Raw genomic sequence first — 72089 nt, forward strand, 5'->3', positions numbered from 1 at the left:
TAAACGAAGACGTTCATGGATCTATTGGTCCACAAGTGGATCTGAAAGGAGCTTGTGGTTGTTGCAGATTGTAGTTTGTACGTAATAACTACGAGATTTTTAACAGTAATTTTTAATCTGCTTCTGATTCACAACAATTTGAATAAAGAAAGACTCAGAAATCTTACATTTTTTTATATACAGTGAGGGAAAAAACTATTTGAACCCCAGCTGATTTTGTAAGTTTGCCCACTAACAAAGAAATGATCAGTCTATAACTTCAATGGTAGGTTCTTCTGAACAGTGAGAGACAACAATGACAAAAAAAAAATCCAGAAAAATACGATTCAAAAAAAGTTATGAATTAATTTGCATTTCCATGAAGGAAATAAGTATTTGATCCCCTATCCGTCAGCAAGATCTCTAGCTCACAGGTGGGTCTTATACAGGTAACAAGCTGACATTGACCTCTCACCTCGTTACCTGTATAAAAGAGACCTGTCCACAGAAGCAATCAATCAATCAATCCAGATGCCAAACTCTGCACCATGGCCAAGACCAAAGAGCTTTCCAAGATGTCAGGGACAAGATTGTGGACCTACACAAGGCTGGAATGGGCTACAAGACCATCGCCAAGCAGCTGGGTGAGAAGGTGACAACAGTTGGTGCAATTATTTGCAAATGGAAGAAACACAAATTAACTGCCAATCTCCCTCGGTCTGGAGCTCCATGCAAGATCTCACCCCGTGGAGTTTCAATGATAATGAGAACGGTGAGGAATCAGCCCAGAACCACTCGGGAGGAACTTGTCAATGATCTCAAGGCAGCTGGGACCATAGTCACTACAAAAATGGTTGGTAACACACTACGCCGTGAAGGACTGAAATCCTGCTGTGCCTGCAAGGTCCCCCTGCTCAAGAAAGTCCATCTACAAGCCCGTTTGAAGTTTGCCACTGAACACCTGGCTGATGCAGAGGAAGATTGGATGAAAGTGTTGTGGTCAGATGAGACCAAAATTGAGCTCTTTAGCATCAACTCAACTCGCCGTGTTTGGAGGAGGAGGAATGCTGTCTATGGCTCCAAAAACACCGTCCTCACCGTCAAATATGGAGGTGGAAACATTATGCTTTGGGGGTGTTTTTCTGCCAAGGGGACAGGACAATTGCACCGCATCAAAGGGAGGATGCATGGGGCCATGTATCGTCAAGTGTTGGGTGAGAACCTCCTTCCCTCAGTCAGGGCATTGAAAATGGGTCGTGGTTGGGTATTCCAGCATGACAATGATCCAAAACTCACGGCCAAGGCAACCAAAGATTGGCTCAAGAAGAAGCACATTAAGGTCATGGAGTGGCCTAGTCAGTCTCCAGACCGTAATCCCATAGAAAATCTGTGGAGGGAGCTGAAGGTTCGAGTTGCCAAACATCAGCCACGAAACATTAATGACTTGGAGAGGATCTGCAAAGAGGAGTGGGCCAAAATCCCCCCTGAGGTGTGTGCAAACCTTGTGGCTAACTACAAGAAACGGCTGACCTCTGTAATTGCCAACAAAGGTTTTGCCACCAAGTACTGAAGCACGTTTTTCAAAGGGATCAAATACTTATTTCCTTCATGGAAATACAAATTAATTTATAACTTTTTTTGAAACGCATTTTTCTGGATTTTTTTGTCATTGTTGTCTCTCACTGTTCAGATGAACCTACCATTGAAGTTATAGACTGATCATTTCTTTGTTAGTGGGCAAACTTACAAAATCAGCTGGGGTTCAAATAGTTTTTTCCCTCACTGTAGGTCATCCATCATGAGAAAAATACTACAAGAATAAATGTGAATTTTTGCAATAGTTGAACTCATTCACCCTATCAAACCCCTTTAACCTAAAGAAGCTTGTTTGCGATGTTCTCTGAATGACAGTTGTGCAATCCTCTGCTGGATCCAGAACCAATCCTGATGTTCTGATTTTATTTATTTATTTTTTAGAAACTCCTCTGACTTTTAACAGAGTTCCTAAAAGAAGGCTGTTTTTGCAAGGTGTCAAAGTTTGTGTTCGTAAGCGAGTCTCCTCTCTGCCCTCTCCACCATTTGTGACTGATTAATCAAATTTCTAACAGATCTCATCAGATCATGTGAGGGCGGAAGACAAAGTCAGGGAGGTCTGTCACAAGACAACAATTCACCACGCAAACAAGGAGGGCCGAGCGAGCGGTAAACATTTCTCTCCCCGCTGCATACAGTACTTCCATCCGAAGGGATTACTGGTGGACGACCTAGATTGCAGTCCTTCTGTCCACTATGTCTCCCTCCCTCCCCGGACTGATCAACAGATTACAGTCAGTCAGAGAGTACTGAGCTTGGCACTCAGACAGAAACACCAGCATGTGACTGAGCAGCACAGAGGGATGACGGAAACAACAAAACTGCTTGTTTTTCCTCTTAATTATCAAAGCTATAATTAGATATCTATATTTAGATATAAAAATGCAAGAATATAGATAAAAAAAAAAAAACATCTGTGGATGCAGCTGAACTCTCCAATAGATTTTGGCTTTCAAATATAACTTTACAGTATATAAATACGAGCACAGGGAAAAAAAAAAAAAAAAAATCCTCTACGTTTATGTCAAAAATCTGCATCATTTGTGTGATTGGTTTTGGTAAATGTTCCTGGCTAATCTCCGGACAGATGTTCTGTCACTTGTTTACACAGAGGCTGATCTATGTACAGTTGAGCTAATATTAGCTCTTAAATGTCCATTTCCTCCCATCTGACCTCAGTCCCTCCTGAGTGTTGTACAGATATCTTGCTGTCATCTTTACTATGCGTGATATTTCATCATACTCAGGGTGATTAAACATGTCTCTGTTGGAGAGAAGCTGTGTGTTTGTTTGTTTGTTTGTTTGCCCCACAAGCTAAGCAGAACTTCACATGTTGTTCTAAAAGTCAGCGGATCAGCACTCAGAATCCTCTGTTCTCTCGCATGACTGTCCAAAGTAAAGTACTGGGTGTTTCTTGAAGGCGCGTTTTAGTGACGTAAGGAGATAAGAAGAGTGCTACAGACGGACCGTCACGTCCCACTCGTCTTCTTTGTCCTGGTTTCCGCCCAGCATGACCCCGCCCACCGACTCTGAACCACACGCTTTATGTGTTGTTTTTCTCTTTTAATCTTGCCAGAAAATCTCTGTTATGTCATTAATTTATGTATTTAATGAAATATGTAAAATAAAAAGCAATGAATAACAAAATAAAAAAAAGTTTCTGCAACATATTTAAGTATTTTAAGCTGTTTGTAATACCCATTATTATTATTAATATTATTAGTAGTAGTAGTAGTAATAGTAGTAGTAGTAGTAGACTGATATAGTAGAAGTAGTAGTAGTGTAAGTAGTAGTGGTAGTAGTAGTAGTTTAAGTAGTAGTAGTAGTATTAGTGGTAGTAGTGGAAGTAGTAGTGGTAGTTTTGGAAGTAGTAGTGGTGGTGTGGGTAGTATTAGTGGTAGTAGTGGAACTAGTAGTAGTAGTGCAGTGGTAGCTGTAGTGGTATTAGTAGTATCAGTGGTGGAAGTAGTAGTAGTAGTATAGTAGTTGTAGTAGAATTATCAGTAATGGTATTAGTAGTGGTAGTAGTGAAAGTAGTAGTGGAAATAGTTGTAGTAGTAGTGGTGGTGGTAGCACTATTAGTAATGGTAGTACTAGTATTAGTGGTTGTAGTAGTGAAAGTAGTAGTGGAAATAGTAGTAGTATTAGTAGTGGTGGTAGTAGCAGTAACCCTATTAGTTGTAGAAGTAGTAGTAGTAGTGGAAGTAGCAATAGTGTAGAGGTGGTAGTAGTAGAGGATATAGTAGTACTAGCTGTGGCAGTATTAGTAGTGGTGGTAGTAGTTGTGATAGGAACGGTAGTAATAGTGGTAGTGATAGCAGAAGTTCTTGTAATAGCGGTAGTAGTACTAATGGTAATAGTAGTGGTGGTGGTGGTAGTCATAGTAGTAGTTGTAGTAGAAGAGTGGTAGTAGTAGTAGTAGTAGTGGTAGCAGTAGTAGTTGTTGTCATAATTATAGTTGTAGTGATAGTATTGTTATTTTTTGCTGTTATTATACTGCAAAAAATCAACAAAAAGTTTCAGGTTTTGCAAAAAAAAAAAAAAAAATCTAGAACACTGCACCGAAACCAATTGGTAATAGATCACGAAAAGTTGTTACCTGAACCAGATAATCAGTCATGGGAATCATTACAATTACCTGGGTCAGGTGTGTCCAGCCAATAAGAACATGCCAGAACAGGGTATGTTGGAAAACATGCAGGAAGGGGGTCCTCGTGACCCGGGGTTCCCCTGGTCTACAGTATTGCTGTACTTATACCCACATATCCTTGATAAAATTAACTTTAAGTGTACTATGTTTTGCTAAGAAAACACATTTCCTTGGTGAAAACAGAAGGTCAAAGACAAGGTCATGTCACTAGAACCCAAAGCTTTCTCTTCAACATTGTTTATGATCTTTAAAGCCCTTTTAGTTTGGCATGACTTTAATAATGTCCTGTTTTTGCATGCAGAGGAGGGACCTTTGCTTTATCACAGTCACGTTATGGCTTTATTTGATATGCCTTTGAGGTGTGTTGTTTTCTTATCCTCACTACAAGGAAAGACGAGAATCATTAACTCCTGAGCCATTTGGGTCAGCAGCTCCTTCTTAATAACAGACAACAAATCAAGCTATAAAGCTGACCGCACAATAAGACTTTCCCACAACAAACCATTTAATCATTAATTAGGAAGCCATGGTTGAGCAGTGCAGATTGTTTTGGCTGAGGCAGAGAGTGTGAGGGAATTTGGAAAATGAGGTTAGTCCTTCCAAAACAACGTTTGTCCTCTGCTTTCACCTCCAAAATCACATTCAAGACACTGATTTGGAATATTTCTTGTCAATACAAAACAATAAAAATCATGCTTTTATTTTGAAGTCATGACATTTACAGCCTCTGCACTTATTTTCAAGCAATTGTTGCCCACTTCCTAGTTTTACCTCTTTCGTTTATTCTGTCAGATGTAGGTTACTCACTCATCCCACAGGTCACTAACCTGATCATTCAGACATCTACATACTTACATACTTTTGATTGGTGAAAGATAAGGAAAACACAATTCTTAGACAATAGAAGCTACAGTAAGAGGTGGATTAAATATGTGAGGATTGTGGACTATTACAGTTTAGTTTTTTTGTTTCTTTTCCTGTTTTTAACTTCTCCTCCTGTCAGTCCCTGTAAGTTTAGATTGTTGATTATTTCAGTTAATTCAGTTATTCAAGGGTGTATTCAAACTGGACACTTTTGATTTCCTTCCCGAGTTTGTTTCCCCCAATAATCCAGAACAAATTTTCAGTCTGAATACACCCAAGTGGACCCTCGTCTGGGACTAAGAACCGCTCCCAGATCCATCGTTCCCCGTGGTCTCGGTTTGTTTCCCTCTGAGTTTCCTCGGTCTGAATAGGCTCCATGCTCGGAGTGGAACTGCACCAAATGGCCACAGTAACCGGGTATTACAGGACGTTAACACAGTAGAAATGTGGTAACCATGACGATGAGACACAGCATCTCATTAAAATGTGGTCAGATGAATACAGGCTAATTAAACAACTTCTAACTTGGTACAAATTGATTCTCACACTGTTGTCCAGACAATCTACTGTATATGTTATAGATACTTATTAGTACACCGTATGTTCTCTGCAACCGCCTTGTAAAGTAGCCAGTACCAAAAGTTATACCTGACGTTGATACAGACTTTCAATTTTGGTATAAAGTTTGAATTCGTGAACTATCCCGACAAGGACTGCAAAGCGTAGAACTTCCATTACTCTTTCTGTCCATTATTCTTTCCTCGTAATTCCTGGCCAATGACTGAAGAGATCTCTAGTCATGTGGTTTCGTTTACAAGCTTTGGTTCAAAACAGAACTGCCCAATTGATGGTAGTCTGAATACAGACGAAGCTGAAGGTTCAGGACTCAATCTGGACCAAATTAAGCGGACTCAGTCTGGACCAACTAGTCACCCGAATGCCTTGTTTACACTGATTGGACCGGACTGGACCGGTCTGATCCTCAGGTGAGCATTTCCATTGAGTGTTGGACCATCAAGGCGCATGTGTTGTGTAGACAAATGACATAGTTGTGCGTCAAAACGGTGCGACTACAGCAGTTCTTCGTATTCGTGGATTTGGTCTCCAGTCCCTTACCCTTTCAATAAGGGAGAAATAATGAATGCAAAGAATTGAATATTCTTTCCTAGATTGCTGGATGTGAAGAAGAATACAGGCAAAAAGAGGAAAAAAGTTTCGGCTTTGATATTGAGTCAGAAAAAGTGCTGGTCGGACACTTGCTGTTGTCGTAGCACCTTTCTAACAATCAATAGATCTTATCATGTGACAGAAGCTCCGCCCTAACTGGTCCGTTCCATTTTTCTGTGGACCTATAGAAAAATGGTACGAATCAATCCGGCCTAATGGGTCAATTTCATAATGGAAACACTCAAAATACCGTACCGGTCCAATCTGGACCACTCAGTGGAAACGAGACATAAACATTTAATTCTTCTTTAGTCTGGTTGTATTTTTGTCACCTTTTGGTTGCCCTACATCAAAATAAAACTTGGTTTCTTCCACCACGCCTAGTCCTCCTGCATTTTGGGTCCAGTTCCAAATATCTGCTGACTGTTGGATGGATTTAAAGATCTGGTCAGCCTGACCTTACATACTTTCCTCCTTGAATGAAAACAAAGGCTGATTAATTGAGACTTCAAGAGGTCCAGCTCTATGGGCAGAGATGGATTCTTACTGCTTCTGGAATGCTGTCCTCACAGGCGTTAATCAGGAAAAAAAAAAGGTGTATAATAAGTCACTAAAGGAAGAACGATTCAGTTGGACTGAAACAAGCAGGAGAGGATTACCAGGATTCCTGGGTAGGATCCAGCCTGCACTTGCATGACACAGAGGAAAACAAACAGTGATTCAGTGTTATTCTAGCTGTCATCAGTACCTTGCCTTGGCATGTTCACCTTTTCTATAATGGGTGCTGAAGATTTTAGACCTTTGATTCAGAACTTGTTGAGAGGATTAGGTTTAGTTCAGTTTGTGTTTCCTTTGTTACTTGGTTTCTATATAAAATGACAATTCCCCATATCTACTTGTGTCCATAGTTGCTCTAATTATTCATAGATTTGTTTGAAGACATTGTGACTTTTATAGCAAATGTTGTGAGTCATTTTGTGGCATTTCTAAAGTTGTTATGGATTATTTTTATGCTCTTTACGGTCGAATCGGAATTCTTTCCCTACCCCTCCGGCTTCTCCCTACCCCTACATTTAGCCCTCCAAATGCAGAGTTATGGAAAAATACTGGCTAAGTTTGAATTCCTTCCCTACTCCCTATATAGTGCGTTCGCCATTTTCCAGTGCTGTCCGAGTCTACAATTCCAAAATTGACCGCACTAGAAATTTCCCAGAAAAACTAGCTTACATCAATGCTTACTACATTAGCGAATATAGACCACAATGCATTGCAGTCAAACCATTTTAACAATAAAACTTGTTTAAATGTATTTTTTTAACAAGTCATCCACATTTTCATCATCAGAACACAGTGGAGTCACAAATAGACATCGTGAAATGCTCGTATTGATTTTGTGAAATCAGTGATGTCATATCCGGCATTTACCAAAATAAAAGTAAAGTAGAGAGCATTGTGTTCAAATTGCTTTTAAAATCCAGGCACTACATAGTTTTTTAGTAGTTAGGGATTAGAGAGAGAATTTAGACGTGGCTAGTGTCTTCAAATTCAGACGTTACTAACCCTTGATGATGTCATCAAGAGTCGCCGGTCATCTATGTTAGCGCGTAGCTGTCAGTGCTTGGAAAATACGTAACAACGTCAATAATAAAACTTGTAATGGTAAAGCAAAACGTCATTACTTACATTTTAATGTGAACTTCTGTGCTTCAAAGCGCACCCTCAGGAACAAATGAGTTTTTCCCTATCAGTGGAGGACACACAACCTTAAGTTCCTACAGCTTCCCCTTAAAAAAAAACTATTTCAGACACCTCTACCCCTCCAAATGCCCTACAGATGGAGGGGTAAGAAGAAGCTGTAGGGGTATGAGAAGAACTCGGTTTCGGCCTACATGTGCTAGCTAAAATCTAAAGCTAACAGACTTCTTGATTTGTCAAACCAATATAATGAAACCCGATCTCCAAATCTAAATCCAGCTGTTTAAGATTTACATTTATGCTAGCTTGAGGGAAACGGAGTACATCTGGTGGTATTATGGGATACATCACTACTTTGAACCCTCTCTGGTCGTTTTTTTTTTTTTATCTTTTTAAGCATTCCCAGTGGTGTTTTTATCAAGGTTATGCCATTTTAAAACAAAATCAAACAACCTGTGTTGTTTTTTGGACACATTTTCTGCATAGTTGCAGGAGTTCATTAGAAATTCGTCTCTGAGTTATGGGCAGAACTGGTGGTGTGAGAACCCCACTTCCCATCATCCCTCTGTTTACACTCTATTGCTACCTCAATCCGGTGCAACAAAAATGGCGAGCAATATTGGAGCAATCCAGCTTCAACCCAGATGAGGAAAACAAAGACGTTCATCGGTGGATGCATCAGCATGAAGCTGAGCAGGGAGATTGTGGCCTGTTGTTGTAGCTTCTACGTCACACCTACATTACAAACTTTTTCAAACTGCATTTTCCCACCTGCTCCTGACACATTTTTTTTTTAAAACTAATAAATGCACCAATAGCCAGATTTTAGTTTCCTACATCATGAGAAAAATCCTACAAGAGCATGTTAGAAACACCAGAATCAATTAATGGGTCTTTAAATGTTGTTTTTATTTTTGTGTAGTTATTTTTTTTGGTTGACTTGTTGGTTGCTCTTTTTGGAAATTATTTTTTATCGTTTTCCAGGCTTGGACCATTTCCAGCAGCCTGTGCCCAATTGGGCCATTTTAGAACTAACTTTCTAACTAACTAAACTTTGTTGAAAGTGTGTTAGAAAATAAAACTTACCTTATTTTCAAACTGAATATTCACTTACTTTAATTTTAACAAAATGGATTCTATAAATTAAAGATTTTTGTCTGGTTTTATTGCCTCAATTTCTGGTTTATCACCTAAAATCAGTATTGGAGGAAAGAGAGTAGTAATCACTAAAGTTACTGTTTTTTATTAAGAAAATTCATAATTAATCACATTTTCAAAAAGGTGTTCCCTAATGCATAAACTCTAAAGCATATGCACAGAACAGAGGCAATAATCTGTCAAAGTGTAAGTTAAAAAACAAATCAGATGGATTTTTTTGGAGTGGATGGTTTGCAGCTGAGGAAACCCTTCCCCTGTGTTTCCTGATTCTGTGGAAACTTCACATTAGCCCCACAGATACCCGGATTCACTGAAACTCAGTAAAAGAGGGATTTTCTCCAATGTGCTAAAGTAGCTGGATTTGAATCGGTATGTAATAACTTATCAAGATAACGGTTGATTTGAAAAGTATCTTTGTTTTGTTTATAAAGAATGAACTTTACAGCAGCCGTCACAAATTTCCTGATGTAACGCAGATGTTTTCTCTTCAGGCCAAAAACAAAAGGGAATCTCTCATTAGTCACCTTTTACTACGTGACCTACAGACACACTTCAAGTCATGACTGTCTGAATCACAGCACTTGTGTGTTGCATCAGTTCCTTCATGACCAGTTGAAACAAGCTCTGAGGTACAATGAGGGTTGGGCAACGTGAGACCCATTCAGGCGTCTACTGTCAGCTTGATACTGTACTTTGCAGCAGCAGTGCCTTTTAGAGCCTCATATCCCGCCTTTTATTTTCCGCCTTGTTTGCATAGAACAGCCGAGCGCTGTGGCCATTAACTTTAAAGTCAAACACATAAACTTTTAGAAGGCAGAGCAAAGGTAGATGCATTTGTTTGTACAGTAAAGCGCTAAACCTTTGTTGCAACGGAAGGTCAAACAGACAAAAATCGACCCAAGTTAACTTGTGGCAAAATTATTAGTATTTGTTTGGTCAAATTGTTTTGGATTAGGAGCTCAAGTGATTATGTTCTTTGAATTTCTTTAACTTTTCAGCCGTTAACACGATAATTCCAGCAGATTAACGGCTGAAAAGTTTTACTTTGTCAAGGATTTTGTCTAGGGTTAACATCTTTGAAGCTAATAGCCCTAATATTGCTCAGCATATATATATATATATATTTTTTTTTTTTGCTATGCTAATGTTAGCTTTTTAAGCTAGCAAGAGAGGATATAAACAAAGGGATGATGGGAAATTAGCTAAGGCTTACTTTTGCTCCACGACTCAAAAGTGAATTTCTAAGGAATTCTTGCAGAAAATCTGCAAGATTTTTAAAAAAAAAAAAAAAAAAACGACGTAATCCTAATTAATGTGATTTTACAACAGAAAAAGAGTTGGAGTGGGACTTTAAAAAAGTGTCCAGCCTCTCCCACAAATACAGTAATCAGGAGGGTGAAAGTCCGCTGCCTTTATCAGCCCACAAATGCTGCAATCCCTTTTTTTGCAGCCTTCAAATGCATTGCTTCACACAGATAAAGCTGCAGGATCGGGCATGCAAACACCAAGGTGCTCCAGCAGGTTGGAAAAGTACCGTGGCTAAGGTCACGGAGCCGTTGCCCTTTAACCGGGGTCAGCCGTTTGCTCCTCAGCCCCCATATAAGTTGATGTTTTTATTTTTGGTCAAGCCAGCGACCTCCGCGTTGTCCCTCATCTGAATTTGATTGCAGAACTAGAGTTTATTATTTGACAGTTTTAGCGCAGGTCTATAACTCTTTGCAAAATCAAGATAAGCTAGAAGAGCCAATAAAATGTAGACACTTAGTTTCAAGGCTTATGGGTACTTTTTCCAACAAGATATGCGAGATATGAAAGTAGCCTGCTGGTTATACAGCCCCCCCTCCAATGTGCCTATTGTCCAACATGTTTCTATTGAAGGCTTCACATTACAAGTCCACAGTGCAGCTATTGTATCCCAACAAGGAGCTTTCACACACTCATAGCCAATACTCACACGTATTGGCAGATTCACAGTCTTAGCAGTCAGACCCTTGCAGGTGTGGAATTTTCCATGAAAAGAGTCCGTGGTGTCACTAAGTCAACGAGATGACAGCATTTGGGATGTAAACACTACTTTTTGGAAGATGCTGATGCATGGAAAACACTTTTCTGGTTCACTGTCTACACAACCAAATAGGCTAATGGGGTCAAGAGAGGTAGTAGTAGAAAGTATGAAAAACTCTAAAATAAAGTGACTTTACTTTAATATTTACTACAGACCTCCATTGGGAAAATTAAGCCAATCAAAGACTAAAGTAGCCTTTATTTGCATCGTTTTTTGGTTAAGGACTCCTTAGGTCACTTTTTTTGGTCATTTTTCGGGTATTCAATCACAGATCCCTAACTTCCAAGCCAAGAACCAGAACCAATCCAGTACCCTAACCCAACACCAGACCAGATCTAAACCGGCACCAAATGCAGTACTGGGCGGGAACCAGTACCGGGTTAAGGTTTGAGTTCTGGTACTGTGTTGGGGTACTGGACGTGTCCCGAGGACCAGTGCACATTCGGTACCGCTTCCCAAGGGTTGCGGACCCTCGATTTTACGAACAGCCAGCATGTCAAAAAACGAGTTGGGGACACCCAAAACGTCAGAAAGTGACGCGGAAGGGTCACTAACCAAACAACATGTGACGACTTGGAGATGAGAACGTGTCGTTTTTTAATTTAAAGAGTTAAATCACACTTTGACTCAAACAGGTGAGCTTCCGTCCATCCACACAAAATATACGGAATGAGCTGTTTTTTAAATTAAAAAAGTGTCATCATTAATTGATTAATTGGTGATCGTTTATTAGAATTGGTTTATTTAAAGAAATCAAAACAAAAATACTAAAGTAGACAAAACACATCTTAATACGTAAAAATATCTTTGCAAAAAAATAGTCTATTTTAGTGTACTGCAAGTTATTAAAAGTGAAGTTTACTTTTTATGTACTATATGTATACTGTAAACTAAAATGTGCCAGTGTATCAGTTAACTAAGTTTGGTCATTTCTGTTTAGATTTTTAAACTATTTTATGAGTAAAATAACAGAAAAATGTTGAAAGATTTAATACTGTCACAGCGGTTTATTAATAAAATAAGTTTAAAGTAAATGTTCATGTTTTTTCTTTAAAGCATTTACATGTATAAATATTTATTTTTTACATTTTTTATGTTGTTATGTTTATATTTGATATAAAAAACGGAGAAAAAGAATTAAAAAGTCACAATGATAGAAAAATGTTTGACCTTCCTGCATGTTAATGTCAGATAATCTGCTGCTGCAGCAGGACGGTCTCATTTAACACGTTTTATTTTGAAAGAAACTTGTAGTTTTCAAATTCAAATTAATTAATGTGTTTTAAACAGAAAACAACACTGGAGTCCAGTTATGGTGAAACTTTAAAAGCTACATTCTTGTAAATGAATATCTTAGTAATCACAAAAACATCAATAAAGTGTATTTTTCTAAACAGTGAAGTGGGACTAACAGAGTTTTGGTCAGTAAGAAACTGGACTAAATTGTTATTTTTAGCGTTGAAGGTTGCAGACCCCTGATCTGAACTAAAAGTGATTCAGTAAACTTGAAGTTTGCTTTTTATATTCCATCTATATTCCAATTTAGCCTGAAGAAATGTTTTGTTAGCATGCATCCTGCACTACATATATATGGTTTCTGAGGCTCCAGAACCACATGTGGCTCTTTTATTGCTCCAATCCAGCTCTTTAGTAAAAAATAAAATGCACATGATTTGAACAAATAATAAGTTTGAAGTTTTGGGTAATTTCTTTTAGTTATTTTTAAAATTTTAACATGACAAATAACTGACCAAAATCATTGTAAAATGTTTTATCTATTGTTCATCCATGTATAGTGATAGAAAAACAGCAATACAGTATTTGACCTTTCTTTTTTTCTTTTTTTTTTTGCATTTTGAATTAATTCAAGTCAATCTGCAACATCCAGAGGACACATAGGGTTTTTATTTTGAAAGGAACTTCTGGCAAATGTTAAAGTAATAAGTTAAAACTGTTATATTTGTTTATTTAAAATATTTAAAAGCTACAAAAACACAAACAAACTATATTTTTCTAAACATGAAGTGAATCTTTGCAGCTCTCTTGTTGTTTTTTTTTTTTAAATAAATATTCATTGTGTGTGGGATCATGGGTTGTATGTGTTAATGGGGGGAGGGGGTGAAGGGGGGGTTTGGTTTCAACTATATATGTTTTTGATTTTAAATGTTAAATGCACAAAGTATGAGAAGCTCTTTTTATGAATAAAGTTTGATTGATTGATTTGTAAGAAATTGCTCAATATGACTCTTATTTTGAAAGGTTGCAGACCACTGGTATTTAGCAAACTTGAGAAACTTATACTCGAGTATACTTAATAAAATAAACGTCCTTAATGAATGATTTACTTGGAAAATAACAAAATATATGACATTTTATTAAATATTATTACTTTTAAATAGAGTTATAACGAATAGAACAGCTGAAATAGGTACTAGGGAAAGTTTTTGAAGAGAAAAACTTATAAGTGTATACGTGCAGTTTTCCTTCCTTCCCTTCATGAAACCTCTGGAAAGCTCAGTGATGCGCAGCTGCACTCGTCCAATGGTGAGTGCAGAGGCGCACGGTGGGCCGGGCCGCCCCCTCCCAGCCTTCATAAAGTCTCCTCACATCCGCCTGGCGCAACACATGATAAACAAAGAGATCTGTGTCTGCAGACTTTCCACACAACAGTTCAGACTCGATCCGTAGAGTTTTGGAGTTTTTAAAGCGCATACAACTCAAGACAATCTGCAGTCGAACCCCAAAAGGTGAGAAATTACCCTTAAAAAAAAAAAAGCAACTTTTTATTTGTTTTTCTCTCCTTGTTCCTCACAGGCGCGCGCATGTTCCAGCACGTTGTTGTTTTAGGGGGAATATTTTAAATGCCAAAAAAAGTACAAATTATAGGGTAAAAAAAAAACTCTTCTACTCATCAGTTTTTTTTAAGAGTTATGGGTTTGTTTTTCATATGCATGCATGCTTTTGCAGAGGATTTAGGAAATGCATGTCTTAAATGGAAATGCGCACCCTTTCCGGATTGGGGAGGGGGATTTGTGCGCAACAATGAGCTGCAGGTACGCTGCACGTGCTGCAAAAAAAAGACACTTTTGATTAGGTCTAAAAATGTTAAAAAAATATTTTTCCTCAACATTTCATGTTTTGACTTGTATGTTATTTTATCAGCTGATCACAGTGTGTTGTAGTGACTCAGGAAGATGCATTCACAATAAACAACAGCTGCTGCTTGAGTAAGCATGCATGATCCCCCACACATTTATTTTGTTTTTGCAGCCCCTTGTGGCCTCTTTAACCCCTTCCATACTCATGCAACAAATATATATATATTACTGCATGAAAATGTAGGTCTTTGGCGGCTTAATCCAGCGGGCTACCGTGCTGTTATTTCAGAACCAGGGATTTGACAGATTAAACGAGTTTCTAAAGATTAAGGGAAGCAATCATTGTTTCTGCAGATGGATGCAGCAAGGCTGTGGGGTTTAAAACTCCAGAGAAACAGGGATGGAATTCGTGTGATTGTGTCTCAAACTGAATCTGCATATGCTCATGTTCCAGCTAACAAACAGTTTGGTAACACTGAGGATTTTGCATCGTCACCATGACATCTATCTGGATTAGTGCTGGAAAACTAGCTCTAATGTGGTATGTAGCCTCAAGACGACGACGCTTCCCCCTCCATCATCCTGTTTCTAGGGAGTCGTATTTCCCAAAAAGATTCCGAACTTGCACGAGACAAGTAACTTTTTCTGATTTCACGCCCTCATCCTTTTATTGGTAATGCATTTGGCATGGAAGCAGATCGTCTCAAACAAGCTTTCTCATTCTTTCCTGTTTATGATTGCACAACATGGTATCACTTCTGCTGGAACAAAGCTGTTTCAGTAACTTTTTTTTTCTCTCTCTCTGAAAAGAATCTCCACCCCCAAGTTCCAATAAGAGATCGGCATGAAAGAAGTCCTTTGACTTGCTTATGAACAATATCCGCCTGTTGTCAGTGACTCCGGCGATCACTGAAGAGAGTTAAAAGAAAATTCCTTGCTGCTGCAGAGACACACGATACCCCCACACACTTTTACCATATCGGTGTTTTTTGGATTTCTCTGCTGCATCAGCTTAGCAGTCTTAACATCCTGTTTTTATTTACCTCACAGCCAGGTGAAAGACACGCTGAGCCCAGTGAGCAGTTGGGTGTAAACAGCAGGTGACCTACATCTGAGTCATTGGCCAATATGCTTACAGGTGGCAACGGCGGTGCAGAGCGAGGCCGCTGACTCACCAAACTTTGGAAGGTCTTAGTGGGCCGTAAATGTGGTCGAGCGTGGAGGCTTTTAATACAGCCCCTGCAGTGTCCCGCTAGATTCACACCCCCCTTAGTGACACACGTTCAAGTGAGAAACTTCAGACAAGACGGCGCCTGACATTAGAAGTGATACAACTTAGAGAATTGTAGAAAAAGTTTTTTTTTTAATGCAACTATTAAAGGGTAACCAAACAGGGAAGATGGAGGCTGACTCCACCCACAGCTGAAATTTGAAAATCCAGTCAGAGGGGCGGGGCTGAGGGGTTGGACTGTTATCATTACTGGAGCTGCACATCTGAAACTTACATGGTTTGAACAATCACAAAATTCAGCTGTAATACCACGATTCAACCTTTAGGGGGCAGCACAATTAAAACATTTTGTTTTAATATTCTAATTTTATTTTAATTTGATCTTCGTGATTCAAGTGACAAATTCCTATAAAAAAAAGTCTATATAAATTCAAATCTTAGGCTTCCACTTTCAAAACTCTTACGTTCCCTCATAGCTACGCACATTTTTAAGATCGTTTTTGAAATTCACATGTCATTCAAGTTGGCGTCGAAGGTAAACTAGTATAACTTTGACCAATCTAGGACTTTTTTGGATGGCATCCCTTTTATTTAACGGACGTACCAACCATTTGAAGGAGGTGAAATTCGAAGGGGCCTCTGGTCACATGCAAGATGGCGACAGAAAGGATCTCTAGCGGAAATTTCGCAATTTTAGCCGGTTGTGCAGGAAGAAACTTCCTAAACTCTAGGAAACTCTTTCAAAATTGATATTTTAAAAACTTTTCAGAACCATCAGCTTTTATGCTTTTAAATGCGAATAAACTGTAACCGTCTAGCAATTTTCAAATAGGACAGAGAACGTTAATCATTTCATGTCTTTCAAGTCAATATTAACAAGTGTTCAAATTTGTATAATTACATGAGAATCAGCTGATCATGTAAGCAGTTACGGTATGTCAAAGGGAAAAAAGGTCGAAAGCTTTAAAATGGGGGTTCCGGTTAAGGACTAATTATGTTTTTTGCAACCGGACCCGGCAGGGGGAGGGACTTCCAGCTATTCGTTTTTGAGTGCCATATTTTTTCTCTGTGGCCATATTCTCTTGGAAATTCGTATGGAATGGAGCTGTGACAGAAAAGACCTGGAGCAAGATTTGTATTTCAGCATTTCATGCCAAGCGTCTTCCAACTGTAGGTGGCGGATAGGGCTGCCACGATTAGTCGACTAATCGACCGCCTAAAATAGTCAACGACAAATTTAATAGTCAAATAGTCGTTAGTTTCTATTATATGGAGTAAGAGTGTAGTAAAGTTAAACAAAGTTGGGAATGTTCAGCACCAAGAAATGCACTTTTTAAAAAATTATTTGAGTCAGTGAGAACAAAACTTTATCTTTTGTGAAAAATGGTTCCTTGTTTCAGATGCCGACCTCATTAGATTTGATCTTGTTTTAATGCCAGAAAATAATGAAAAACAGAGGCTGCATGACTCGTTTTAAATTTAATAAACTTTAATCTTAATTGTCTTTATTTTTAGCTAGTTTCAAGCTAATGATAGTTAAGATGTGTGTCTTACATTGAGTTTACGCATGACCAGATTAGTCGACTAATTGGTAAAAATAATTGGTGATTAAAATAATCATTTGTGCTAGCCCTAGTACCAGTCATGCACTAGTAAACGGTAGAAGAAGAAAAAAGAAGAAGCCCCTTCCTGCTTGTGCAGTGTGAACACCGTGGGCTAAATTCGCTGACCTTGCCTTTGTGTGGACAAATGCAGTTGTTGTACTCCTCTTCCTCTGCCTCCACTGTCAGATCTGGCTGGTGCTGGACTCCATCAGGGAGGTGTTTGTGTGCGTTGATGGCATATTCTAACTGCATTTGGCCTTTTATGAATGACTTCCTCTAAATCCTGCTCTGGTAACCTCTCAGCCATTTTCAAGGCCGACAGAGACGGATGAGGGATTCCAACGATGGCGCCGAAGACATAGGGTTACCTTGGGAAAATACAAACACGGCGATGGCACCCAGGCAGAAATCAAGACATGGGAAAAGTGGAGGGAAGCAGCGGCTGAAAAAGAAGCTGGGATGTTTCACTGGGAGCCATGGCGTCGGCTGCTCCCTGTGTATACTGATGCGTGTTTGGTCGCTCTCCTCTTCAGCTGCAGGGAGACGAGGTCAAAGCTTCTGGCTTAGGAGCCACGATGGCACAAAGAGCTCTCTTAACTGGCTAATTTGATTAGCATTCCCCATCACAATCTTCAAGTTCTTCTTCAGTTTGGTGATGTTCAGAGCTGGACATTTGTTTTTGGTTCTTCAATTCCGTTACCCTCCATATTCTTTTCTAGTCTGATTAGATTCCGTTACATTGTCTGACGTGGGTCCTAAAGGCAGTAAAAGATTAACGTTTTTTTTTTTTCCCAGAGGAGTCCAGGAGACTTGGATTAGGTTTCCAATTTTCCTAACTGCTTCCCTTTGTGTGTCTGAATCCTGTCTGGCAGGTTTTGTATCTTCACTCCTGGTGGGGGCAATTCTGGGATGTAGCAATGAGTCGGCGTGTTGTCGCAGATCACAACAAGTCTTTGCATGTTTGTGGAAAGCTCACATGGGAGCCAAAGTTTTTGGCTGGCTTTGTTTTTGCTGTTAAGTTTGAATATTTGAGATGTATTTGAGCTGAACGCAAAAAGGTTAAAGGTCACTTTAATACTTTTCTTTAAAGCTCAATATTTAATTAATTTACGTGACTAATTTTGGTTTTGAATTTCAGCTTCATCTCTTGAATTTTAATCTGACTAACTCTTCTCTCTTTGACCGCCAGGACCTGAAGCTCACTGAAAATGGACGATATCCAGGTTGTTGAGTCCAAACCCCTGCTGGTCGACAGGGAGCTCCCAGTAAGTTTGAGTGTTCTTTGTAGAGAAATCTTGATTATTCATCAGAAAAAATGTAACCATAATAATACTTTTTGCCTTTAAAGCATAAATACTCACCATGTGCGCTTCTGGTCCTGCAGTGGGCGTGGTCATAGTGCTTCACGCACATTTGTTGAGTTGTTTGGAGCCATCAAAGAATTACTTTCTGTGAAAATACTTTCTATTACTGTAAAGTCTGATTATTTCGCGCCATTTCTAAAGTGTTCCGTTACAATTTTTTGTGTTTAACTCTATTCAATGACAAAATTTGGTCTCACTTCAATTATCTTTTAACCCATTTTAAAATCGTTCCCATTGGTCTTTTAGTTATAATTATGCAGATTTTACCCAAAATAATAATAAAAAAAACCCTAAGAAGTTTTCTAGGACATTGTTTCTGCAGAATAGTTCATTAAAAATTCACCTCCTAGTTGTGGGCGGGACTGTTGGCGCAGAGCAACCCCATCCCCCATTCCCCTCCCCCGTCAAAAATATGCTCCTTTCCTAACAGCCTTTTTTTTAGGTCTGCTCTTGATTTAAGTTTCACTTTCTTCAAATATTTGTCCTCCATAGTCAGAAAAAATGCAACAAGGATATGTTAAAAACGCCAATTTCATCAGAATGGCTCTTTAAGATATTAAAGTGTATTATTTCTTTGTGTTTTGTTTCTGTTTTCATCCCTTTTCTCTGCTTTTCTCCCTTTAGGGTCTGAGAGAAGCTGTCCAGCAGCTTGTTGTCAAGGTATGCTTTCAAAACCATTGCATCAGTCCAATAATGTACTCACGGTCCGCTTTTGTCATTTTTTTAAATTATTATTATCTTGACAGTAGTTTGGCAAACAGAATTTTCTCACACTTTCAGATTCTCAAAAGTATGTTTTGTCTTTAGAACAGCAGGAACTCATTGGAAATACGATTCTGTTTTATTAACCGCACTAATTTCCCAGCATTCCTTTGTTCACACTCTCTCCTGCTAGCATATAGCACCTCACAAGCCCAAGCTAACACTAGCGTAGCAAAAAAACCTGGAGAAATATCAGAGCTGTCCAGATGCACAGATTTGGTCCAGATGGAAACGCAGATAAAGAAAATAAAAACATACATGGATCTATTTGTCTACAAGTGGAGGATTTGGAATTGGAGCAGAGAAGCGAGACTTTAGCCCGCCCATGGCAGTTGCTTAGACACAAACAGTTTTCTGCTATTTCCAAAACAATTTGAATAAAGAAATGCCAAGAATTGCTGTTTTAATTTTCAATTATTTTATACATTCCTTCCATAATAAGAAAATTGCTCATGTTTAAAACACCATTTTCATTGGAGTGGGTCTTCAAAGTTAGTATGGAGACGAAGTCTTTATCGGAAAAGTCTTTGGTAAAAGAGAATCATCTTAGTTGTTGTTGTTTTCTGTTGCTTCAGGCTATAAGTCAGAGAGGTCAGAGGTCATCTGCTCTTGCTGGTGGGGGTGTTAGCTGTTCCAACTACAGTTTTTACTTTTACTCCAGTGATGATGTTTGGAAAAATGCTTTGGAGAAATCTATTAAAGTTCATTTGCATTGGTATGATTATAGAGGTCTTTTCTCTGGAATTAGAAGGGACCTTTTCTCTCACCAGCTGAATGCGCAGTCATCGCATTCTTGGCGACTTCAGCTTTGACCCCTGAGACCTGACCAAAATAGGCCGACCTTCCCAGGGAGGCCCTGAATCGGGGAAGCTCCTGCATAAAATCCTCTTACTGACCTGCATTGATACTGTTTAGTTGGCCGCAAAAATCAATGTTAGGCCTCTCCAGAACAAAATGGGGTTATTTGGTACATTTCTGAAGTGTTTTGCTGCTCTGAGCGTCATTAATTAGTATGAAATCATAGACGCGTTGTGAGATTATCTGCCCTGTGTGGTGTACGTGCCTAAGTGTGCCCTGCAAAAGGCTGAGTATGAATAGAAGAATTTTCTTCCACAACTAATTGTTTTAAAGATTTTAATTTAATTGTGGTGAAAAAAAGCTAGTTTGTGCCACGTTTGATTGTTCAGTCGGGTCTTTCCTCCATAAGACCTTCCTGTTGCTGAACGGCGGCTCCAGTGTTGCTCCTCTGTGAGCATGCGCTTGTGCTCATCACGTCAATCCAGTAGCTGATGCCTCCCTGCTTGACACCGGCTGATCCAATTTAAGGATGTATTCATCTAGAATTAGCTTGTTTTGAACGGCCTGCAAGGCACCATGGGAGTCTGGAGAGCTTATGTCGTCCAGTAAGCATGGGGGGTATAAAATGCAGCTCTGGTCACAGAGCCGCATCATTTCAAAGCCTTACAGAGACAACTCAGACAGTTTTCAGTAGTGAGCGGTGCTTAGCTCCTCTGCTGCAAACATGGTTCTGGAGGATTCTGACGTGGAAATGATTGTAGCTGAGATTGAAGTCAGCGTGAGTACATTTATTTAGATTTGATATTTTTAACTGTTGCTTCTGTAGAGAGAAAGTTGGTTAGGTTTCTTGGAAACTAATAGGTTTTACTCTGAAAACGTTTTAATGCAATATGCAGGTTAAACTCCTAATTCATCATTTTTTTAATCTGCAGGAGCATGATGTTGAGACTCCTTATGGGAGAATTCACTGCACGATGAAGGGGGTTCCCAAATCGGAGAGACCGGTCATCCTCACCTACCATGACATTGGACTTAACCGTAAGTCTTACTCCTCCTTTGGCGCCATCTGGGTCAAACATCTGTTGTGTCTAAAGCCTGCACAGTTTTAAGCACCTGTGATAAGTGGAACGACAACCTTGGAAGGACACCAACCGAATATCTAGTAACCATATTTTTTGGACTATAAGTTGCTCTGGAGTATAAGTCTCACTTTTACGGAAACAAAGACAAATGTATCATCTTGAAAGACAAATCATAATAACAGAATAGATGAATGTATGCATGCTTCACTTATTTAGCTTCATTAAACATATAGTCTAACATGTTAGCACAACTTATTAATAATTATTAAGATAAAGATCATGCTAACAAGTCAACTTAAGTGTGTATGTCACTTTAAACCACTAAATCTATTGAATTCTTCATCCTTTGTGTCGCTTCAAAAACAACTTCACTAAATCAGACATAAGGCTACATTCACAGCACCTTCAAAAGTGAATGTTTCCTATGAAAAGTCTATCTAAGTGCACATAAGAGCGCCATTCAGGCTCTTACGTTCAAATTATTGCATTTAAGCGCAGCTACGCTAGTTTCTATGACCGTTATTGGGCTTTTCCATACAAAATACGCGACTATTAAACGCTTGTTAAGAACGAAATCAGGCCAAACTTTGAACAGTAAAAGGCCGAATCTGAGTTCTTCTTCTACCCCTACATTTAGGGGTATTTGTGCCATCGGGCTCCCACTGCAAGTGTTACAGCTCAGGTGCAACACGGGAGCGGTCTAGTTACGACAAATGACTCACTTTATCGACGGGATTGCTGCAGCCGCATGGTCTGCTGTCAACCTCGCGAAACTCTGAACTCACGTAGGTTTACGCGATAACCCACCGTTGATTACGATGGGTCGTTAATAGCCCCAACTTCACGAAAATTGCTGCGACTCAGCTCAGCAAAAATTTGAACCCAACAAAACGGATTTGGAACGTTTTGGAGGGCCTAATCACAGAGGTCGGATGTGATGGTATGCAGGGGAGGCTCTTCTCGCACTTTTAAAGTTATGTAAATACTCCGGCAGTCGCATTGGAGCCATGAGGGCCTGGAATATATATGTATAAAATAGTTCTGTTTAACAGTAATTTATAAAACTGGTGTTGTGTGCTTTCCAAGGCACTGGCAGCTACATGCTAATGTGGATGACCGGCAAATAATGATGACACCATCGAGGAGAAGTGTCATCTGAATTTGAAGACAGCGTTTTTCCATGATTCTTCGCTTAGAAGACTAAATGTAGGGTTAGGGAAAAATTCAGATTTGACCAAAGACTTTAATTTGAAAGTGACGTAGGTATGGTGTTCTTTTTAGTTTACGATAGTAACAAACATTTGTAAATTGATCACAAATATCGGAATAGAGCTGTGTAAGTAAGTAAAAGCCTGGAACAAAATTCATGACATTTGCACCGCTTAGAGATTTTGCACCACGCTCTGCCGAATGTTGCTAACTGATACTAGTGCATGTTGGTGCCAGATGTGCACTAGTATTAGATAGCAAGTGTGAACATCATGGGCTAAATTCACTTTCAAGAATGTGAACTTAAATGTGACTTTTGCATAAGACATGATGGTGGTTCTTCTTCTACGTTGTTGTCAGTAGAAGATACAGGTACACACACCTATAGTGCCCCCTAGTGGTTGTAAACACATGAGCCTGTTCATTAAATCAAGTCGCACCCCCAGCTAAACTAAGCAAAAAACAGGACTTATACTAAGTTCACAAACATGGCTACTGCCTTACAGAGAGTCAAAGTTTGACATTGAAAAGTCAAAAGTTTTCCTTTCTTTCCAGATAAAACCTGCTGGGATACCCTCTTCAACCATGAAGACATGTCAGAAATCATGCAGCACTTTGCTGTGTGTCACGTTGACGCACCGGGGCAACATGAAGGGGCAAACACCTTCTCAACGGGGTGAGTCGGTCAAACCAATAAGAAAAAACCCACGACAACTGCACCTGCAAACTGTGTCAAGCAGTCTGGGATTGTTAAAGCGGCGGGTCAAACGATTGCTGCGGATGTACTTAAGACAACCCAATTTAACAAGTGTGTTGCTGGGGCAGGTGTTATCTCAGGCCGCCTAATCTCATGCTCTGATGATGGGACTTTGTCCTGTGGTAATGGTGCCCGTAAAGAAAACTGTGATAAAGAACAATATGTCTTTGATAAGGCCTGACCCACAAAAATGTGTTTAACTTCTAATTGTTTCAGATACGAGTATCCATCAATGGACCAGTTATCTGAGACCCTCCCGCTGGTGCTGAAGCACTTTGGGTACGTTGGGTTTTAGTTTTCACGTCGACCGCCCGCCGTTATTCATAGGATCTCTTCTAGCCGGTTATTCTAACAGCCTCCCCTTCTCTTTGTGGCCCGCAGACTGAAGAGCGTGGTTGGAATGGGAATCGGAGCCGGGGCCTACATCCTGACCAGATTTGCTGTAAGCCGACACCTAGCTCCGTCAATCACACTTAACTACGAGTTTTCATCAATCTTGGATTAGCAGAGCTAGCTAAAATGTTTGGCTTGTTTTGGCAACAAAATTGTACTTATTGCTGGAGCCTGCTGAGCCATAAAAGCTTGAGGAATGTAGCAGATCAACACGGGTCTCAATAGGAAGTCTCACATTGTTGGTTCAACTTTTAACTCCTTGATGAAGTTTTCCCTTCGGCTTGTCTTATGTTTCATGAATCATTAACCCTTTTATAGCCTAACACCTGTGACAAAACAATAGTTATGAGTATTTCTTGAAAAGATGAAAACCTTATTTAGAAAAAACGTCAGCATTTTAATATGCTACAACAAGGTTCAATGCACTCTGCACAATTGTGCATGTTGACTTTTTTTGTCTTTGTTTGACACAAGTTTTTGGTTTTAAAATTGTTTAATTTTATAGACCTGCTCACAAATATTGTGCTCCATTTTTTCTGGTTTAATGTGTTTTTTTTTTTTTTTAGTTGAACTGTCCAAGCATGGTGGAAGGCCTGGTGCTCATCAACATCAACCCATGTGCTGAAGGATGGATGGACTGGGCTGCACACAAGGTGAACTTCTCCTCATTTTAGCAGCTTTGCTCTGCGTTTGCTTTCTTGAAAACATTTTCTTATAATTTGGATTAATCTACAAGACTGACTATATCTGACTTGTTAAACTTCAGATCAGCGGCTGGACCCATGCCATGACTGACATGGTGATCACCCACCTCTTCGGAAAGGTATGCTTTTGTCAAATTTATGAAGTCTATGACATAAACATTTGTAGTTTTTACATTTTTTTTTTCATTTGTATCCACAGGAGGAGATCAATCACAACCCTGACTTAATCGCAAAGTATCGCAACCACATCATAAACGACATGAACCAGTTTAATCTGCATCTTTTTGTTAAGGCCTATGAAAGGTGAGCATTTTTAAAATAAACATGATAACAAGTTTTTTAGAAAACTTTCTCACGCTTATGGAATTGTCTTTTCAGCCGGAGAGATCTGGAAATTGAGCGGCCTGTTCCTGGAGGCAATGCAAGAACCCTCAAGTAAGCTCCGCCCATGAACAGAAAACAGAACGTCTGCCAATAGATCAGCACTGATTGTGCCTTTTTTGTGTGTTTGTTTGTTTTCAGGTGTCCTTCTCTGCTGGTGGTTGGTGATAGCTCTCCAGCAGTGGATGCTGTGGTGAGTTCATACAGTTTACACAGCTATTAAAACGCTGTTCTAGTCCCTTTAACCCTATTTAGCCACTACATCAAAGATTTGACAAAAAATATAGAAATATTTTTGGAATGAAGATGTTTTATAATCCATTTGATGAAATTAATAAAAAAATTGCAATATCCTTTTTTTAACGAGATAAAACTAGTATTGTTTATGATACAATGGGTGATTTGGTAGGTTTTTGCTAAAAAATATTGTTAGTTAAGAAAACTGATATGAGTGTTCTGGGGAAAAAAAGCACCTTGATCCACACATTTTTAACATGGTGTAACTCTATTTTAAAGAATCAATTATTAACAAATTTTGCATTATTTCAATACAGAAAGTAGTCAATAATAAAAAGAAAAAAATAACAGTAATAGATGAGCTATTCTCGCCATAAAGTTTGTAAAATTAGCTAAACTTTTCCCGCCAAAAGCTTTCACAGAGGCTGCCATTTTGAAATGAGCAGAAAAAGCTCTTCTACTGCACCAAGAGGAATGATGTTGATGATAATTTTTGTTAAAAATACTGTTGGTTTTGAATATTGACATGAATTTTCCAGAAAAAAAAAACCCTAATTTACCTACTGTTGCAAATTTGATCCACACATTTTTAACATAGTGTAACTGCACTATAAATGGTTAATTATTAACAAATTTTGCCTTCTTTCAATACAGAAAGTAGTCAATAAAAAAATGAAGAACAATAGATGAGCTATTCTCACCATAAAGTTTGTAAAATTAGCTAAACGTTTTCCCACCAAAAGCTTTCATGGAGGCTGCCATTTTGAAATGAGCAGAAAAGGGTTTTCTACTACCCCTAGTGGAAGGATGATGAACTACAGTGTGGAAAACATGGACCAAGTTATATGATATTTATAAAGAAAAATTTGAGATTACATGCTAGCCAGTAAAAACCAAACTCTTCAGATTTGATTTTTTATGTTAAAGTTGGGAGCAGCTTTTATATTTTTCCTTCTAGATAAAGTTTATCCACCAGTTTGACATTTTGCTAAATATTTCCCTAACGTCTGTTTTAATTATTTACTCACAGGTTGAGTGCAACACCAAGCTGGACCCAACTAAGGCTACTCTGCTTAAGGTGAGACCCCGCCACACTCACATGACCCCGTAGATCCTGTCCTGCACTCTCATTTAAACCAAATGGCCTTGATGGAAACTCTTCAACTGATAAGTTTCCAGCAGTTCAGCATTTACCTGGTGACTCATTAACCAGCGCCTGTGCAATGTTCACCAACTGTCCCACTTTTTTGCAACCTTTTTTGCCCCAAAGCAAAAAGCAGTTGAAACTCAGTAAAGGGAGCGATTAATTTGGCTTTAACTGCTCAATTTATATGCACAAACCTCTGCTTGGCAAGGACAAGATGTTCATGTGGTGCATGTTACCTGGAGAACAACGACACGTCTCTGTTGCTGTGGCAACGGCAATAGCTAACTTCTGTCTCCTCTTTTTTTGTGTGTCTCCAGATGGCTGATTGCGGTGGCATGCCCCAAGTCGACCAGGTGTGTATGTCTGAGACCGTGACATTAATGCTGCAGGCTGGGCTAGATACAGCCTGATAATCAGGACAGATATTCAGGTTAGAGGAGTGAATAGCGTAAGAAGGTGGCACTTAAGAGCATTAAGAGGAAGCAGACGTGGGGCCGCGCTTGTCAGCTTGTAATCCTGAGCAGCACCTGCTTGTAGCAGCTGTTGCATCTAGGTAGTAAGCTGTTCGCAGGATGAGAAAATGAAGACCCATGTATAAACAGACAGGACTCTCGTTTAACAGAAGACTGATTGAATTTGTGTTTTGTTTTTTTTCCTGTGCAGCCTGGCAAACTGACAGAAGCTTTCAAGTACTTCATCCAGGGCATGGGATACAGTAAGTACTGAAAAAGTGAAATTTCAAAATGGGCTGATTTACAAGGCACCGAGCACTTTGAATACCTTAATCACAATTTCTGAAAACTTTATTTTAATAGTGCTCTGCCACCTGGTGGCGGGATTAGGAACTTCACCTTAGAAACCCACCTTCTTTTGTTTGAAATCTCACTCCAATCGTTTTTTAATTTAAGTGTTCCAAGTGGTATTTTAATTATTCTTTTGACGTTTTTAGCCAAAATTAAAAAAAAATCTTCTTTTTTGGGGCATAATTTTTACAAAGCAGCAGTGGTTTGATAGAAATTCATCTTTGACTTGTTGATGGGACTGTTGGTGCAAAGCGAGCTCACCCCCACTTCCGTCACTCTCCTGCTAGCTTACAGCCCCTCACAAGCCCAACGTGGCGTTACTGATGCCACAACAATGATAGGAACCTGCCTGCAGACAACCAGACAGTCAGACATCATCAACCAGAAGCAAAAATTAAAAAACCTAATGTGGAAGCAGATTTTTTAAAAGTATTTAATTGATTTAGGGTTTGGTTACTCTTTAAAAATGCAAATAGACTGTTACAGTTGCCAGTACACAATAAAGTTTTAATGAGCAAGATGAGCTAATTACAAAATTGATGATACCAAAGGAACAAAAAAAAAATGCTCCTTTTAAAGGTATAATAGCAAAAACTGTAATAAAGGGACTTCCAATTCCATCTGATAACCTCTGCAATCTCTGATAATTTTATGCCAGATTCTAGCACAGATGAGGAAAACAAAGACATACAGTAATCTATTTAATTACAAGTGGATGCTTCAGAAAGTTTCTATGTCACAAACCCAATTTTTTTCACACTGCTCCAGATTCACAATGATTTCAATAAAAAAATGCAATTTTAAGCTTAATTTTCTTTATATATGTCATCCATCATGAGAAAAATACACATGAACAAGCTAAAAACACCAAAGAACATTATTTTTATCAGAATAATGTGACTGAAGTAATTTAAAAATGCCTCAACTACACAATATGTCATAAAAATGTGGGTTAAAATAATAAAATCCTTCAACACAAAAATGAATCGGTGTCTTCCCGTACTGCTTCTAGAAGTTGACCGAATTGTCCCCTCCCCTCAGTGCCTTCTGCCAGCATGACCCGCCTGGCTCGCTCTCGTACCGCCTCCGGCTCCAGCATCACCTCTTTCGAGGGCAACCGCTCGCGCTCCCACACCCACGAGGGCAACCGCTCGCGCTCGCACACCAACGAGGGCAACCGCAGCCGCAGCCACACGGCCGACGCCCGCGCTCACGCTGACGGGGCCGCCGACGGCGCCGCCACCAACAACATGGACCAGGCGGTGCCTAAGTCCACTGAAGTGTCCTGCTAAGCGACCCGCCGCTCGCCCGACAGAAGAACTACTGGAGGTTGTCCTGCGCTGCCTCTAATTCACTCACACTCACTTTAGATCACACTAAAAAGCGCACAACGCCTGGTGACCTCTCAGCTCAGCTGGGAGTTCCTAAAAAGTGGTTGAGGCCAGCTCTGGTTGATTCGTTCAGGGATTCAAACATGTCTGCTTCTTAAAGCTCGAGTGCAATTAGAGGCAATGCAGCCTTTCAGGACACTGATGCAGAGAACGTTCAAGAAAGCTGTGGCTTATAGCTCATCATCTTATGTATAGAAAATCATTCTCTCAGTCTATTTTCTTTCACCATGTCGAGACAGCTTTCTTTAATCTCTGTAAATGTCTTGTTTCCCTCACTGTAATTGTCAGATCATTATTATTATTTTTTTCTTTTCTGTATCATAAATGTGTTCAGGAGCTGACTTATAGATTCAGGGTGATGGAATAGGGAAGCATATGAATGGAATAATGACAATTTTTCTGGAACTTTGTAAATTAAGGGACAGAATTTAAAACAAATCCTGTAAATACTCAAATTGTTTTTGTTTTTGCCAATTATCATTTTATATTCTCATTTTTCAACAGTGACGTGAAACAAATGTGTCGGGGAGTCAAGCGATCAATTCTGAAATAACATTCCACTGTGGATATATGCTTTAATTAATCAGATTATGCCCTAAGATAAATTTGAAAGCTTTTGCATGTTACGGTTTATTGATAAATCTCGGCTTCAGTTTTTCAGTTTTTTTTTTCTGATGCAATCAAGTGAAATGGAACAAAGGAAAAAAAAAGTGCCATGGAATTGTTCACTTTTTCCAAAACGTGACGCTCCTTTTATGGTTGTGGATTTGTGAGGTGAGTGCAGAGACAGGAAGTCCACATGCTAACATGAGGATTAGCCCTAGAACTTCACCTGACATATTTTACTCCACTAATTTACTTGCACTACAGCGATGTTCTACTTTATAGAAGACTCACAGCTTTGTAAAGATGCAATGCACAAACCATCTAATGCTGTAGAAATGCATAAAAAAATGGCATACGTTTGTATTTATTAAAAAAAAACAATAAAAACCTGTAACAGATTCATATGTTGTCATATTTACTTACAAAAATTCAATTTATTGGTAAAAGTTGATAAAAATGTAAGAACATCATCTGCATAGTTACAAGATAAAGAAAAAGTGACTTCTTAGTAAAAATTAAAAAGCATTACTTGAATAAGTTTGATTTATTAGCAACATCATCAGCACTTTTATTTGAAAAAAGTTGATTTATTGGTAAAACTTAAAAAGCAAAAGTGACCTTTTAAAAAAAAAGAAATAAATAAAAACAAGTATGATACCTGAATAAATTTGTTTATTGGTAAAAGTTGACAAAATGTAAGAACAACATTATCTGTATAGTAAAAAAAATGCAGCAAAAGTGACTTTTATTTGAAAAAAGTTGATTTATTGGTAAAAGTTAATGAGAAAAAGTGACCTTTATAAAATAATAATAAAAGCAAGTATGATACTTGAATAAATTTGATTTATTGATAAAAGTCGATAAATGTAAGAGCAACATTATCTGCATTGCAACAAAATGCAGCAAAAGTGACTTTTTATTATTAAAAAGCAAAATAAGGTGGCAGATATAATTTGATTTATTGGTAAAAGTTTATAAATTATGAGAGCAGCATCCCCAGCATACAGTAGTTCCAAAATGCAGCAAAAGTAACTATTTATTATTAAAAAAGTAACAAACAAACAAAAAAAACCTGAATAAATTTGATTTATTGGTAAAAGTTGATGCTATGTAAGACAAACATCATCTGTATAGTAACAAAATGGAGCAAAACTGACTTTTAGTTGAACAAAGCAAAAAAGATACCTCTATAAATTGAATTTATTGGTAAAAGTTGATGAAATATAAAAGCAACATCATCTGCATAGTTAAAAAATCCAGCAAAAGTGACTTTTATTCAAAAAACAAAAAGAAAAGATACCTGAATACCTTTGATTTATTGGTAGAAGTTGATGAAATATAAGAACAACATCATCACAATAGTTATGAAGTGCAGCGAAAGTGACTTTTTTTAATTAAAAAGCAAAAAAACAAGAAATACATACCAGAATAAATTAGTTTAAACACAAACATACTTGAACTGTTATACTTTTCAAGCCTCATTCATTCATTCTGGACACTTGCTTTATATTTACATGTTTTTCCAATAGGAAAAATGTCAAATCAAATAGGAAAACTGTGTAAGCTAGCTCCTTTTTAGTCCATAACTTCTGGGTAGCCGTAGTAATTCTCCAGCTCGGCGAAGATGTCGTTGGGATTTTTGCAGCTGAGGTTGCAGAAGCAGGCCTGGATCCACATCATCTTCCATGAGAATCCTGTTCCATTGGGACACTCGAACTCCACGTCGATGGTTTTGGATTTGTAAGGAATGCAGCACCGTTCGTCTGTGCAGACGCCGCAATATTTGGGCCTGTATTGCTTCTTGCTGGTGCAGCCAGAGATGGTAAGGTTCTGGGGTTGATCTTCTCTGTAGATGTTCGAGCATTTCTTTCCCGGCTAAAGAAAGAAAGCACAAAAATGTTTAGAGATCTGGGAGGAAATACAGAGATGTGGTTTGTAAGGATGATCCAGATACCTTGATGTGTTTGGTGATGTCGACTTCACATGGCCGCAGGTTGCAGAGGCGGGACTCTTTGACCATCTCACACTGGTCGTTGGCGTTGGAGATCCTCATAGAGAGGCCACGGCCGCAGGTCTTAGAGCAGGGGCTCCATGAGGTAGTCTGGGAAATGCAGTTATTGTGCCAGCTCCTGTTCTTGGCTGGCAAAGCTAAATCAACACAGATGGAGAAATTCAAGAGAATAACTAAAAATAATATCACAATTTGCATGTAAAAGTGTTTAAATATATAAAAATAAGAATCGTTTTTATAGAAAGTTGTTTAAAAATGCAAAGGCTTTTAAAGATTAGATCAGTTTTTAAACAGTTTCACTCAAATCCAATTGTTTTTGCAGAAAGAAAAACTTTTCAAAATAAAAGAATGACTGTTATTTTAAATGTATATATATATGTAATTCTCTGCAGGACTTAAATGGCAAAACGTTTTATCTCCATCAATGCTCACTGTGACTCGCTGTGTCTAAAGGGACAAGAACGCAGAGCTGCGTCCCTCCCAAGTACACCAAACCCACAGTGAAGCATGGTGGGGGAAGCATCATGGTTTGGGATGATATTCTACAAAGGGGAAATGATACTAAGCAAAGAATGAATGAGCCCATGTATGGAAATGTTTTGCTCAAAAACTTCCTCCCATCAGTGGGAGCATTGAGGAAGAACCGTGGCTGGATCTTCAAGCACGACAATCGTCAGGAGTCGCTCAGCCATGTCCTCCTCCGACCACCAGAGGGACCCCTTCAGCACCGCACTACAGCCTCAACTACAGTGCAAAGTCTTGGTTGTGTTTACCCGTCAGTCTGAGCAGTGTGTCCTTGTTTGACTCTCTGTGTTTTTGACCGGCGCATGTTTACTCGCTCCTCTTCATCGCCTCTGTGTTTTTGACCACTGCCTGACTTTGGCATCGTTCTTGTCTTGCCTTTGCTCTATTCTATTATACCGTTAGCACATGGATCCCAACGTCTCAGCCTCTTTGTCACAACAATGGTCCAGATCAAATCGAAGGAGTGGCTCTGTAAAAAGTATTTGAAGTGGCCTTAACAAATTTCTAAGCCTCAATCCAACAGAAAAGGTATGTCTAACCCTGCTCCTCATTTTCCTGTTCTCCCTAACTAGCTTGCTGCTTATTAGCCGACTGAAGTGATTCTGCATCCTGATTGGCTGAACACATCTGATTTAGATAGTCAGCATCAAGCAGTCCAGGGAGAGCTGGAAAACAGACATAGTTGTGTCTCTATTCAGAATTGGAATAGAGAATCTGTGTTGTTCAGCAACAGCCCCCAAACATCACAGCTCTTGAGATGATCTGCATGGAGGAATGGACCAAAATAGCAGCAACAGTATGTGTAACCCTGGTTATCTACAATAAACGTCATTGCCAACCAGAGTTACATCACAAAGTATTAAAGTGATTTTTTGCTATTGACAAAAAAACTTATTTTCTGAACTTTTATTTAAAAATCGTACAATATAATTTCCTTTTTTTAAAAACGTGTCTCTTTGTTGTTTTCTGTTTTTCCTATATTTCCCATTGATAGAAAATCACTGACCCTTAACTCTTCATCTGTTCCCAATCTAAACTATTAGGCTACGTCTGCGCCGCAGTCTGGATCCTTATGCAACACAGTGGTGTCTTCACTGTCCTGTTGCCACAGCAATGGTGCACTAAATGACTGGAAACCTGGACGTGTCTCAAAAACAGTGTGAGGGCTTCCACGCGAAAGGATTTGTCTGCCACTGTGTGCGCACACACATTTCATACTGCTACTGGAATAAAACGACCTCACACGGCTACTTCTGCCAGAACCTCAATCAAACCCAGCTGCTTCGGCTTCACCTCTGGAATTCAACCACATCCACGGCAAAACTACAAATAAATTCACACTTTCTGGCAGAACTATTTGAAGTTTTGAAACTTTATGATGTATTTTTTTTATTTATTTGCATTACACCTCATACAGCTGTTCACTAGTTCCTCCACAAATATGTTGATGATTTTAAAGCTTGTGTGACATTTTAAATGTATTTATCTAAAGTGGTATAAAATGAGCGCTTACCCTCCACTGCATGTCGCGGTGCGGTCTTGCGACCCCGTTTGGGCTCGTCACAGATCCACTTCTCACAGCACTGGCCCCGGACTTTGATGCGCCGTGGGTTTTGGCACCACACCCGGGGAGGCTGCGACTCGGTGCACAGCGACACGCAGCCAATGGCCCCGTTCACGCACACGCACTGGTATTTACAGCTGGGCTGGAAGCTCTGCCCGTTGTGGTAGATCACGCCATTGTGCTCACAGCCAGTTCCCACCATATCTGACAGAGATTGATCGAGAAGTTGATGAATTGGGTAAAAAAATAGCAACTATTAAAAACATAAAACAGCTGATTTGAAATTATACAGCAAAATAAACAACAATGGAGTTTTGCATGCGGATTCACCAGAATGCACTGGAGCAGGAAGCTCTTCTCCTAGCTCAGGGGAGTCAAACTCAATCGCACAGGGGCCAAAATCCAAAACACACCTTAAGTCGCGGGCCGGACACGATAAACATTTATAGAACACTCTAAAACAACATTTTGAAAACTTTAAAACTAACTTTTTAACATAATTATGAACTAGATATATATCATTACCTGTGATAATGCTAGTGTGAATGCTGTAAGGTGAATTTGGGCGCTGAAGATGCTAGTGCTGATAGCTGAAGATGCTGAAACTAATAGCTAAAAACGCTAAAGCTTGTAGATGAAAACGCTGAAGTTGATAGCTGAAATCACTGAAGCTAATAGCCGAAAACGCTGAAGCTGATAGCCAGCTAAAATATTAGCTAAATACCAAACTAGCCAAAAAAGCAACAAAAAAAGCAGAAAAACTTAGGTTAGCAAAAAAAACAAGCATGTAGCTTAAAAAAATAGCTAAGCCTTATTAGCCAAAACAGCTAGCGTGTAGAGATATTAGCCTAACTCCAAACATTCTAAAAATTTAAAATAATCTAAATGAGCCAAAACAGTTTTAGCATGTAGCTGAAATGTTAGCTAAACTCTAAAACAGCCTAAAAAACCTTAAAAAAGTTTAAATTTGCTATAACAGCTAGCGTTTAGCTGAAATATCAGATACACTCCAAGCTAGCCTAAATAAATGAAAAAAGCCTAATTTAGCCAAAACAGCTAGCATTTAGCTGAATTATCAGCTAAACTTCAAAATAGCCTAAACACATGAAAAACCTAAAGCAGCTACAATGTAGCTGAATGATTAGCTAAACTCCAAGACAGCCTAAAATACATTTTAGTGAAAGCTAGCACAATGCCAATTTTTAAAACTTTAAAAACATAACTTTTTGAGACAATTATGAATAATAAAAAGGCAGGAATATTATTCCAGAATAGATCAACTTAAACCTTAAATAACCTTTGATATTTTACTCTAAATAAAAAATATATTTTGTCAAAATTATACAAATTAAATATAAGCACAAGATAACATCGAGCCATTAATAACAAATTAAATTTAATAGATCTGGAGGGCCGGATATAGTTACTCGGGGGGCCGGATCCGGCCCCCAGGCCTTGTTTTTGACACGTGTCTTAGCTGTTAGCGCAAAGGTTAGCTCCGCTAATTTCCCATCACCCCTTTGTTTACACCCTCTCCTGCTAACTTGTAGCACCTTCCCAGCCCAAGCTAACATTAGAATAGCAAAAATAAACAGCAAGCAAAATCAGAGCTATACAGCCGTACAGTTTTAAGTCCTATTTTTATTACATTATTGAAAACATGGAGATTTTTACCCTTTAACATTGCCTTAATCTATAAATCCAACTCCTAAATCATCAGTATTCTAAAAAAAATCAAATACCAATTTTTGCCCATTTATATGCAGTTTGGTTATTTTAGCATCATAATTTAATTTATAATTTCATAAATCAAAATTCTAGATACTTTTTACATAATGTTTTATAATGTAATTCAAAGATATGTCTTAACATGTTTAATATCTCCAGTCTAATCAAATTATTTTCCCTTTTTTAAGTTGATGACATATCTCAATATAATACATTCAGCAAAGATATAATTCTGTTGGGCAAAACCAGGTGTTTGCTCGGAAGAGTGACACTTACATGCACACACTCCTTTTTCGTACCTAGGCTTGTCTGAGCTGTAGTCGCAGTACAGCCCCTTGTGGAAGTCGCAGGTGTCAGCCTCATTGCAGACCTCGCCCACCTGACGGGCGCAGGCCTTGCAGCATTCGCAGCCATCCGTGAGGAGGCTCACGCCCGGCGGACACTTGGGCGGGACCTCTGGACACTCACAGGGCCACTTACAGTACCGTGTGCGGTTGTAAGGGTCTGTGGGAGGGGGGGTGAAGGCTGTGGAGGGTGGCATGGCAGTGGAATTCAGGGGGTAGGCCTGAGGAGAAGAGAAGAACATACTTATTAAAAATGCTTTGAACAGTTTTTAAAGTTGAATATGATGAGACAATAAAGTATTTTGCTACTTTTTACAGCAAGAAACACATTATAGACTCACTCTGATAAGCTTTTTTGTGTTTTTAACAAGTTCTTGTGGCATTTTCCGACATATGTAAAGAAAATTCAGATTAAAATTGTATTTCTGATAATATTTCATTGTAAATCGGGAGCAGATCATAAAATGTTTGAGAAAGAGCGTATTTGTGACATAGAAAATAAGTTGGGCAGGTCTGAAGCTCTCTGGTCCGCTTCATTCTAATAGACGAATAGATCAATGTACGTCTTTGTTTTCCTCATCTGAGCTGGAATCTGGATCTAAACTCTACATATGGATAGCTCCATTATTGTTCACTAATTTTGTTGCACCAGTAATGTTAGCTTAGTGGTGTGAGGGATTGTAAGCCTGCAGAACAGCGCGTAAACAGAGAGCTCTCAGCAACGGGGAAGGAAAGTGGTGGCGGGCTTGCTCTAAAGAACTACTCTGCAGAAACTATATCCAAGAAAACAACACGGGTTTTTTCTAAGAACAACATAATTATAACTAAAAAAACACTGGGAATGCTTTTGTAGTAGATCAAAAGATGATCGGAGTGGGACTTTAACCTCGCTCCACTTTTATCTTGCTTTCCTATCAGTAACTCTGACATAGTGGTCTAAGAAAATATCGATTCAGTGAAATATCACGATACTTTTTGCCAATCCTTGTATCGATTTAAAATAGTGCCAAGGCAATTTTTAATTAATTATTTAACAAATAATTAAAATTACCAAAATAAAAGAACCATGAATTTGCTTGGGTAAAAGCAACTTGTGTATGAGATACGTATCGCATCATGACACATATATCGCGATACATATTGTATCACCAGACTCTTACCAATACAATACCCTGAAAAAACTCTTAAAAAAAGTTATTTTATTTATTTATTTTTTTTTACTGATTAATCAGAGCTTGGACAAGAAGTTACACAATTTATAGTTTGACCTGTAGCTCAGAAGCAACAGGCAGCTCGAGATCCATAAAAGTCATGCACGCTGGCATTAATGCAGGCCTATTCAGTAGTCAATAGTGAGAGTCCCAAGTCATCTTCTGGATCTTCAGTGAAATTCGAATCACCCTATTAATAATCCTGAGCGTTGTCCAAAGTTAATATTGACAAATTAGCTTTAACCACAGCTGTGCCACTAAGTCATCTCTCCAACATCCTAAACACATTTAAAAAAACATCACAAGCTCATTTCTAATCTATTTATATCCTTTAATTTACAACACTTGACACAGCAGAGATTAAACCAGGGTTAAACACCTTGACTCCTTACTGATGTAAATATTAAACCACTTTTTGGCCAAACTTAGTTTAATTTAGATCTACTTAAAAGCAAAACCATAAATTATATATTTTTCAAATATGGAAATAGATCTGGGAGTCAAGATTTAAACCATGTAGTTAGTCTTTGTTTAGAATGGTAATCATAAAATATGTTCATTGTGTCAGTAAATTAACACACAAAACACATGAAACTGAAGTGATTTAACCAGTTAAATAAATTAATTGAATAATTTCTCAAACAAATTAATGTTATATTTTTATTGTAAAAATGATTAAAACTGTTAAAACTAAATACATAGTCACACAAATATATTATTTTTTGTTGTTATTAGTCATTTTCAAGAAAGTAATAAAACACATTTATGATTAATTTAATATTTAATGGCTTCAATGTTTCATGTTCTGTATGAGTAAGTGAAAATATAATTGAATTATTTACATGTGTATGAACATATATACTTTCCAATCAATTCATAATTATTCTAAGTTTGAGATATTTATGTATAAAAATGCTGAAAAAAATTACAAATCCAAAATATTTAAAAAGGCTGAGAAAAGCTGAACAGCGTTTCCTCAAACAGCCACTAGGTGGCTCTGACTTCACACAAACTTCAGGTGACAAAGACAGAAGTGACATTTAAGGTGAAAAAATGTTGTAAATTGTGTTTGTGTGTGCATTTCACACTTAATTTTTAACTAAAATTACACATCAATTCACATATAGTTAGTATTTTTTATATATATTTGTTCTCTTGTTATTGCATTTATTTTATCATATTGTTGTTAATATTGTTGCAGAGGAAAAAAGGGTTTTATTCTGAAATAAAATAATCCGACTGGTAAAAACAAATCAACTTTCACATGAAATGACAGAGAAGGTTCTCCTCACTGCTCACCTGTTGAATTCCAGCTGCTGTCAGAATCCACAAAAGCAGTCCCCTCATCACTGGCGCGGAGCTGCTCACGCATCCAAACCAGAATCCACTAGTCCCGCACGGCGCTGATCACCGCAGGTGCGCTTACATCCTCGTGTCGTCTGTGTCATCCCCGCTCAAGAATAATGTTCTTCTGACACTTTTCCCGGGTTGTCTTCGTTCCACGTTCGCCTGATCCTCCTCCTCCTCCTCCTCCTCCTCCTCCTCCTCCGTGGTCAGGGCGTGTCTGGAGATCTGGTGGGTTTTCTCCCTCAGACTGGATTTGCTCGTCCACTCACTTCCACTTTGACGAGGGAACACACAAGTTGCTGCCCACGCAAGACCTGTTTTGGGCGGAGAGGGTCCTCAAAACTTGATGCAATATGCAAGTAAAAATAACACCAAAAACAACATAAAATAGCTTTAAAAAACACAACATACTATCCCACCAGGGAAGAATGATTAACACAGGTGGTTATAGCAGAGATCTCACTTCCTGAGCCGGGCTGGGGACCGGCACAGACGTTTGCCCCCTAGTGGCTAAATAGATGGACCAGGGGTCTGCAACCTGCGGCTTCAGAGCCACACGTGGTGCCTCTTTTATCCCTCCTTGGTGGCTCTCTGGGAGAAGAAAAATAAAATATAAAATGTAAAAAATGTGGAGATTAGCTATTATTTTAGAAACATGCTAACGTCTTTGGCTAATTTGTTGGGTTTTTAGGCAAATTTAAAGTTTAGCTTCTATTTTACCAACAGACAAACTTTTTTTTTTTTTATGAATTTAGTTTACTGATGAATTTTATGCTAATTTGGGGTTTAGCTAATAATTGAGCAATATGCAGATGTTTTCGGCTAAATTGTTATCTACTGAAGTTTTTTGGGGATAATTTAGAATTTAGCTTATACTTCAGAACAAGGCTAACTTTTTTGAGTAATTTAGTTTACTGATGAATTTTAGGCCATTTAGGAGTTCAGCTAGTAATTGAGCAATGAGCTAGCTTTTTTCTGGCTAATTTGGCCTCAAATGAAATTTCGTATGCTAATTTGGAGTTAAGCTAATATTATATGCTAATATTTTTGGGAAATTTTTTATCTACTTGTGTTTTTAGGCAAATTTTGTGTTTAGTTTTAGCAAAATGCTCACAATACTGGCTGATTTAATTTACTAAGGAATCTTGTGCTAATTTGGAATTCAGCTAGTAATTAAGCAACAAGCTAGCATTTTCGCTAATTTGGCATCAACTAAAGGTAAAAGGTAAAAACGTTTAAAACATCCCATTTTGAGAAATGCTAGTTTCTTTTTTTATTTTTGCTTTTGTTCATGTCAAGAAATAGACATAATTTATATTTATTAAAAAAAAAAAAAGACGGTCATGAATGCAAATCCAAATTTCCTAAATGCTAAAGTAAGACTATGTGGCTCCTTCAAGGTTTTATCAGTAGAAAACAAGCCCAAGTGGCTCTTTTACTGTTAAAGGTTGCCGACGTCTGAGATAGACCATTGAGAGTTCCAGATATACTTTTTGTGAAAAGAGGTTAACAGCTACAAAAAAGTACCCTATTTGAGAGAACCATTGCTAATTAACATCCCACTTAGAAGTGTTTTTCACAAAAGTTTTTTTTTCAATCTAATATATATATACAGTATTCCCTAACCCTTATTCACTGGGGTTAGGGACCGGAGGAGAATCCGCGAATATGGAGAACCCCCACCCCCGCAGTCGAAGGATGTCTGGTATCGGTCTATCAAAAACACTTCTGATCATGCTTTGTAATACATTTATTAAAGAACACTGGAGTATTGCTCAACATGACAAGTTTTTTTTAATAATTCTGAACAAAAGACTGTACAGCAGCAACATAAACACCATACTTTATGACGGAGATGAGGAGTGTCTCTCTGTGCCTTAAAATCAGGAGCGCGCGCTTCCTCTTTCTTCAAACAAAAACACCTGCAGCGGATGATAATTATCCTCCATGAATATCCTCTTCAGCATATCTGATACCATTTCTCCATGCAGGGGGGCAGGTGAGCGTGCTCTGACGGGTGTTCCACTGTGAGAAGATACACCTCTGCAGCACAGCACCCCCTTAGGATGCATACATTTCATATCATCTTGAGTTGTCTGAGTTTTTGTGACAAACCGGAAGAGTCATGTGACTGAAAAATAGCTGCAAATATGTGAAACTGCAAATAAAGAAACGCGAATAAACAGGGGAACACTATATATAAATATATATATATATATATATATATATGGTGTTTTTAATTGTTTAGGTGTTTTCGGTATATACCTGACACATAAATTGTCCCATCCAGTGGCACATAATTTAAGAGAAAACCATAGCATGAAGTCCTCTGTAGAAGTTATATGAATCTTTTCTTGTTTTTAAGTTCTCACCCAGGGTAAAATATCTGTCGAATACTTCACTGGTCCACTTTTGGACTGCATCAATGTCAAGATTCCAAATGTTTTGATAAGCAACTAGTGGAATCATTTCTAATGAACTCCTGGCACTCTGTATAAGATAAGATAACATAGTCCTTTATTGTCCACACAGTGGAGAAATTCCAATATTACAGCAGCTTTACAGATAGAAATAGAGATGGGTGGTATGTATAAAGATCAGGAAGTTTTTTTTAGAAAAATTAGACAATTTGCATATTTGCAAAAAAAAAATCGAAGTTATAGTGCGGTAAAGACAAAAAGAAAGCATGAAAAGGAATATATATATATACATAGGACAGGATATAAGAAACTAGATTCTAGAAAACAACACCAGTTTTTTGGTTTTAGCTAAAAACTGCATTACCATAAATAAAAGACCAATGGGAACGCTTTTAAAATAGATCCTAAGAGGACCGAAGTGGCACTTTAAAGGGTAAAATGGATGCAGTTTACCCATCCCATATAAGTACATTTTTAACAATTTGACCCTGTAATTACATCCCAAAAATACTTTTTTACTGTGCAGACAAAGGGTGAATATTGCACGACACTGTGGGAGTCATTTTCCAGGTAGTTTGGGTTTTTCTGAACTTTATTTAACTCTGTTGCTGCTCCACTGAAAACTTCCACTGAGAACTTGCTGTCACCATCACACACATCCAGATGGCCCACCTCTCCTCTCGGTCTGCGAGTGTGTCTGGCCCCCAGATGTTCACTTCAAGACCCTGATGTCATCCCAGTCTGCTACTTTTCTTTATTGGTTTTCTTTGAGATGATGAACATAAAGAAAAAAAACCCTCCACTGTTATGTGGAGTGGAAGTTACCTAATACTCTGCTACTGGAGATGAAAATCAATCAATCAATTCTCTCAGACACCCTACCAGAGCCAACAGAAAAAGGAAAAAGTGATGGATCATAAATGAGGACTTTTCAAGCTTTGAACCTCTGTTATTTACAGGCAGACCTCTCTAAGCCCTCTTATCCGCTGAGCTGATCTGAGCTGCTTTTTCCTCCTCGTTTTGACAACCGGACTCCTCCAGCATAACGTGACCACTTCCTGTTTGGCTACCTCTGTGCCTTCAAAAGCTGATTTTTTTTTTCCCTTGTTGAGTTTTCAATCCCATATAAGGCTATCTACCCTATCCCAGATCAAATCTCTACTGTTTTTTTATTTTACAATTGTAGATCAAAAGCAGTTTTGACTATTTAACCCCTTAATGCCTGTTGTCTCAAATGTGCGACAAACCAAATTGGCTATAAAATTACCTAAATGTAGCATTTTCTTAAAAGCAAAAACATACGTTAATATCTTTTTTTATAGCTGGGAATAAATTCAGGTGTTAAGAGTTTTCTGCTCACTGAGAAATCTTCGTTCTTTCCCAAATGGTTTGCTTTGATTTGCAACATCAACTTGTTTGGGAAAAGTTTATTTTCTGAGTTAGAAATCAAGTTGAACTGTCTTTACCTGACAAACCTTCCATAAATTGATACAAATTTCAGCCGCGGATCCATTAAGACCAAAACAAAACGATTTTCGGAAATACTAAAATTAGTCCAGCTTCTAAAGCCCTAAAACTAATTCTAAAAAAAAAACAAAACATGAAAAAACAAAGTGAATTTTAGACCTTATCTGATGTGGAAACTTTCAGAACTTTCCAGGATTGATTTAACCCTGCGAACCTCACAACTTCAAATAACTGACAAAAAAAAAAAAATGAAAGTTTTTAAACCATTTTTAAAAATGAGATATACGTAGATAGTATAAACTATGATTGAATTGGGAATTTGTAAAGTTTTTCCTCACAATTAGTTAGTCTAAGATGCACAAATATGGACATGAGTGCTCAGTAAAAAGCACCCATTGTTTCAAATGTGATCCACATGTTTTTACCATGTTTTAACTGTATAAAAAAACATTTTCAACAAAATGTACATTTTTTCCAATATGAAAAGTTGTCATTTAAATAAAAGAATAACAACAAATGAGCTATTCTTGCCATAAAGTTTTGAAAATTAGCTAAACTTTTTCCCGCCAAAAAAGTGATTTTCATGGAGGCAGCCATTTTGAATTGAGCTCTTCTACTGCCTCTAGTGGAATGATGATGCACTGCAGGGCAGGAAACATGGACTAAGATAATACAATGAGTTTTAAACGTTCCACTCCAAACATATATTTTTTCTATAGTAAAATAAATCCCAGTGATGTTTTAGTTAATAACTAGTTAGTTTTCGTTAGTTAAGTTTTTAGCCAAAATAAAAAGCCTGTGTCTTTGTTTCAGACATATTTTATTCACAACGTCTCATCAGAAATACAATTCTGGGTTGCAGGCGGGACTGTTGACACCCGCCCCCCTCCCCATTGCTGAGAGCTCTGTTTGCACGCTCATGTGTGAGCTTATAGCCTTAAACTAACAAAAATAACGATATACATAATACTGGATCAATCTAATCGTACAGTTTTAAACCAGAATCACAATTCGCTACAACATGAGTGTTCAACGCTCATCGTCTCACACATCTAAATGTGAGCGGGTCACGGTGTGCACCGGGGGAGGGGAGACTCGCACACGCCTATTTCATTGGCGGCATCATTAGTCTGAGCTTTTTCGAGCATCCGGTTTTCTGATCCAACAAGATTTGAATTAAGAATTCTCAGAAATGCAATTTTTAATCATAATTACTAGGTGCTCTGAGAAAAGTGCTTGTAAAAACTTGTTAAAAACACAAAAAAGTCAATTTTCATTATATTAGAGTGGGTCTTTAAAGAAACTTTTTGCCATGATAATGAGATTTGGAATTGTTTTCTTTTTTTTCGCCCTTTTTAAAAATGCCCCGCTTTTCCAGTTTAACTTCCTTATCTTTTTGTCCACAAATCTTGGTGTTTTATGAACTTTAAATGTATGAATTTCTGATACTGACTTCAAAACAATCTGTAGAAGAAGGAGGCTCCTCTGACCCCTAAAACCACATGCTATTTACAGAAAAGTCAAAAGAAGCCGGAGAAAAGAAAAACACTTCAACACAAAATCCCTGGGGTTTTCGAGCAAAGCATGTCGCAGTAATACCTCAGGAAATTGAGCCAGCCTCTGACAAAAAAAAAGAAAGAAAAGAAGTTGGCTCAATTTGTGCCTTTTTGGGAGCAAGGATAATGCAAGCCAAGTCTGAGGCAGGAAGAGGACTTAAAGCTATAAATGAAACACGTCTACCTTTAAACTGCTGATTTATGTAAAGTTATCAGAAAACTAAAAAAATATTCCTGAAGTTTAATCTAATTTCTTCATGGATTTAGTTCCCTAACTTCATTTAACAATGTATTGTTCATTGAAATGCAACACCTTGTAAATATCCCTACTGTTAAATCTTTTAAAATACTCACATAAAGAAGTATTTCCTTGAACTTGTGACAGAAGGTGTGGATACTGGAGCCGTTCTTCCATAACTGGAGTCCTGCACAGCTGATTGAACTGAAAATCCTCTCATTAAAACTCTCTTGAAGTCAATCTGTGTTTTGGAAAAGTCACAGCTTCAAAGTCAAGTGAGGTGGCTAATCCTCCTCAGAATGGGGGAAAAGCTTCTGCAACACCTTTAGGTGTACAGAAACCGCTGAGGTGATGCATTAAGAAAAGATACTGTAGCGAGTGTGGGAACATTTTTTTGAATTTCCCGTCTCTGCTTTGGATCTATCAGCACAAGCATGTCTGGGCGGCAAAAAGTCACACTCATAGTGACAGTATTTGCAGAAGAAAATGACTCTTCAAAAAAAAAAAAAAAACTATCAATCACTGCTTTATTTTTACATTTCCAGATCACCTCTTGTTTAAAGTTAGAGCCTAATTGCATTGTTTTACAATTTCAAAACTACAAATGAGTCACTTTAAGCCAATACATGTCCTTTTTTGAAGCAAATGTGGCCTTACATATGTGAAAGAGCCAGGGCATGGCAGCCAGAGCTCAGACGAGTCCAGTAATTACACCGTCTTTTTTTAGCTGTGGTCGGAGAATTCTGGCCCCGACTAAAACATCTGCTGTGAGGAATCTGACATGAACTCCAAACACAAACATTGAGTCTTAAAGATAAAGACATCACATCTGTGTGTGTAAGGACTGATAAGATACAATGTTATTCTAAAGTACATAGAGAAAAACACATTTACTGAAAAAATATTCTCAATCTGGTAAGCAGAAGCCATTTTTAGCCAAAAAAACAACTCTTAAAAATTGTTCATAAATTTGTTGCTGTGTATTTAGGCTGCAGGAAATTGGGCAAAAGAAAAACACAGGTAATAGACCTGATACAACACCCATAATTACCTCCACATCTGGATTAGTAATTGCATCCAGATCACATCTACGGTACTAAAGGTAAAAATGTATTGTGGGGCTTGGAGTTGTGATCTGACATTTTTTTTATTATGTTTTGGTTTGTTTCCCACAAACCATATTTTTATTTCAATTTAGTCCATGAAAATCTATGATATTTACCTCAAATTAGTCAAACACTGGAGGAGGATTTAAGTACAAGACGCTACACGTGTAAATGATTTAAGAGTTATGCTGCATGATTCTGGATTGGTCCATTTCAAGGCTGATTACATACAATCCTAGAAAGTACCAAAAGGAATGCAGACGTTTTCGTCAGTTTTGTGTAGATATTCAACCAACCTATTAAAGTTACAGATGAGCTATTAGCTCAGGGGTTCAAATTCACTGTTTACCTCGTTGGACGCATTTTGATTGAGATGGATGAATCATACAGGAGATTGATGAAGAGCAGAGAAGGAATTTCATTGCACTAAAGGGTCATAGTTTTTTTTTCTTTAAAGCTATGAGATGAAACTCTGTACAAATGGCTTACACAATAGCGCGACTTACAGTTTTTTGGGGCTTAATGGATACAAATAGAAGCTATTTAGTTTTTTATTTAATCGGTTAGTCTGTTGGTGGTAATAGCTTGGATCATAATGTGGCAGTTTTTGCTGAGTCAAAAACTAAACAAAGAAGAAATAGGTTTTAGTATAGAACATCAATCAAATACACTACACACAAAAAGTCAGGGATACTGTGAAAAACTCAGTACATGTCATATACATAGTGTTTGTCTCACTTCATAGATTTTGAGGATTGTATACGGGTAATAGACACACCTCATTGAGTGTTTTCCAAATAACTGTCTCACTCTGTAAAGTGTGTTTTACTTATTGGAGCCAAAACCAAGAAATTCTAAAAGAAAAGCCTTTTCAATCGATTTCAACATTCTGTGGTATAAAAAGCTGATTTTGCCAGTAAGTCATTCCAAGTTCATCATTCAAACAGCCATGAACACACAGTGATGCCAAAAGGACGAGCAGCACCACCTGGCCATAGCGCCTTCAGGTTGGTAGTAGACAGTCAGATGTTGCGTGTTAATTTGTCAGTCTTAAAGTGTCATTTGTGGACTTGCAATAAGCTAATGTCAGAGTTTGTGACAGACCCAGGAGTGGAGACCCAAACCGTGACCATGACCAGTACCTAAGAACCTCTGCACTTAGACATGGTTTACAAACAACTGCAGGAGCATTTACCAGATGTGAGGGGTACTAGGGTCTCCACACAACTGATTCCACTGATTTGGCTACAATGCCAGATGACTGTTGCAGTTGACTCCATTGACGTAGGCGTTTGCAGTTGACACAAGACCATGGGACCTGGTACTCACTGATGAGTATTTGGTCACCTTGCACTGAAGTGATGGTCATCAGCATTGTTGGAGAGGGTGAGATGAGTAATACGTCAAGGTTTGCTTTGGTGGAGGAGGTGCAACAGTCTGGGCACTAGTATTGGCAAAACCGATTTAGTTATTGTAGATTGCTCAGTCACCTATCTCAGAGACATCATAGATCCATCACCAACTTTCTGTTCATGAATGATGATACTTCACCACATGGTGCCAGAATTGTCACAGCTGGACTTCAGGAAGTGAGAGTTCCTCATATGGTTTGGCTAGCAGTGTCCCCTGACCTGAACCCCATAGAACACATCTGGAACCAGCGTAAGTAGAGAACATCATGAGGCTAGTGAGGATCATGAAACATCACTGTCAAGTTGTAATTGTGTCAAATAGTGGAAATACCTATTGACATGGTCAGTGTTTGTTATCTGGGGCTATCATTAGTAAAGTCTTGATTTTGGAAGTAATACATATCTAACTATAAGTGTTTCTTCTCATTCAATATCAGTAATATCAAAGGAAATTTTAGTGCATTTTATTAAAATTTCCAATCAAATAGGAGAAGAACTCGTGTATCCCTAACTTATTGTGAGCAGTGTAGTTTAAGATTTGTCTTCTGGAATTTTGTTGGAATGAAAAGGTAAAACCAGGACAGGTGAAATCAACACTGATCACAAATGAAATCCTTTGTATTGCAAATGCCGAAATGGTGTTTGCATGTTTTGATAAATATGAGCTCACAGATGCATGTCAGAGGAGCGCCCATTGGTAGATAACATGGGAAATTAATAAAAAACATAGTGAAGTTCACTGTTATTCAGAGTTCATGCATCAATCAAGAGATATCGGTGGTGTGCTTCTTCCTAGCCCACCCAGCTTTTCTTGAGCTTTGTTCAAGTTGGCCAAAGAATGAGGCGATGCATTCTAAGTGAGGGGTTAAGGAGAAGGCAGGAACCGAAACGCTCCTCAGACACTGACTTTTAACAAAAGCTGCCTTTCAGTGTGTGCTTACGCGCACAGCAGGAAGCCCATCAACCACGCTTGTTTCAACTGTGCATGTCAGGAAATCAAACAAAACACCAGCTTGACTTCTTGACAACTTTGGGACATGTCTGGAATATCAAAGGTCGATCTGTTCAAGCTCTGGTCTTATCAGAAAGAAGGGCCCAGCCCACATTAGGAATGCACTACATTAAGGGATAAGCTGATTCTGGTCCTCAAAAGGCCAGAGCCTCTGGGTATACTTTACGGGTAAATGCATTTCCAAATAGGGGTCCGTTTGCAATAACGTGGTAATAAAACGTTGACATTATTTGACTACAAACTGAGGCATAAAGTGCTTCATCAGCATTATAAAAATATAGACACAGTAGCGATTTCTAAGTGTTAAATTAACATTAGCGAGTATGTTTTGGAGATCACGCACGCTGCAATTGCACATGCTATGACAGCACCAGTGGCAGTTCTCTGTCTGCTGGGCAGCCAACCGCTAGAATAGTGTGCTCAGTTGCTATGGAACCAGCAGCTTGGTTGGCGACCATGCTAGCTCTGCCGTACCCTGAGTGGCGGCATTCACTTGCTCTGCCAGAATCGGGCCAGCAGAGTTTGCTAGCTCGCGATGGCGTCCACCGGGCGGCTGTCTAGCGTAGCGGGCGTGATCGCTCCAGCATGGGTTCTGTGACAGGCTAGCGACCTGTCCAGAGTGCATCCTGCCTTCGGCCATCAATAACTGGGACAGTCTCCTGCAACCCTGCGGCCCCACCGGGTTAAGAAAGTGGATGGAAGTTCAGGATGACAATCCTCGAACTTAGCGTCTTTATTGGATGTTTTTTTTTCCATCTTTTGATTGAGTCATTGAAATAAGAATAATGTAAGTTACACACACTTATGACGTACAGGTTATGCTGACTCTGGTCATTAGTAAGGTGTGTGTATTGGTTGATGCATGGTAGTACAAATTTATATGATAATGAAAACAAAATCAATAAAACAAGCAATGATATAGTAGAATAACTAAACAAATTAAACCTGTTTTGAATATTCACTTTTCAGTTGAGCATGCCGTGTCTGACTCGTGATTTCTGTTTGCTTTACTTTAGTTGTGTTGTCATCACCAAAGCAGAGAGTAGAGAAGGTTAAAAGAGGATAATCAGACATGCTCCATTATCTGTCTCATCAGCTGAGACATGTGAAGGTTTGGGGGAATCTTGGAGCCGTGGTGGCTGAAAGGATTTTCTCAAAGCAAAGTAAACAGGATTTAGAGCCAAACAGATCTTTGGGGAATCCACCACACCTAAAGCCACATTTAAAACGGCCACTGCTGCACACAAGTGGAGCCCACAAAACGTGACGAAACAAAACACGTATGTTGAAATCTAAGACAAAACATGGCTAAGCACCAAAACATCTCACAGGCACTTACAGTCATTTTTGGTTTGTTGGGGTAACAACAAACCAAAAAAAGCCTGCAGTACTTTCTAATAACATACAATGTAATTTATATAGTTCAACTTCTACTATTGGTGATGTTTCTCTGCTTCAGATCCCATCTGGGTTATTTCTGTGTTGCATTTCCTCTCTGTGCATGTGTGGGTTTACTCCAGGAATTCTGGTTTCTTCCCACAGCCCAAACACATGCTTCATAGGTTAATAAGGGACGCTCAATCGTCCTGAGGTGTGAATGTGTGAGTGTGTGGCCCTGCAACAGACTGGTGACCTGCTCAGGGTGTACCACACCATCACCCTAGAGTAGCTGGTTTGGATGTATGTAAGGGTGGTTTGCATATTGAATAAATCTTTATAAAAAGTAAACGGCAAAAATAATAGACAGTTTATATTTTGCTTATCAGTATCGAAAATTGACCATCACAAGTCTTTGAAAATCACTCTATAGGTTATAGGTTGATATCTCATTTAAATGTAATCTTTTCCACCTATTTAAAGTTCCAATCCAACTATATTTTTATCTATCATAAAATCGTTCCCAGTGTTTTTTTAATTATGTTTTTGCTGTTTTGAGACAAAATTTAAAAATCTGTGTCATTTTCTAGGACATAGTTTCTGCAGAGCGCCAGGAGTTCAACAGAAGTTCGCCTCTAGGATGTGGGCGGGACTGTAGGTGTGGAAGTGCGGAATCTTAAAACATTTAATCGATAAACATAAACATGACAAAAACACATATAAATAAAAAGGCGGATAGTGACCAATGAAAAAAAGCTGTCTGAATTATATTGGATCAATTTTGATTCAGCTTAAAGTGAATAAAAAAACAGATTGTAAATTTGAAAAAAAAAAATAAATAAATAAATAAAATAAAATTTGAAAACAGTTTTAAATTCAAAAGTACACATTGTAAACATGAAAAATATTGAAAATGTGCAAAATAAAATTGTAAATTAAAAAAAGTATTTTAAACTTAAAAGAAATGTTGAAAATTTGCTGAGAAGGTTCTTAGTTTTCAGTGTTGATTCAATTTTTTAAAGTTTTCGCTTCTTAGCCGATCCTATTGTATGTGGGGGTGGGGCTTTGAGTTCATTGGGTTCTGGGACATGACTTCCCATTGGGTGACAGACGCGACTCCTCACTACCCATTTTCTACACTTTTCTCAGCCAAGCATGAAGATGTTCACACTCATTTTTCTTGTTTAAACTTTTAAAGTTCAAACCTTTATAAAAATGTGTCAATTAGAATGAAAACAAAAATCTAACCGAAGAAGATTTATAATAATAAACATAATTGCAGTGTTGGTATTCAAATATTCAATAATTCCTTCAAGTTTACAATGTGTACTTTTTAGTTTCAATTTGTTTCAATTTTTTTTTTCAAATTTACAATCTGGTTTTTCATTCACTTTAAGGTGATCCAAATTTGACCCCATAGAATTCCTTCACTACTTATTTAACTTTATAGTGTGTTTGCCATTTTGTAGTGCTGTCTGAATCAAAATTGAGTGCCCACAGAATTTTCCAGAATCCTCTGCGAGAAACCAGTTTGCATCAATGCGCACTAGATTTGGTAGCATGGACCACAATGCATTGCGTTTGAACAGTTTTTGCAAAAAAAATCCAAAAAGTACATAAATGTATTTTTTTATAAACCAGTCCCGTTTTCATCATCAGAACACATTGGAATTTTTAAATAATCAATTGTGTTATTTAGGTTTTCACTTTGTGAAATCAGCGACCCCATATTTGCCGTTAAAAAAGAAGGAGTTAAGTATGGAGTACGAACTGTTTTTAAAATCCAGCGCTAGATAGTCCTGCACTATATAATTTTAGTAGTTAGACAATAGCCTTAAATAGACGGAGGACAACCAACACAATGAGTCTGATGCAGTGGATGAGAGGTGTTGTCTATGATGTGAACTGCAGAGGCTACCACAGAGTCAAAGAAAGTTCTTATGGAGATCTGCACACCCAAAAGGACCTCAGTGTCCTCAGAAGGTGGATGTGACTTTGGTGTTTCTTGTTCAGTCGATTAAATTGATCTATTGTGGATACCAACTCCTATCACTCTCATTGAAGCATACCTTTCTGACAGAACAGTCAAACCTTATGATGTCTTCGGGACACAGTGTGCTTAAGGACTATGATTACATTCCTCACGGTTGTACATCACTCATGACCTGCTTCCAGTTAGCAAACACATGCTTACACCAAAGATGACAAGCGCATTAACATCTTTATCAGATCTGGCTCCGGGGCTTTTTTTTTTTAATGTACACGTCTTAAAAGCAGCAAAGCGCCTGCATGTGGACGACTTTCACAGGTGCATGGTGAAAGCTCAGATCATGAAAATAGCTCTCTGCCCTGTAATGACTGGGTAACGCACGATGACGCAGCGATAAACAGTTGGACTGCTGACACTTACCAAACTCTCATTACGGGCTTGACAGGCCTGCCTGGCAGGGTAACTGATAGTTACCCAGTCCTGGATGTAAAAGCTGGCATTATCCTTAATGTGCGCTCATGCAGGCTTTCGAAGGCTGAGGGTGGGACTGCGAATGCACCACTGCAACTCATGAGACACTTTCACTGTCTGCAGAGTGGAGAAGACTGGCTGCTTTTCAGTGATATGGGAAAACATCCCTTTCACAAATGCATTTAAACTGAAACCAACTGTAGGATGAAAATTTAGACCTAAAATGCACATTAACGGTAAATTTCATTGCAAAACTTTAATCTAAAGCTGTACAAAGCAAGAGCTGTACATTTTATTAGATGAATAAAATACTTTAACTGAGAACTGAAACTTGTGATCATTAATACAGCAATAGACGAAGACATGATTTTGGCTGCAGGATTAACCAAACCTGAGATGATTCCATACGAGGAGAGGTTGAATTCTGGATGGAATCTATGACAATTAAGAGAAACTAGGTGAGAAATAGTTATAACTTCCTGACCAACAGAGGGGAAAAAATGTTGTCTAGTGAATTTTACATTTAAATTTTAGGTCTAGTCAATTTTTATAAAATTGGCCAGACTTTAAAGTAATAAGCTGACCCATTAGAGGTCTCAATCAAAGATGTGGTGATCGCTGGCCTCTACCTCGAATGTTTGAAACCTTTAACTGACAAAATTCCAATGTCCTATGTCCAATTCTCAGTAAGAGGGCAGTGGCTGCCACAGAAACAATGACTCTGAGTCATCACTGCTTACTAACATTGTCTGGTTCCAAAATGGCGAAGCCCATACAGCAGAAAAATGGCGACCGAAATGACTTCATCTCTATATTTATATGCCAATTGGCGGGACTGTTGGCACAGAAGTAAACCTACGCTGATACCCCTCCATTCCTTTGTTACACTCTCTCCTTCTAGCTTAAAAACCCTCACAACCCCAAGCTAACATTAGCATGGCAAGTATATATGTCCTCCATCATGACAAAAATGCAACAAGAACATGTTAAAAACCCCAAACCACCACTTTCATTGGAGTAGGTCTTTAATTCAGTGGTATGCAGTGGCTGGGAGTAATTGAGGTTCAGAAATGTCCTCTTCAAAGGACACATTAGCATTGGTAGTCAGGAAGTTAGCGGAAAAAAAAAAAAGAAAACATACTTGAACTAAAACCGGAATTAATTTAACTGAAAGGGTCTAAACTATTTTATAAATAAAAAAATGCAGTAAAAAGTCTGGGATTCTGATTATTATCTTAACTTCTATGGTGCAAAAATAAAATAAATGTTTTGATTTAAACTGATCAACGCTCACAAAAGCATACAGCATTACTAGAAAATATTCAATTGTTTCCTTTTTTAATTTTTGGTGTAACTTCCACTCTGATAATGGTGTTTTTAACATGTTGTTGTGGATTTTTTCTCAAGATGGATAATATGAATAAAGAAAATAAACTTGAAATTGCATTTATCAGCATTTCTTAATTAAAATCATTCTGAATTAGGAGCAGTTTGAAAAAGACAAATAATATTAATTTCATATAAAAAATATTATGTCCATTCTTTTTCTCTCTCTCTCTCTCTCTCTCTCTCTCTCTCTCTCTCTCTCTCTATATATATACATATATATACAAATATATAGGGGAGATGGTGCAGAATCAAAATGACAAAACACAGTACTTTCACCATAAACCTTTAACTGCTTAATCAAACAGTGGGGCACATTTAGAAAACACATCATTAAAACGTAGATTGAGTTTATTACTCTCCCAAGCAGCAGAAAAACAAAATATTTTAACAGATTTTGTCCTGGTTGGGTAGTTAATGGTTTTAAAGATATGTTCTTTTTTTAGTACCTTATGCTAGTTATATTAATGGTACTTAGTCACAGCATGTTTGCAGTGGTGGTCACAGGTCATGGTGATGTCATTCTGTTGGTAAAACTTTCCTAAGCATCATTTATTGCAGCAGACTGGAATGAATGTTTTAGGGCTGGAAACGTTTTTCAGGTTGTTCTCAATTCACTTGAGCATATTTGCCAGGAAACATTTAGGAGTCATGACCATGGAGAATAGTTATGTTATTATTAAACAAAAAAATTGGAATATAATGGAATACATAAAAAAGAACAAACATTTTTTACATTTGAGTTTGTAATACCATTCAGAGGCAGAATATTAAAATATTGTAACGGGCTGCTTTCGACTTTATTGAAAATATGGGGTTTCAGAAAACTGTTTTAGATAGAGGAATAGATTATTTATGAACAATTCTCCAAATGAACATGGTAAAATGAGTGTAGGTTGCAATAAGGTCAGATAAAGTGGTGAATTTTCACTTAATGAGGTATTGTTTTTTTTTTTTCTTTTTATGAATGTTAGATTTTAGTCAAAAATGTTGCACAAAAAATGGCTGCAGACAAGATGGGACCCAGACAGCTGGGAGGAGAAATTTCACAAGTTTTCAGAAATGTTGCACCTTTAGTTAGAACTCTTTAAAGAAAACTATCCTTTTTTTGTGTTTTTAGCATTTTCTTGTGTAATTTTTGTCATACTTGAGGACTTAGATAAAATAATTAATTCAAATTCCATTGTATCAGAAAACCGGACACTTAAAAAAATGCTCAAACTAATGATGCAGCTACTAAAATGGGCATGCCATAGTCCACCTCTTCTGCTCCAATTCTGAAGCATCTACTTACAGACAAAGATCTATTAGCATCTTAATGTTCCTTCTCTGAATTGATCTGCCTCTAAAACGTATGACTCCAATATTGCTCACCATTTTTTGCTACACTATTGTTAGCTTGGGTTTGTGAGATGCTATAAGCTAACGGGAGAGTGTAAACAAAGGGCTGATGGGAAATTGGCGGAGCTAACTTTTACGCCAACAGTCCCACCCACAATCCAGGATTATATTTCTAATAAGCTGCAGAAAATATGTCTTGAAAAATTAAACAAGCTTTTTGATTTTGGCTAAAAACTGCATAGTCATAATGTCTTAATAATCATAATTTTCGTGTTTCAACGAGGCAAATTTTGCGCAATTTTGCAAACCCAGCTTATGTTTGCATATGTCTTCTGCTGGTCCAGACCAAAAAAAAAAAGAAAAGAAAATGAGAGAGTGGGATGTTTAGAGATGGGGTATAAGGATTCAAAAGGAAGGGGAGAAAAAGGGGGTTAAGGCAATTGCAGGGTGATTAATAATAAGTAGGAGAAGGTAGAATCACAAAAAAACAGATATTTACATCAGTGAGAGATTGCTTGTCCAGTGGGGTAAGATATAGATACATCTTATATAGCTAATCCTGTGAATACATGTGGCCAATCGTATTTCTTTCATAATGAGGAAAAAAAGAACCCTACAACAACATTTTAATTCATGCCCATTTAAATGTCTTTATTTAGACAAAAAAAGGAAGCTATGATGAGAATTTCTTACAGTTAGTAATTTACTTATTTTAGACAGAGGGTGTAGGCCTTGGACATGTTCAAAGACATTCAGTTCTACCACAGAGGCCTCTGACAAGTGGCCAACATCGGCCACAGACACAGAGTTTGCGTCTACATAAGAGACAGCTATAGGGTTGCTCAGAGAAAGTAACCTTAAGAGTTTGAAGACTTCAAAGAGTAAAGCACAACCTGTGTAGCGTGTGTTTCTAGATGTGGGACATCAATCACTTTTTTTTCTTCAACACCTTTCATTGTGAGGAAAGATCCTGGCAGCATAAATACTCCCTTTAGAGCAAGCAACCAACACCTGTTAGTGTTTTTATGTGACTACTTTGAATGAAGACATTTTACTTAACATTTCAAAGGTTTTAGCTATGTTACAAACTACACATCATAATTAAAGACCTTTCTTGGTTTAATGATTACAATCTTGGTTCTTTGTCTTTCAATTCTGTCCTAGTTGTATTTTATCTCGCTTATCTTTTTTGGATGTTGGGTTTAGGCCGTGCCATTTTTTCAAATTATATGTAGCATTGATTTAATGTTTCTGTAGATCTTACATATATATATATTAGGGACTGGAGACGTCTGTGAATACCCCAAATTCGCGAATATACAGACTCCTCAGTCCCCATCCCCCGTCCCCATCTGATCCCCACCCCCGCAACCCAAGAATGTCCATTACCGCCCCATGCTCATCAAAAAACTAACATTTATTAAACATTAGAACATTTGAGTATTGCTGAACATAAATATATATATATTTTTAAACAGCAGCATAGGTTGCTTTATGACAAAAATAATGAGCATGTACTTCCTCCTTCATCAAATAAGTCCTCTCAAGGAGCAGAGATACAACTCATCACCGCAGTACAGCACTTCCTTCAGATGCAATTCATACAAGTGTCTTTAGTTGTCAGAGCTTTTGTGATGAAAAATCCGCAAATGCGTGAAAATGTGAATAATCGGTGAAACATCATATACTGGTATATTTCTAACCCTACAATTAATATATATATAAAGAGAGAGAGACAGATTGTATATTAGGGCTGTCAGATTTGTCGCGTTAAAAACGCGTTAATCTGACACGTGCTTGACGCCGACAATTTTTTTGATGCATTAATCGCGGATTTTCTCATACGTGCCTTTCCACAACGCGCGCGGGCGTCCCCCCTTTAACTCACCGGCTGCTCTCACTAGATCACGGGCGGGTCTACAACCACCGAGCTGCGAGCTAAAACCGGCCGGCGCTAGGATCTGGAGAGCTCCTGCACCCTAACCCGGCTCCGGTTCGCGTCCAGTACCACGTCTGGTGGTACCGGCTCGCGTCCGGCGCCGAGAGCTGCAGACCCCCGACGTTCCGAATAACAAGCTCACCGGGGGACGTTTTAAATGTTCTGGAGGTTTAAGCGTGATCCAGCCCCAGCATAGCGGTCTGTCTGCCAGCATATTCATGGCGTGAGCTCCGCTGGACACGTCGCTGCATCGAGCTGCAGCCAGAGAACGCGGCGGCAGTAACAGACTGTCAAACTATCCACAGTGTATCCCGCTTTTCTCAGTCTTTAATGATTTAAAAAACAAAAGTTCATTGGAAATGATAAATCTCTATTTCATTTATTACTGTAGTTCAGCAGAGGAGGAAAAGATTTGGTCCTGACAAAAAATGAACATGAAAGTGTTATGGAAATGTTATTTTTGATGTTTTTTATTTTATTTTACTGAACGTTGATTAAAGTTTTGAATTTAAAAGGCCCTTCACTTGCACTTGGGCTTTTGTTAGGCATTTTATGTTACAGCCTTTTATTGTTAAGAAAGTTTATCTCAATACAATGTTACAAAATAAAGTATTTCTGATGAAAACTATTAATTTTGCAATTTTTGTTTTCATAATTAATGTAGAACTGTTAAATTGTTAAATTGTTAAACTGCTAAACTGTTCAATTCCACTTTTTTTTTTCCTTAAAAAAAGGCCACATATTAATTTGCGATTAATCGGGAGTTAACTCTGGACAATGCGATTAATCGCGATTAAAAATTTTAATCGCCTGACAGCTCTAATATATATAATACAATCTCTCTCTCTCTCTCTCCTTCTCTCTTTCTCTCTCTCTCTTTCTCTCTCACTCTCTCTCTCTCTCTCTCTCTCTCTCTATATATATATATATAAACACGTTTTCGTTATTTGTGTTTACTTTTTAATTATACCTTGTATTATAACTGTTATTTTAAGTTATTTTTTAATCTTCATTCTGAAAACAACAAGGTAGATGTATAAACACATCTAATGCAGCTCATCGTCAAGCTCTGTAACTCTGGCCTGATGACAGTCATTAAAGTCAGGTGTGTTCGGGAAAACATTTTTAAAAAAAATGCACGACTGGCCCTGAGGACACAGTGTAGACAAGACAAATTTCTTGTAAAGCCTTTTGGATAATCACTTTGCCCTGTCCGACTTTTACCATCCGTATGTTTCCATGCTTCATTTCATTAGTGCCGTACATAAAAGCTGTAGTTCCGCTAAAGTCGATAAACACACAGCTGCCTCCTTTGTCACTACACACATGGAGACAAGGGTTCCACAGGAACAAACAGCTCAGATTCTATTACAGGAAGATTCACTGTTGAGATGTTATTAGCAGCAAAATAGCTATCTCAAAATTTCATTGGGTTTCATTTGGGTTTTCTTCTTGCACAAAAAAACTCAAAAAACTAAAATGTATATATAGCCTATATATTTTTTCCACTTAGCTTTTTTTCAAAACTGTTCTTAAAAACACATATTAAGTCAATTAGTTTATCTATTCAGTCTTCAAATACTTTTCCTGGGGAAACTTTTACATTGAGCTTCCTTTCAAATTTTATGAAGACATCCTTAAGCTTGAATTTGGGAACAAAAATATGAAAATATAAAGAATTTTTTGTTTTTAGAACAAGGAAAAACAGACTGTCAGGAAGTGTTGATGAAAGACCCACTGATGGAAATGGTGTTTTTAACATGTCCTGGTATTTTTCTTTTGATGGCGTTGGTCTGTCCACAGCCGAGGTGAATTTTTATTGAACTCCTGCTGCTCTACAGAAACTATGTCCTAGAAAACAAAACATGTTTTTAATTTAGGATAAAAAAAAACAACATAATTATTATTAAAAGACCAATGGGAACAAGTTTAAAGCAGATCAAAAGATGATAGGAGTGGGACTTGAAGGAATCCAGAGACTTGTTTTGATGGCAAAAACACAATATAGATTGCCCACCATTGTTTTTAAAGTGTCCCTATTCCAAAATACAGTGCCTTGGAAATTTCCCAAAAGTATCTGCAAAAAAACCAACCCACTCTCAGTAAAATGCGTACATTTTCCACGACTTTGCACTCTGAAATACCGTGTATAATATACGCCAAACACGCTTTTTGCGTGCATATGATACGCAATAGTAGAGAATAGGTTGGGCCGGCGTACAATATACACGACTTTTTAGGTTTCGTTTTGATCACGTGGTCAGAAATCCTCGGGCTCTTTTCTAAATGACGTCGTTCCTGGTTAAGGTTAGGATTACGGTTATGGTTAGGGTTAGAAAAGCAAATTGTTCGTTTGTGGGGCTGTCTGTGATGCTCACGGCTCCACCAGGGGACGTGTCAAACGTGGAAAACACATTTTAACACGTTTAGGACCGCGCGTATTAAGACCTGTTTTGGCGTATATTATACACGGTATTTCCCAAATCGTGGCATATGTACGCATTTTACTGAGACTGGGTTGAAAAAAAACAGTGTTCATCAATGCTCATTAAAATGGCAAATATAGATAGAAATTTATTTACAGACCTCAAAGTCCAAACATAAACAGAACCACGCAAAAAATATAGTGAAACATAAAATACATTCATATAATATAAAATTACCAGTAAAAGTAAAATAAATGAGATAAAACATTGAAAATACAAAAGAGGAAACTTTCGAAAGGGCGTCTGTAGCAGTATTTTTAAACTGGGGACTTGTTTCTGGAAGTGATTCTGACGTTAGTGAGCGCTAAAAGGATTTTATTTTTAGAAGCATTTAAATGTTGAATAAAACCATAAATCAAGTGTCTTAATAATACTTGAAAAGTGTTAACTCCTGCACCAACAAACATTTCTGTGGCTCTGTACCATTGTGGTCTTTTAAAAATAAAATCTTAAAGGCATCATTAGCCAACCTGGAAGCTTCTGCATGCTCCATCCATCAATCCATCCATCTTCTTGACCGCTTCTTCCCTTTCGGGGTCGCGGGGGTGCCGGAGCCCATCCCAGCTACTGGGGTACACCCTGGACAGGTCGCCAGTCTGTCTCAGGGCCTCAATCACACACACATCCACTCTCACATTCACACCTAGGGGCAATTCAGAGTCATCAATTAACCTATGAAGCATGTTTTTGGACGGTGGGAGGAAGCCGGAGTCCCCGGTGAAAACCTACGCATGCACGGGGAGAACATGCAAACTCCACACAGAAGGGTCCCAGCCGGGATTCGAACCGGGGCCTTCTCGCTGCGAGGCAAGAGCGCTAACCACTGAGCCACCGTGCAGCCCTCTGCATGCTCGGTGCTTTATAAATAGACTGCAGTATAAAGGAGTACATAGACCACAGAGCATTGAACAATTTGTCATTTGAAAAAATAATTCAAGTTTTCATCTTCAGAACAGAGTGGATTCATAAATAATTTTCGTGAAATGTTCTTATTTATTACGTTTGTACTTTGGGAAATGGGTGACATCATATTTGCCGTTTAATCGAGAAAAAAAAAACAGTAATCATGTGTCAGTCTATGTTAAAATCCAGGGCACAGACAGCCCTGAAATATTCGGGCAAAGAGGTGACACAGACAGATGATGTCTGTTTTTACCCTTCTCTACCAACACCACACATCAGTCATATCCTTCCTGGTAGCACTGTCCTTCACAGAAACACAATAAAAATATCTGTGACTCCATTCACTACTTATAACATTATGTATTGTCCGTTTAGTTTTCAGTTTCCTGTGTTGTTTTTGAAATGCTTCCTAGGTCTCCTGTTAAACTTCATCAGCACGTTCATTTTCCATCGATGTGATGAACCAAACACTCAAGTAAACTGATGATTAGGAACTTAACAAAGACAGCTGAGGGCATTTAACATTTTTGAAGCACGAAAACTCAAAACACAACATGAAGAACAAAAAAAAAAACAAAAAACTACTGCAATACACAAATGCTGTGACAGACTGGCGACCTGTCCAGGGTGAACCCCGCCTTCGCCCTTCAGTAGCCGGGATAGGCTCCGGCACCCCCGCGACCCCGAAAGGGACAAAGCGGTCAAGAAGATGGATGGATGGATGGATGAATACACAAATGAAGAGTAACATGCTTCTGAGATCAGCGACTATAGTCTGTACCCATGTCTGTGTCAGATCATGATAAACCTTTTTAACGTGTCACAGGACATCCTTAAGAGTATTCTGTGTCTCTAACAAAATTTAAATTGATTCATATTTTGTAGGTTATAGGAAAAAAAAAGAAAAAAATTTGAAGACAAATGTGGATCAACTGTTGGTCAAGGGACATGCAGCAAAGTGTGAGGTAACTGCTCTCTTACCACAAAGAAACAAGTTCACTGAGAATTTATTTTCATCTAAAGCTACTGGCAACTTCCTTCCTTTGTGGTAACCGCAGCACTTAGTCCGTGCACCCGACGATGGCCACCAGCCATCAGACAACGGGGTATTTTTAAGCTTGAAAAACACCAAAAACAAAGTTCTGCTTTTGCTTTTGACACTAAATTAGGCAAATCTCTATGTAAAATGATATGTTACCGATAGATTTTTGAAAGTCTGTTACACTACAGAAACACACACAAAGAAAGCAGATATATCCTAAAACTTTCTATATGACTACAAATAAAATAAATCTGGTCATTAATTAGTCCAAAATTAAAAAAAATTCCCCAAGCTTCAACTTTAGACATAAAGATAAAAATAAACACTATTGTGGATTTAAATAAACCCATTCTTTATACAAATTGGTCTCCACATCAGTGTTTATTTCTATTTACATCTTGAGCTTGTGTCACCTTATGTCTCTTTTTGTTGGTGTGAGGGGTCAGAAGGGTTGAGTGGATTCTGTATGCTTTATAATTTTATTTCTACATAAATGGTGCCTTTGGTGATTTTAACACACACCCAAACACCATAAATGTATATTTATAACACATTTCCCACTGATTTATATGGAGTAGAAACCATACCTTGATATTATTATGACTACTAGGCCTACTAGATTACTAATAATACTAGCATTCTATATTATACTAATATAAATGAATACATTGAAAAAAATGATTAAAGATGTATGTGGTAAAGTCCCTCGGTGCTACTAAGGTAACGCTACAAAATTGTATTTGCTTATGTGATTTACTTTGAGGACCATTTTATAATTTTTTAAACGCTAAAGTTGAGGGCTATGTTAACAAAGAATCACCAAAACATTCAGACCAAAAGCTTTCTAACTTAAAATTTAATGGAAAAGGAAGCCCAACAAGATTAGCATACAATGAAAAAAAAAGGTTAATAAATAATGGTTTAACTATATTTTATAGCTAATTTTAGATGAGGGTCAAAACCGACCCATTAACAAAAAGTAAGATAACTCAAGAGGAAGATTAATTTGTTTATATATATTTTTGTTGAAAAAAAAAAAAAAGTCAAAATAGGTAAATAATTTATACCAGTTTTGGTTAATTAAGGGGGGAAAAAAATCCTGTCCGGGTCATTTCTTGTGCATTTAAAAGCTTCTAACTTTATCAATTTCAAAAATGTTGCCATAGCAAGTCATTTTCTTCACTCTTCCTGTCAGTTTATTAATTGTTGAATTTTTCTTGACCATTTCTGTTGCAGTCATGTTCCTGTTCATGTTTTGAACTCAACCTGAAACATCTTTTGAGAGATTTGGAGTCCTGGAGGAGTTCCTGGGGGATAATCAGTTTGTCATGTCTTCGGAATGCTATATTTTCTCTTTTACGTGCATCAGTAAAGTCTCCATGGATGATTATTCCGTTGAGATTTTTGTTCTTCTTTGATGCCTTAGACTTGTCTTTAAACCAGAGAAAGTCCCAAAGATAAGCTTTGATCTGTTGTGGCTTCGTTCAGTCTCTCCAGTACAATGTGCTTTTTCCACGAGGAAGCTGCAACTTTTCCTTAATGATTTGTTTGACCTTTTCTTCTGATTCCTCCCATGATTCTCCTGGTGACTTGGCGATTCCCTCATAAATAAAATTACTCCTCCTTGGTTGACCTTAACAGTTTCTAGTTTGTCTGAGGCTGTTAAAAGACTGTCACGCATCATCTTGCATATATTTTCTCTGCTCCCCTTGTTTCTTCAGCTTTACTTAGATTTCATCACCTTCTTTTAGTGCAAATAGAGTACTATTTTGCTGTCTTTATGTTTGTCTAACATTAGATGTCTCCATAAATACATGTGTCATACGTGTCTGTGGTATTAGTGCTTAAACTTTGTGCGGTTGCATACGCCAAAGAACATTCTGGTGAGGAATCTGCATGAAAAATTGGGGTGGTTCCTCAACGTATCAGAGAATGGCAGAAGGAGATGGTTGATATTGAGAAGATGGCTGCAGAACAAGAAAACAATTTCCTGGTAGAAGTGCAAAGAAAGTGAGCAAGAATTAAAAGAACTGGTTTGAACATGGATTATTGGGAAAAGACGGAAAGGTGCGAGTGTCTCCAGGAAAATAATCGGCTTGAAAGCGAAGAGGATTTTTGATACGGAGATTGATGATGAAATGTTCCCAGCCAGTGCTAAAAAGAACAATGTTCTCCTGAAATGTTTGTCAGGTGTTGTTGTCTGCATTTCTTGACCAAATTTCACCACTAAATAAACCCTTCACCATTCTATTTGTGATGGAAGAAACGTTGGACTCTGATAAATGCCGGGCCGACTGCCACATTTCTGGAATAAATTCTACTATTGGAAGATATACTATATTTGTTACATAGAAAATAAGCTGGGCTAAAAACAGCATCTTTAGAGTAAAATACCACTGGAAACGCTTTGATTTTAGATTTTTAAAAAAATGATGAGAGTGGGACTTTATTAGAGGTTCTGGGGCATTTCTTAGTAGTGGGTGTTGCAACAAAAAATACCCCTCATCATCCAAGAGGTTAACTTATCATTTATTACCTGCAAACTGTTTGCTACTTAACATAACTTCTTTACTGTAGGCTACTCTATATTTGACTATTTTTGAAATAAAATGCCTATACATAATGATGGTTGTCTTAAGTCATTACCAAAGACAAAAATACTAAGCCACCACTTTTTTTTGATGGATTCACACTTTAAAAGTTTCAGTGAAGCAATGAGGAAGCACTATAGAGAAGCCATAGGCATACTTTTTAATGGAGGAGGTTGTTTAATGGCTCTCAAACTTAGAGTTCTAATTCTTTTCCGCCAATATTTTATCTTTAAATAAATTAACATTTAAGAAAAAAGCATATGGAAAGATTTCCACAGGTTATAGTCAGCATGATGTTAGCCAATAATTTAATTTCCCTTTTTTTTAGTCAATAAGGGTCATCCTCGACTCAGCAGCAACAGCGAAGATAAGTACAGAATGTCTCAACAACACATTTGCCTTCCTTCTTCCTCATTTCATGACAGGAAGTACGATTTCGGTCAGACAGGCGCTGTCACTGTTTGTGGCGTGTCATTGCAGGGAAGTGTTGTGAACATGGTGGGTGTCTGGTATCAGACGGCTGCTGCTAACATGCTCCGTTTGGACCACTGACCCTGTCGCCACGTTGGTACCATCCCATGCAGCCAGCTATAAATTCTATGGGTAAGTCCTTTTTAAATTTGCATTGCTTAGCCTCTTCATGTGCAGCCAGAGAACTCACTTCCCTATTTATAGATGGAAATATGTCATCGCTTAGTAAAGAAAGTTGATTTTGAAAACTTTCTTTGGTATGGATTTCTGTAGATGAGGGTTTTAGCTGACAGAACTTCACTAGAGATTGGTGCATTGGTCGTCAAAACGGGGTGCTGCAATGGAAAATGATGTGTGATTGCATCTAGCCTCAGCTTCCCTTTTTTTATCCACCGTTGTCTCGGGTGAATCATGAGCCTCTTCGTTGTGACACGAAAAGTTATCGCAGCAGAGAAAAGTGAAAACATGTTTTTTATGCTTCTTCTCTTTGTGCGTCAGCCTGATCCGTCTGGAGGATGGGGAATATGATGCGAGGTGGCAGCACCAAGGATAAAATCAATGAAGAAAACCTTGATGATCGGAAAGGTAAGAGTACATTTTGAGGACTGATTCTTCTTCACAGTCATGATGATATTTTGAATGATCTGTACCCAAATGAAACGCATTGACAGTTTGCCCAATAGAAGTCGTATTTTTTTGAAAACCATTTTGTTGTGTTTCCACATGCTTTGTTCGTATGGCCGGTTCAGACGATGACATCGTGGTGGTGCTGGAGGACTACCCTTCGGCTGAAATCAGTGAGCCCATCTACAAAATGGGGGAGAAGCTCAGAGTCATCGCGCAGTACGTATTTATATCTCCATATGTACGATAAAGACTGGCAAGCATTAATAGAAAAGGGAATAAAGCCACATAAGGTCGGTTCACACTACACGCGGAGGCGGCGCGAAGCAGATTGCGCGCAGAATCTGCTTCACCTCCAGTTCACACCAGACGCATATTTTTCGCGACAGTCGACAGGCCCTTCTGCTCAGCTGTGGTTATTTACAGCTTGAACAAATTTGACATCGTCCGTTTTGGCGTATCACCAACTGCTCTCTGCCTCTTTCTCATTGATTGTGTTTTTAGACATCGAAATCCACACCTCCCCCACTCCATAGTCAGCCATTACTTTGATCTGTGTGTAGGTATGTGTCTGTTTATTTTTTGTGTGTTGTGCGTGGTTTGTGTACTTATTGTGTTCCCCTGCTTATTCGCATTTCTTTATTTTGCATTTCTTTATTCGTGGTTTCACGTATTTGCTGATTTTATTTTCCGTCATGTGACTCCACTGGTTTATCACAAAAACTCGAAAAACTCAAGATGCTTTTATGAAACTTTTGCTTACCAAGGTGCTGCGGGGGCTGTGGAAATTTCCCATGAGTGGAGCGCAGTTGAAGAGCACGCCAACCTTTCTGATACGCACACACTCACAGCGGGCCTGCATGGAGAAATGGCATCAGCTGATTCGGAAGCAGCTCGAAAATATCCCGATTATCGCGGAGGATAATTATCGCCCAGAGCAGGTGTTTATTGTGGATAAAACAGATGAATTCTGGAGAGAAATGCTCTCTCGCACTTATTTGATGAAGAAGGAAGCACACGCTTTTTTAAGACACAGAGAGACAGAGTGACAATCATCATGTTAAGTTTGCAGTCTATTTATTTTGGATTAAAAGAAGTATATATATTTATGTTAAGCAATATTCCAATGTTCTTCAATAAATGTCTTACAAAGCATGATCAGAAGTGTTTTTGATGAGTATGGATCGGTAACGGACGCAGGTTATCCGGCATATCGGCATATTTGCAGAAGTCTCCGGTCCCAAACCCGAGTAAAGGGAAACACTGTAGTGGGCTGACTACTGAACGGGGAAGGTGTTTTGGGTGTCTATAACGCAATCAACGAGAGAGAGGCAGAGAGCAGTTGGCAACAAGTCAAGATGGACGATGTCAAATTAATTTTAGAAGCTGTAAATAACCACAGCGGAAGCGCCTGTCGACCGTCGCAAAAAAATACGCGTTTGGTGTGAACTGGAGGGGAAGTGGATTCCGTGCGCACTTTGCTTTGCGGCGCTTCCGCGTGGGGTGTGAACCTGGCGGCTTCAGTTCTGGAAGTGGGGTTAAACTGAGCTCTAATGCTAATCCATCTTTGCTTCTCATGGTCAGAGAGGCGTACTGGTGGAAAGTTTGCTCTTTTGCGACTGGGAAGGAGAACTATATACCTGGCAGCCACGTGGCAAAAGTTTACCATGGGTAAGTGCACCAAATTAGAGCGGACTTCATGCACAACAATGCAAATTTTTACTTAAAGACATTTTATTTTTATTGCAGGTTTTGCTTAATTTCAAATATACAAAAAATATTTGTGTCATGTCTTGTATTCACTGTCCATCCAGATGGCTGTTTGAAGGACTGGAGAGAAAGAAGGCGGAGGAGCTGCTTCTACTACCTGAGAACAGGGTGGGCTCTTTTCTGGTGAGGGAGAGCTCTTCAGAAAGAGGTACGGACACATTCACTACACAGCGGATGATGCAGAAAAACCCAAACAGTTTGATCTACTTGCTAAGTGTGAAGAAATTCACGTTCAAAGTGTGTTTTTTCACACGCCACAATGTTAAAAAAAGGGCTTCTAGCAACCCAATGTGGTGCAATGCAAGTTATGAAATTATAATAGTTTAAAGTTATTCACCTGGATATTTGTCTATAATCTTTACCACTAAAATGTAAAAAAAAATGTCACTTTGGTGTTTTTAGCATGTTCTCATAGCATTTTTTTCTCATAATGTAGGACATATAGGAAAAAATGTATTCAAGTTGTTGTAAATCTGGAGGAGATTTTTGAAAAAGATCATATTTGTGACACAGAAAATACGCTGGGTGGGTCACAAGCTCTCTGCTCTTCTCCTATCATTTGCATCCATTTGTAGACAAATAGATTCACGTATGTTTCCTTATCTGAGCTGAGATCAGGCCCAAAACTGTACGGCGTGAAGGGCTGTAGCTAGCAGTGTCAACAGATGGATGATGGGAAGTAGGGGCAGGCTTACTCCACACCAATTTAGAGGTGAATTTCTAATGAGCTACTGCCACTCTGCAGAAATTATGTCCTAGAAAACGATACAGATTTTTGGGGATTTTTGCTAAAAACAGCATCAACATAATTTAATAACCTCTGAGAATCCTTTGAAAATAAATAAAAAGATGACTGGAGTGAGACTTTTACCATTGCTAGTCTATGACAGCCGCTCAACTTAGACTGTGTTGTGGCTTGACCAAATAAGTAAATATAGACAGTCTTTATCACTTGTTGTGACCCTGCGCTTAAGAAGTCTGTAGCTTGTGTTCAATATTTTCAGCAGACTCAGAGTCGATTCAAAAGCAGTAAGTTACAAAATGCAGAGAATGGCGTATTTATTCAAGGTTAGTATTATTCCAATGTAAAAATATTGCTTCATAGTTAATTAAATGCTCCAAGACAATGTTACAGAGTCTGAATCTATACACATTTGAAATATATATGTAAAGATTTTCCTAAATTATAATGAAAAGTCATGCATTTATGGATATCCATATTAAAATGTCTTTATTACGACATTGCAGCATAAGTTATTGTGACATCTAGCATTTTCTTATTAGGACATTTGACACAATATCATAATTACTTACATTGGGTCCATCCCATCTTAATAAAATAATTTTGTAAATGTCTCTCTTGAACAAATTTATTTATTTAATTCATATATTTGTATGTTTATTTCCTTTATTTGATTTACCTCATTTATTTATATATTTGTCTTTTATAGTTAATTATTTTGTTAATTTTATGTATCTATTTTTAATTTTACTAATGTATTTATTTAAAAACTAATAGATTTTCTTTATTTCTTCATTTATTTGTTTGTTTCATGTATGTTTTATGATTTTATTTGTTCATTTTATTGAAATATGTATTTTCAATTTTTTTAATTAATTAATTAATTTTTATTTGTGTACTAATTTTTAATTGAAATTGTTATTTCATTATTTTTATTAATTTTAAAGATTTTTTATTTATTTATACATTTTGTTATTTTTTATTTTTTAATTAATTAGTTAACTAATTTGTTTATTTATTTAAATATGGTCCACAGTTTTGCATAGGACCAAGTAAAAAGGGTTTAAATGTTTTTTTTCTTTTAGCTTTCATCTTTAAATCATTTAATAGGTTTTGCCACACACTTTTTTAATTTATTTTAGTTTTGTGCTTTTTTTGCTTAGATATTACATCCAAACCAACCAAAAAATGATTGTATTATAATATATATATAATATATATTAGATGCAAAACAAAAGCTTCAAAGAACTAAAAAGAGCTCAATTCTAAATATTTAGAGGTTGTTATTTTAAGAATCAAAGGACACCAAATATAACAGTATTTAGAATATCTAACATTAATGAAGTTATTAATATTAACTTTAAATGATGGCTTAATCTATATACCAAAGTCAAGATGTGTTGTCCAAACATAATTAATTTATTTGTTCTTGTCATGAACTTTCTCCTCTTTCACTTTTAGACCTTTTTTTATTTTTTGGGTGAAATTAGTATTAATTTAGGGAGCCATATTGTAGTCTTTCACAATGCATTTGTAATCCCCAAATGTAGATTATAAATGCTGTTGTTTTGTTTTCTCAGGTATATATTCCCTCTCGGTAAAGCACAGGATGATAAAGCACTATCGTATCTTCAGACTGGACAACAGCTGGTACTACATCTCCCCGAGTCTCACCTTCCAGTGTCTTGAAGATATGATTAACCATTATTCAGGTGAGCGGATGTGAGGGCTTTTTGTTTATAATACAAGTGTGTGTGCTTGAGCAGTGGAGTGTAGAACTTTTTTATGCAACTCAAGCGCATATTTGTAAAAGTGTTTGACTTCCCTTTTCTTCCTCTTTTTTTTAGACTCAGCAGATGGGCTGTGCTGTACGCTAACAACTCCCTGTCTGTCGGGTAGGAATATAAGTTCTGGGACTCCACCTATTGTCATGCGACGCAACTTCGACTGGAAGAAAGTGGACAGGTTAAGTAACAACATTTTGGATTATTGGAAGTCACTTTATTGATTTTAACGAAACACAAGAATTTCAAACACTTTATATACGTTAAGTGTCTTTTTCTTGATTAATGCATAAAGATAAATAAGGAAGAAAATACAAAATGAAGGTACTGAATGGGGTTGTACGATCCGCAGATGCCTCTATTGACCCCCCCTCATTGGCTAAGCGTCTGCCACACCGCCCACTTCCCTCTTTAGTTCTGCCACTCTAAAATGAAAGGAAAAAAAAAATACCAGTTCTTTTCAAATTGGGTGGTTTTATCTCTATAGCAACCATTTTATTTTTTGATTGTCAGGCGTAGATGAACAAGTCTACTGAATCTAACCTTTAGAAGAATTTGCTAAAGTAAATTTTTGCATCTCCATGGTAACGGAGTTTATGTCATCCTTAGCCACATTCCTAGTATTTCATTCAGCTTGAGCCAAGAATTCATCTGTTGTCACAATATCCCAGTGCGAATAATAGGAGAACATTCTTAACCACATTAGTGAACATGTGGTCGAGTGTCCGTCCTGAGACTGAAAGGTTGTGAGTTCAAATCCAGACTGAGTCATACCAAAGACTCCAAAAATGGGACCCAATTCCTCCCTGCTTGACACTCAGTATTAATGGTTTGTTGGATTGGGGGGTTAAACACCAAAATGGTTCCTGAGCGCAACTGTGTCTGCAGCTCACCCCTCCACCGAGGACGGGTTAAATGTGGAGCCACACCTAGATGTATGGCAGCTTTAGCACCACTTTTGCAAGTTCAACACGCTAATGCCAATAGAATTCAAAGCTCCTAAATTCAAAAGTTTTTCCTAAGAAGGTGATGGTCGAGGAGTTTAGAGGCATAAATTTGTAGAAAATTCAAGATGGCGGCCTTATTCTGAGGTCAGAGGTCATAAGAGCTTCAGTTGTGGTTCTCATTTTAGCTTGGATTTTTTGGCCGCATGTGTGTAAAATTTCATGAAGAACCCTCGTACAAAAGTTTTTTTTCCATTTTGTGCAAAAATGTGAAAAATGGACAAATCTCACACTTATACACTAATTATAGGTCCTGAGGCCATCCCATAATAATTTTAAAACTTCCTCTGAAAATCCTCAACATAGGGGTTTTAGTTTCATTATTTGTTTTTGAACCTTTTTTTCTTTTTAGCGTCATAAGATATTTTGGGCCCACCTATTTTATTGATGGGATGTCAATATTTTGTTATGTTGGTGTGGACACATTTTGGTGAGGTTTTGACTGTGTGTTGTGGGTAAAAGTTTTATTTAAATGCGCAGAAAGAAAGAAAGAAAGTAGAACTGTTATTTTCAAATGTTCCTTACGGGACATAGCAAAAAAAAAGTTCCCAACACCCACCAAAAAGGGACATTAATATGCTAAATGAGTGAATGTATGAAAATGACAAAACAAAACAGGAGCCAAATGTTGAACTGAATGTAAATACTCAAAATGTATATATTTTTTAATAGAAAAAAGGCAATTTTATGTTTTTTCCAAAAGCTAAAAGATTGTAAATCATCATATATTTGGGTCTACTTCCTGTCTCTGCAGTAAACAACTGCTGGACAACAGCAATGAAAGCATTGTGAGCTACGGAGTCAGGAACAGCATCGCTGCGTATCTGTCCTTCACAGACCTGGAAGACTCCTCGCAGAGATTGGAACGAAGGAAGAAAAAGTGCAAATCTGTGAACATAAACCCTGCAATGGGCCGCGGAAACACTGAATGGGAGGACTTCTAGAGACCCGTAAATGTTGGAGCTGCACTGATGTCTGCTTAAAAACCCCTTAAAACCTGCCGTCGCAATGACCTCACACTTGTCAGAGTAGAAATCCAGGTGTGTGTACCGGGAGCACTTTGAAGTATTGTAACAATAATTGCTTAGCATTATGAGAGTGCAATTGTAGCACTGTTTAAGCACATGCTAAAATATGCAAAAAGTAGAGCTTTGCAACTGTGTAAGATGTTAAACTATTATATATATATATATATATATATGTCTATGTTGTTTTGCATTCTACTGCCTTTCAAAAATACTCTGTTGTTGATAAATGTTGCTAACTGGTCATAACTTAAAGAAAGCTGATTGTCGGCCATGCTTTATTTTTATTAATTTTTCTTTTTTTTTGGTCGGGGGGTCAATCAAGCCTTTTAATAACAAACAAATTCATTAAAAAGCAAAAATAAAATGTGGTTTTGATATGACCTAAAAATATGGGAGTCCAGGCTCCACCGAAGTAAAAACCTAATTAAAATGAACATTTTACGAAAATTATTTATGCATGACAATGAAAGCTTAGAGGATTTATAAAAAATATATTCAAAGACATTTTAATTTAAATTGCTTAAATGCAATGCATTGTGGTCTATATTGGCCAAATTAGTGAGCATCAATACACAATAGTTTTTCACAAAGACTTATGGGAAACTTCCAGGGTACTGAATTTTAGAAATACACTGTAGATTCAGACACCCCTAAAAAAGGCAATTGGCCTAATAAAGTGCAACTAAAGGCTTGGTGGCAACTTCTCTTGCTGGTGGATATGGACTGTCTGTGCAGGGTTCGCAGGTGGCCCTCACAGAATTTTGAGCTCGTGGACTATGGCAAGCCAAAGGGGTCAATAATTGCCAGGAAAGGTGCTGTTAAAAAAATGGCGTGTTGGTCGTGAATAACGCTGCTTTTATCACACGTTTAAAAGAAGCACATAAATTACACCGTCTTGTGTTGTCCCAAAATACGACGTTTTTTTACTGCACTTTACTTGGCACTTTACCCCTTACTTGGCTTGCCATACATTCCTGGTGAACCTGTAAGACAAAAATGTTGATGCACATTGTTTTCTACGGGCCCACTTTTTTTAACCTCCACCCAAACCCTGTGGACTGTGCAAGTTGCTGGTTAGTGCAGTAAAAGTGATTTGTACTCAGTCTGAGGCCGGATTTGCGTCAGTCTCACCACCGTCAGTTAGTTTACATTGTCTCCGTTGTGCCTCTGCCCCTCCCCCCCAGCTTCCAGAGGGGCGTTTGTCCTCCCTTCCCCCGTGTTGAATACTTCATCCAAAACTTAATCTATCAGGCCCCGCCCTGATTTGTGTCCTAGATGATGTTATGTTTTTAACCTTCCAAAATGAAACTTTGTTTGATTTTATTTAATCTATTTAATTTGCTGTGTTACCATGCTTTATTGTGTGGGCACGTTATCATAAATACACAATTTTGGAAAGTTTTATTTTGAAAGCACTACGAAAGTTTTTATTTTTAAACCTAGACCCGATTCTCAGGCCTTTCGCCCCGACATTGACACGTCAAGGGACTGGAAATAGAACTCCTGCGTTATTGCTGGGTTTCAATGCAGAGGGACTCAAATCAAACACAGACATGGCGGAGACAACGTGAACATTCCGATTGATCATGAAACATTCTATTTTTTGTGTCAATGCAATGGAGACGCAACACATTTGAGATGCAGCGCAACAAAGACACCAGAGATGCAACCCAATAAGGGCACAACAGAGATACAACGAAGACACAACAAAGATGCAACAAAGATACAATGCAATGGAAGTTCAACGTAACAAAGACACAATGCAATGAAAATGCAACGCAACAAAGAATTAATGCAACAGAGATGCAACGAAGACGCAACGGAGATGCTATGCAATGAAGACAAAATGTAACGGAGACGCAATGCAGCAGAGACAATGCTTAGGACGCATTGTCTGTAGATCATACTATTACCTGTAGATCATAAGTGCATGTAACTTACATTATTTTTAAAAAATACTTCATGCAACGAAGACGCAACAAAGACACAATGCAACAGAGATGCAACAAAGACGCAATGGAGATGCAACGCAACAAAGACATAATGCAACAGAGATGCAACACAGATGGACCAGTGTAAAACAGTCTTGACTGTAAGAAATTAGGAATTTAGACAAGCGGAATGTAATTTGTGTGGTCATTCCACGGGCACTCATGTATCACGTGCACAGCCCGTTCATGTAGCGTTTGCATACGGTCAATAAGGGGCCAATTAGCCTACCTTACTAACGACTAGAGTGCAGCGTAAGTGCACAGCATTACCCGTACATCATGTAACTTACATTATTTTTTACAAATACTTTATGATACACTTACCACCACACAACAACAGCATGTTCTACTTTCATGACGTTTCTTAAGATGGCATCAAGAAGATTCGGTCGCTCTTCTCTACGACCCTCCATGGCCCGGACAACCAAAAACCAGCGTAACCCGAACAAGTCGACCCCTGTACGAGTGCT

At 38.0% G+C, this 72089-nt stretch overlaps 3 protein-coding genes across 4 annotated transcripts; 2 read left to right on the forward strand and 1 right to left on the reverse strand.

The window, feature by feature from the left end:
• The first annotated feature begins 13764 nt into the window (after window positions 1-13764).
• ndrg1a (N-myc downstream regulated 1a) lies at window positions 13765-29136 on the forward strand. Of its 2 annotated transcripts, XM_024298700.2 has the most exons (16): window positions 13765-13918; window positions 18294-18369; window positions 19093-19128; window positions 20961-21066; window positions 22875-22995; window positions 23293-23355; window positions 23458-23518; window positions 24036-24122; window positions 24236-24292; window positions 24373-24476; window positions 24552-24608; window positions 24696-24747; window positions 25822-25869; window positions 26256-26291; window positions 26602-26653; window positions 27783-29136. In XM_024298700.2, the coding sequence occupies exons 2-16, from the start codon at window positions 18313-18315 to the stop codon at window positions 28031-28033; spliced, it is 1188 nt and encodes a 395-aa protein (XP_024154468.1). In that variant the 5' UTR covers window positions 13765-13918; window positions 18294-18312; the 3' UTR covers window positions 28034-29136. The 2 variants fall into 2 exon arrangements, with proteins under 2 accessions (XP_024154468.1, XP_024154477.1); XM_024298709.2 differs by lacking the exons at window positions 13765-13918; window positions 18294-18369; window positions 19093-19128 and adding an exon at window positions 20683-20806 and having other exon boundaries at window positions 27783-28045.
• ccn4a (cellular communication network factor 4a) lies at window positions 28794-38067 on the reverse strand. The gene is made up of 6 exons (XM_024298721.2): window positions 37888-38067; window positions 37421-37782; window positions 34843-35131; window positions 32788-33042; window positions 30693-30886; window positions 28794-30613 (listed from the first exon to the last, which is right to left on the reverse strand). Exons 2-6 carry the CDS (start codon window positions 37466-37468, stop codon window positions 30314-30316), a joined length of 1086 nt encoding a protein of 361 aa, XP_024154489.1. The 5' UTR covers window positions 37469-37782; window positions 37888-38067; the 3' UTR covers window positions 28794-30313.
• A 24562-nt stretch (window positions 38068-62629) lies between these two features.
• On the forward strand, window positions 62630-69987 carry sla1a (Src like adaptor 1a). Its single transcript, XM_024294233.2, has 8 exons — window positions 62630-62808; window positions 63175-63261; window positions 63426-63519; window positions 64885-64971; window positions 65115-65218; window positions 67393-67524; window positions 67660-67777; window positions 69355-69987. The coding sequence occupies exons 2-8, from the start codon at window positions 63192-63194 to the stop codon at window positions 69542-69544; spliced, it is 795 nt and encodes a 264-aa protein (XP_024150001.1). The 5' UTR covers window positions 62630-62808; window positions 63175-63191; the 3' UTR covers window positions 69545-69987.
• The last annotated feature ends 2102 nt before the right edge of the window (window positions 69988-72089 follow it).

The sequence above is a fragment of the Oryzias melastigma genome, linkage group LG11, assembly GCF_002922805.2.
Source record: "Oryzias melastigma strain HK-1 linkage group LG11, ASM292280v2, whole genome shotgun sequence".
Classification (NCBI taxonomy): Eukaryota; Metazoa; Chordata; class Actinopteri; order Beloniformes; family Adrianichthyidae; genus Oryzias; species Oryzias melastigma.

Bases quoted from the DNA above. Each gene is read 5' to 3' on its own strand.
- ccn4a (XM_024298721.2), bottom strand. From the start codon at position 37,468: ATGAGGGGACTGCTTTTGTGGATTCTGACAGCAGCTGGAATTCAACAG. The intron at 30,887-32,787 runs GTAAGCGCTCAT...GTGTTGATTTAG, and splicing joins ACCGCGACATGCAGTGGAGG to CTTTGCCAGCCAAGAACAGG. The intron at 30,614-30,692 runs GTATCTGGATCA...TTCTTTCTTTAG, and splicing joins ACATCACCAAACACATCAAG to CCGGGAAAGAAATGCTCGAA.
- ndrg1a (XM_024298700.2), top strand. From the start codon at position 18,313: ATGGACGATATCCAGGTTGTTGAGTCCAAACCCCTGCTGGTCGACAGG. The intron at 24,293-24,372 runs GTATGCTTTTGT...TTGTATCCACAG, and splicing joins TCACCCACCTCTTCGGAAAG to GAGGAGATCAATCACAACCC. The intron at 24,748-25,821 runs GTGAGTTCATAC...ATTTACTCACAG, and splicing joins CTCCAGCAGTGGATGCTGTG to GTTGAGTGCAACACCAAGCT.
- sla1a (XM_024294233.2), top strand. From the start codon at position 63,192: ATGGGGAATATGATGCGAGGTGGCAGCACCAAGGATAAAATCAATGAA. The intron at 63,520-64,884 runs GTACGTATTTAT...TCTCATGGTCAG, and splicing joins AAGCTCAGAGTCATCGCGCA to AGAGGCGTACTGGTGGAAAG. The intron at 65,219-67,392 runs GTACGGACACAT...TTGTTTTCTCAG, and splicing joins GGAGAGCTCTTCAGAAAGAG to GTATATATTCCCTCTCGGTA.